Source organism: Talpa occidentalis, unplaced genomic scaffold, assembly GCF_014898055.3.
Source record: "Talpa occidentalis isolate TD23 unplaced genomic scaffold, MPIMG_talOcc4v2.1 talOcc4.16, whole genome shotgun sequence".
Taxonomy (NCBI): domain Eukaryota; kingdom Metazoa; phylum Chordata; class Mammalia; order Eulipotyphla; family Talpidae; genus Talpa; species Talpa occidentalis.
In genome coordinates, this window is record NW_023601653.1 from 64,819,330 (window position 1) to 64,891,418 (window position 72,089).

At 35.6% G+C, this 72,089-nt stretch overlaps 2 protein-coding genes across 2 annotated transcripts; both read left to right on the forward strand.

Moving 5' to 3' along the window:
• Window positions 1-18,500: 18,500 nt before the first annotated feature.
• On the forward strand, window positions 18,501-31,703 carry LOC119246992 (NKG2-C type II integral membrane protein-like). Its single transcript, XM_054696767.1, has 8 exons — window positions 18,501-18,687; window positions 18,978-19,073; window positions 20,128-20,279; window positions 21,499-21,599; window positions 28,639-28,760; window positions 29,240-29,317; window positions 29,823-29,974; window positions 31,680-31,703. The coding sequence occupies exons 1-8, from the start codon at window positions 18,501-18,503 to the stop codon at window positions 31,701-31,703; spliced, it is 912 nt and encodes a 303-aa protein (XP_054552742.1).
• A 16,810-nt stretch (window positions 31,704-48,513) lies between these two features.
• On the forward strand, window positions 48,514-53,977 carry LOC119247719 (NKG2-A/NKG2-B type II integral membrane protein-like). The gene is made up of 6 exons (XM_037514362.2): window positions 48,514-48,806; window positions 49,203-49,298; window positions 49,793-49,870; window positions 50,375-50,526; window positions 51,705-51,805; window positions 52,488-53,977. Exons 1-6 carry the CDS (start codon window positions 48,620-48,622, stop codon window positions 52,594-52,596), a joined length of 723 nt encoding a protein of 240 aa, XP_037370259.1. The 5' UTR covers window positions 48,514-48,619; the 3' UTR covers window positions 52,597-53,977.
• Window positions 53,978-72,089: the final 18,112 nt, after the last annotated feature.

Genomic DNA, 72,089 nt, shown 5'->3' on the forward strand with positions numbered 1-72,089 from the left:
AAGATAGCTTGCAACAATGTAACAACTACAGGTGCCCCATCAGGCAGGGCAATCTAATGGGAGGGCAGAAAAGCCTGAAAACCATTTACCCTACAGTGATCAAGGGACTACTGCAATAAAGTTGAAAATGTAATTCTTCAGAAAATTAGTGACATCTTATTTAATACATATTACTTAGTGGTTAATGGTTTTAGAATGTTTCCATCAAAACAGAATTGACATATGAGAGTATAAGAAAACATTATGTAATGCCAAGACTCAGCAAACTTACCTAGCAGTGAAACATCTACCAAAAACTTAACTGAAGTTTTCTGTGTGTTTATAGTGAGATGGAAGCAATTTAAGATGCAAGTATCGTTAATTCTTTTGTCCCCTGATATCTTTTAGAATAGGAACACAATTTCTTAGAGGCATTTGTCAATGGACACACTAAATGACACACTACAAGTTCAGTCTCTGCTCTGGAGCTGTGTGATGAGAAATTGCCTTCACAATAGCTAGGATTTCCTGTTCAAGTTTTAAGTGACACTTTGACAAGAAATCTACTTTTTTCCAGTGTGGCTTCACTCTGCACCTTCACAGGAGAGTCTGTGTAAACCACAGATATTGTTTGTCTGTTTCCATGAGTTACCAGGTCTCCCACTAGAGGATATTCCACTCTTTGGCCAAGCAAGGTATGTGTTCCTACTCTCCTGTCTCTCTACCAGCCCACCTCATTGATCACACATGCTGTATATGATACAACAATTGTTATGCAATCATATTATAAAGAACATTGATATCCTTATTGAATAATTCAGGGTGGGAAAATAAGCATAAATATGAAAACATATTATTGGTTATCTTAAATATTCAAGTTCTTTTACTGTGGAGAATTACTCAAGTGTGTATAAACAAGGAGGATTGGGTTTTTAAATCAATACAGTCTTATCTGAAATCCCATCAGCATCCTTACATGGAACAGTTTATTTTGGAGTTTGCAATCAGTGCAGATATAATAACATATATCATTTATTGTTTAGACCAGCCTTTTAACATAGATTCTTAAAAATAATTCATTAAATCAGGAAAGTCCAATATAATTAGTTATACACTTTCTTAATCATAATAAAATGAATAAATTGTTCATACAAAAGAGGATGAAGTAGTCCATAAAATTCTAATTGACTTATAAAGTATCAAAAGTTTTTTTTTTTTAATTGAACTGCACATATCCAAAAAGATATGCAACAGTGATAAAGAAACTCCTGTCTAGGGAACTATGTTATATGGTCTAACTGATAGGAATTTGAATTAGAAATAACTATGTCAGTTTGTCAGAACAATAATTAAAATAACTGACTTTGAGAGCTTAGAAAGGGCAGGTTGAATGCTTGGAGTTTCACATGTATATATTATATGTTTTCATTCCAGGTTTAGATTTGTAAGCAAAATTAGTACACTCTACGTAACTTTTGTAGGTTCCAAAGCCAGGATTAATTTCAGATTCCACTCTGCAGAGCTCATTGATTCAGTTTTTAAATTCATTATCTGATTTATTATAATTAAAATCCTTCTGGAAGTCTGAGTCAACAGTATTGCCCCTTAAAAAATTTTATCCTTTTTTTGCTTTTTTAGCTCTTCCATTCTCTCATTTGCCAACATCTTTTATAAAATAAATGTCATTTCAAAATCTTTGCTTTGTCAATATTGTTTAGGACTTCACAAGTTAATGTCACATATGCTATATAGTTAATATTCCTCAAAATTTTAATTATTTCTTAGAAGTCTACACTATTTTGAGGAAAAAAATCATATTTTAAGCTGTTGTCCCTTTTAGTAATAAATGTTATTCACATTATAAAGGAAATTTAGAGTAGAAAATTAATACATATTTAACACAACAGTAACACACTAGAGAATGTCAATTCATATATCAATAGATATAAAAATTCTAAAAGTTAGCACATCATTTTCTAATATAGCACCTTTTTAAAGACAGTTATTCTATAGTTTCAAAATGTTTTGTACCATGATAATTTTAAATAGTATGGATATTATTATTTGTGAAATTTATGTCATTGATATTTGGTCTTCTATTCACCTAACCATTAGAATTGTGTGAAAAATAAAATCACATTTTTAAAATTATTTTAATATTATGCAACACATTTTAAGCTCTAAGGAAATTTTAATCTGACTTGTCCATTATTCAACTGCAATATGAGTTTATTACTCTACATGCTCCGCCCACCTGACTAGACTAGGAATCTGGTCATCATATGCAGCATTTAGTAAGACTTGCCTGCAGCTATTAGAGAGCACCATCCCTAACACTACTCAGCTGCAAGGATGAATGACCAAGTAGAGAACTATCCAGAGGTGAATACGGACCCAAGAGGACAGAAAATGAAAGGTAAGGGCACATAAAGCTCCACTTGCTCAACAGAATAGCAAATAACATTTGTGGAATGACCTCTTCAAATACTTCTTTTGGTCTTCAAGAGAATGACAAGTACTACGTGTTTAAAGATAAAACATTTAATAGACAGGTGTGTAACTGCTCTGGGATGTATGATTGTGGTGCCGGTGTGAGGAAAGCATAGTCTTTTGTGTGAGAGTTGGAGCTTGAAATATGACTGTCATTCTAATCTGAAATGTGAGGACTGATTTTGTCCCTGCAATGTTGGAGCTGGAGTCTTTGACTACATCTCATAGAGCATTATGTTTACTGAAATGCAGCATATTCTTCCTGCAAGATTACAATGGGAGATGTGAATTTGGGATCCAACCTTCCATACTTGACTCCTGTGCAGGCACGTTTCATGTCTGTAAACTGTCAACATTTGTCTCCTTTTTTTCTCAGTGTTTCTATGTCTCTCCCTGCAGACTCGCCATTACCTCCAGGGCAGATTGCTGCTGAGGTCCTGGGGATTGTCTGCCTGGTCTTGGTGTCCACTGTAGTAAAAAACATATTCCTTATTCCTGGTAAGACAATTTTTGAAAGATTAAAAGCGACAAGGTTTACACTTGATGGTTATTACCAGTGCTGTGGAAAGTTCCGATATTAAGGAGAACATTTACTTTTAATGTATGGTTTTATGTAAGTGTTGAATGGTGGTTGTGTCAAAGTGTAAATATGCACAATGATTAAGGAGAGTATTTTATAGATTTAGATATCATGATAAAATGGCATGCTTTAGGAGACTAAAAGATCTTATTGAAAACAATGAAATAATTTTGAGAGTTGGTAAACAACTGCTGTAGGAGATGGTGAAATTTGACTCTTAATTTTTGAGATATTTTCCTCAAAGATTATTCTTTTATTAATTTTCAGGGAAAGACAACTTTAATATGGATTATTACTATAATTCTACTGATATGCAACATTTTTAACTTTGATAGATTAAATTGATTATTAATTACTTAGATCACTTAATTTTTATAAGGATTATTTTATTTTTCTAGCTACTACTAAAGAGCCAGAGCAGAATGATTTCTCCTCAGAGCAGAATGATTGCTCAAACATAACAAAGAGCCAGAAAGGTAAGCATGATTCCCAAAATTCTGATATTAGTACAGTTTATGTTATGTATATATGTTAGTCTAGGTAATAATGGTAAAATATTTTCTGTTAGAACAAACAGTATATAATCAAATAATACATGTTCATGAACAATGGTAATAGGAGGGGTTCACCACATCCAACAACAGGAAAAAATTTCACTTAAAAACTCCAACCATGTGGCCAACTGCCTCATGTTCTGCTGCTATTATATGTATAAACAACTATTAAAAAATGATTTTATTTACTCTTTATCAGGACATAACAATGAGTATTATTTGTGAGTTTGGTTCCTATGGGCACCTAAATTATAGCATGAGAAGCTGCACTTTTTCTGTGAGTGTGTGTTGTATGCACCCGCTGTGAGGTGTGTGCCTGTGTTATGCACATGATTGTTCATCTTGGCATGTATATGATATGTTTTGTTTTATTAAACCAAATAATTTAGGTAATAATTCATAACTGTCTTCAGCATATCCTTGTGGCCCTTGTCCAAAGGGGTGGTTTTCGTACTCCAACAACTGCTATTACTTAAGTGATGAAAAAAAAACCTGGAAGGAGAGTGTGACGGCCTGTCAGTGTATGGACTCTCAGCTGCTCTACGTAGAATCTGAGGAAGAAAAGGTAAGAATTTCAGTGTCTGAACCATTTTATTGAAGACTTATTTAGGTCAATTTTATAGCTATAGATTTCATACAAATTTTTGTACAAATTTGTATTTAATTTTAAAGTTTGTAACATTCCATTGTCTGACTTTGAGGATTTTACTCAAATCTTTGACCCATTAATACACAGTTAAAAAACCCAGTTCATGGCTTTCATTGAGAACCATATTTCCAATATATATGCGTATTAAATATATATGCATGTATATATATTAAATAAAGATTGCTGTTTAATACACTTCAGGAAAGTGTGAGTATATTGTGATCAGCAGATTAATCACCAAGTAAATGAAAATTGTCTGCAAAGCAGATCCTGAGTAGAAGTCCCAGCCCCCAGCGTACCCCAGACACCCTCTCTGCTCTCTCTTCTCTCCTGCTGTCTGGTTATTTAGCCACTAACTTGAAATTTAATTTCATAGATACCTTTCTCCTTTATGAACTGAAATGCAATCATAGGGTATATACTTTTGTTCCTGTCAAATCACTCCCTATATTTCCTCAGTAATTCATCTACATTATTTCATTTATCTGCTGTTTCTAATTTTCACTGCAGAATTTTATGATATAACATTTCAAAATCTATTCTGTTTAATGTGTCAGGTGCAATATGTGAGTGTCATCTTCTTAGAGATAAATTTACTGGGTACGGTATTTTTTCTCTTTTTTTTTAAAGATCCGTTTACTTATGCATACAAGAACTGGGGTACAGGCCATTGGTGCGAGGGGTGAGAGGATTCATTAGAGACAGAGTGGGGAGCAGAACAGGCAGAGTGACTGAAATATACTGCTGAGGGGAGCAGTGGGTGAGTCATGAGAGGACTGCTCTACCGTGTGTAGCTACCTTCCAGGTCAGGGATCCAACTCCTGCTACAGATGCTGTGGACAGTCCCTCAGTGGTGTGCTTAATTCCTTGTGCCACCAGGTAGTCCCTGGTTCAGTATTTTCAGTCATAGAGTCCCTTTAGTTGTCTTATCTCCACTCTCCCAGCCCTATTCATGTGTCCATTGGTGGTGGGAGGTGAACCGTGTCCCGGCTGGTGACTATTGTCACTACCTGAGGCATCACCCTTTTAGACTGCCCTGCTGTTGCTGCACAGGACACCTCACCTCAGGGATGAATGGCTTCCCCAGCCTCCTCCTGTTTTAGGTTGGTGCTGACAGGCCACAGGCCTAGGCCAGAATTTTCCTTGTTCACATGACAAGAAGAGTGAAGTTCCTAAGTATAAATGTTTAGGATCTCGTGTCATGTAATGATGATGTGCTGGTGAGAATTTGTGGCATCATGCACGATAGTTTTCAGCACACTGTGTGTATGTGCTGTGAGATTGGAATCTGTCTATTCATTCTGAAAATGTAGAATCTTATGAAAGGAAACGTTACTTGTGTGTTTTTTTTTTTTAAATGAAACCTTTCATCATTTTTATGTAATTGAAAATTCTTTATGTTTGAATAGAGATTTATGAAATCCATATCAGTTTTGTCATGGATTGGAGTCTGCCGTAACGACAGTGGTCAGCCATGGACACTGGTAAATGGGTCAGCTATCCAACTAGAGTAAGTTGTATTTAAATAATCTTAAAAGTATCGTTAAAAATGCTATTGTTTCTCAGTTTGCTGCACCATTTTAGAACTTATGAGAAGCAAGGTATGAAAAAGAATATAGGACAAATGATATTAATGCATTTGATTTAAATTATAGACATGAGAATGGTATTGAATGCTAGTGGAATCTTGATAAATATTGAAGAAAGGACAGCTCAGTTTGTCTAACCACCAACCTTACGTATATTCTTGAAAATTGTCTTCATCCATTTTGAAAACATGCTTGTATTGCAATTGAAAGAAATGCTATTGTTTCTTGGTTGCCCCAACATTACATAACAACAGAATATGCCTTTTTCTTTATTACAGGATAAGAAAACCAGTACCTGCTGACTCTCACTGTCTTATGCTAGAAGATAAATATTATGCAGAGATATGTGAAGATAAAAATATGTATTATTGCAAGAATAAGATTTAAATTAAAAAAACTAACTTTGGATTTATTGATGTAAATTTACATTTCAAGAAATAAATATTATTGATTTTGATTTTTGTTCTAATGACTTTTTTTCAAAATAATTATTGAAATACACTATGTTCAGCAAAATGTACAGATAGCATTACTTTTGTGTCTGACATGTTTTGTGGTGTTCAACCTTCAAAAAGATCATTTGTTGTGTGAGTCCAGTTGCCATAAGTAGTGGCAAACTCATAGGTCCAGCAAGTGGACTGGATTTCCCAGGGACCAAGGGGAGGTGGGATGAGGAACTGGTCACTGATTAGTTCTCTGTTTCTTTTTGAAGCGGAAAATTTTTCAGTGCTAAGAGTAGTGAAGTTTGCAAACTATGAATATGCTAAATGTCTTTGGTTATTCACTTTACATGGCTGAACTTTGTTTTATATATCTCAATAAAGTTGTTTTTAAAAAATTCTGTGATGACATTTGAGAGTATTTAATCTTTAAAATAATTTGTAGTTTAGTCATCTTTGCCATATTTATTTTTTCAATCTACATCAACCTTAATCTTTCCTTAAATTTGATTTTTTTTTCTCCTTTTGCTTTGTATTTTTACAGAAGACATAGGGAAATGATGTTATGCCTCAGTAATGGCACTTTATTTAAAAATGACTGAAATATCTGTTAGCACTTTTTGGTGATGTAAAAAGCAAAAAAATTAAAGTTGGCTCATTGATTTATATGCAATCTTTTTGATGACTTTACATATTAATTCTATTAATCTAAAATGAATCTAGTATATGATTATATGAATTATGAATTTTGATGTAAATATTTATTATAAATAATCACACTTTGTTTCTTTCCAAGTATAGTTACTTTTTTTTTAAAGATTAATTTATTTATGCATACAAGAACTTGGTTTCAAGCCAGAGGTGCAGTGGGTGAGAGGAATCACCAAAGACAGAGCAGGGAGCACAACAGGCAGACTGACTAAATACACTGGTGAGGGAAGCAGTGGGCAAGACAGGAGATGTCTGCTGGGCCATGTGGGTAACTCCATGGCTGGCTGGAGATGGAACTGGTGCTGCAGAGGCTGAGGATAGATCCATAATGCTGTGCTTAACTCCTTTTGCCACCAAAGAAGCCCACAATTACTTTTTATGACTGGTTTATTGCAGACCAGAGTTTTATATCCAATATTGAATAGTAGTTACTGTGATTGATCTCCCTGTATTCCCATTTTAGTGACAAAGATTTCAGTATCCGTTCTGAGATGTGAAGTTTATTGTAACTTTTTCATCATCACTCTCCAATTAATGTCATGCCATCACATTCTCATTTTTGTAATGATTTTATAAGTTTGATGTCATGTTTTTATTTGTTTTGCATCAAATGGAATGAGAATAGATTTAATTGTTAAAATTTATGAAGTAAATTATCTTTATTTCTTTCAATTATAAGAGCATCTTGCATTTTTGAAATAAAACTATAGTAATCATTCTGTGAGTTTGTCATCCATGTACATATTTGTAGTGGCAGGATAAGCACAGGGCAGGGTCTGTATGATTCATGGAGACACAGGTGGGTAAAGGAGGAGTCCTCAGTGGTTTTCTCAGGTTTTTATTGAGCTTTTACATGAAGTGTACCAACCAGGTACACGGCAGGCTGGGGTGCTGGGGGGCCAGGAGGCCATCAGGCCTCCTAGGCCCACAGCAAGTCTACTCTGGACTTTCTCTGGCCTTCTTTCTCCCCTTCTCTCTCCTGCCTTTCTACCTTGTTTCTCTCCTGCTTCTGCTTCTCTTGGAGAATATCTCAGTACTGCTGCTATGGCCCATAGAAGTAAACTACACAACTTATAACAATGTCACAAATGAGGTGCCCATCAGGCATGCAATCCTAACGGTGGGAGGGCAGAAAAGCCTAAAAACAATTTACCCTACAGTATTTTATTTAGAGCAGCACATTTTTCTTTCTTAGTCACAAAAAGATTAGACTGTGTTTTAATTCATAGTTATATATTTACAAGTCTTTTATCAAGGCTATTGTAAAAAAGATTCCTGTGTTTTGGTTTTTTTTTTAAGGATTTATTTATTTATTTATACAGACACTGGGTACAATCAGAAGCATGGTAGGGTAAGAGAATTCACCAGAGCCAGAGCGGGGAACAGAACAGGCAGACCGATGAGGGCAGCAGCGGGCGCAGCAGGAGAGGCATGAGCGCCACGTGGGACCCACGCTGGTGGCTGGACACCAGCGCTGCAGAGGCAGAGGGCAGCTCGCAGCCCAGTGTTCAACTGCTGTGCCCGCGGGGAGGCCCGATTCCTGTTTTTCTACTAGCTGGAAGCCTTTGTGTAAGAGCACTGTGGTTTTGAAGTGTTATTTCACTGCTGATATCATCAGAGGATATAAACCTGTTTCAGGGAAGTTTCATGTAAAACTCAGTAGCTCTAACACGTGAAGTTTCTTCAGGTAGAACTATTTGCTATGCAACTTTTTGGTAATTATATTTTCTACAAATTTTCTATTTCACATAGACATAAAATGTATTCATAAACAGTCTTTTTGTCCAGTGTACCTACTAAAATCTATAGTGGGGGACTCCCTGGTGTCACAGGGGTTAGTCTCAGTGCTCTCAAGCTATCACCAGCCACTACGCCATGAGTGCATTCCGAGGCAAGGGAGCTAACCACTTGGCACAGTAGACCTATCCTGTCCAGCCTACTCCTTCTCTCAGCAGCTTATTTCAGTAGATCTTCCTGTTCTGCTCCTCACTTTGTCTCTGGTGAATACTCTCACCTCCAGTACCTCTAACCAACAGCCCATCATTTTTTTTTAAGATTTATTAATTTTTGCATATAAGACCTGGGGTACAGGCCAGAGGCTTAGGGGGTGAGAGGATTCACCAGAGACAGAGTGGGGCAGAGAACAGGCAGACTGACAAAGTACACGGATGAGGGGAGCAATGGGCAAGACAGGAGAGGTCTGCTGCACCATGTGGGTTGCTCCCTGGTCAGCCGGGGGATTGAACTCATACTGCAGATGGTGCAGACAGCCTCATAGGTTTTGTCTTAACCCCTTGCAGCAGCAGGGGGGCCCGACAGCCCTTTATTTGTATGTATAAATAAATAAAATAAATCTTTTAAGATAAAAACTATAATGGTTTTCTCATGGGTAATCTAGGTACTAAAGTCTTAGTTTCTCAATTGTTTTCTTCAATAGTGTAATTGCAGTTATTAAGTTTTTACAATGAGAACACCTTTGCTTTGTTCAGGCTCTTTAACAATTTTGTTATTTGTGCTATTTATTTTTTCTTCTATTGTTTTAGACAAATTTTACTTATTTTTGGCTTTGCCATTTTCAGTTTCTTTGATGCATGCTCAGATTTCTGCCCTTTCATTTTTGAGCAATATATACATTTAAGCTGTTTAAATTCAAAATTTAGAATATTACTTTCATATTTCCCTTCTATTAGTATGATGTGAACATACATTTCGATGATCTCTGACTCAGAAAATAAATAGACATATCACTGTATTCAAAATCATGTAGGGATTTCATTTTTATATTTACTAACTTGTATTTTAGGTGAACTTGGTTAGAGAATTTTCTTTGAAACTAGAATGTTTTACATTTCTTTTAATAATGGCTAGTGTGACTTTGTGCTCTAAAAACCTACTTTTCCTGTCCTCCAATTTTTTGGCTAAGTGATATTATGAAAAATCAACTCTTTTTTTTTTTAAGATTTATTTATTTATTTATACAGGCACTGGGTACAGTCAGAAGCGCGGGAGGGTGAGAGAATTCACCAGAGCCAGAGTGGGGAGCAGAACAGGCAGAAGGACCGAAGCACACTGCTGAGGGGAGGAGCGGGCGGCAGGAGAGGTTTGCGCGCCATGTGGGACCCTCCTCCGGTGGCCGGGGAGCAGCCAGGGATCGAACCTGTGCTGCAGAGGCTGCAGGCAGCTTCGCAACCCAGCGCTCAACCACTGCGCCACCGGGGAGGCCCCTCACATCCTTTTCCCCTCAACAGTTAGGGTGGGCTATTGTCATATTTACAACAAATATTTCTATGAAAGTGCAGACATTTTGTAAATAATCACTCTTGTTGTTTATGTTATGATTAGAGGATGAATCACTGAAAAACGTAATGAAAAATTATTTAATATTTCAGTCATGGAATGGTGATATAATCCAATCTATTGAAAGGTTTATCATGCCTAGAGGCACTTTTTATCAGTGGAAGTCTAAACAACTGTTTACAAATTGAAAAACTGACTGCAGAGAAATAGAGAAGAAAAGCTTGGGAACTGGTGATCAAGGGACTATTATTGTAATAAAGTTGAAAATGTAATTCTTCAGAAAATTACTGACATCTTATTTAATACATATTACTTATGGGTTAATGGTTTTAGAATGTTTCCATCAAAATAGAATTGACATATGAGAGTATAAGAAAACATTATGTAATGCCAAGACTCAGCAACCTTGTCTAGCAGTGAAACATCTACCAGACACTTAACCAAAGTTTTCTGTGTGTTTGTGGTTGAGATGGAAGCAATTTAACAGCCAAGTATGGTTAAGTCCTTTGTCCCCTGATACCTTTTAGAATAAGAACACAATTTCTTAGAGGCGTTTGTCAGTGGACAAACTAAGTGACACACTACAAGTTCAGTCTCCTCTGCTCTGGAGGTGTGTGAGAAACTGCCTTCACAATAGGTAGGATTTTCTATTCAAGTTTTCAGTGACACTTTGACAAGAAATCTACTTTTTTCCAGTGTTGTTTCACTCTACACCTTCACAGGAGAGTCTGTAAACCGTTAACATTTGACTTCATTTTTTTTTTTCAGTGTTTCCATTTCTCTCCCCGCAGACTCGCCATTACCTCCAGGGCAGATTGCTGCTGAGGTCCTGGGGATCCTCTGACTGGTCTTGGTGTCCACTGTAGTAAAAACCATAGTTCTTATTCCTGATAAGAAAATTGTGAAAGATGGCAAGTGACAAAGTTTGCGCTTGGTGGTTACCAGTGCCATAAAAAGTTCAGACATTAAGGGGAACATTCATTTTTAATGTATGGTTTTAATTAAGTGTTGAATTGTTCTGAATTTTTCAAAGTATAAGAATGCAGAATGATTATAGGGAGTATTTTATAGTTCATATATCAAGATTCAATAACATGTTTTAGAAGACTGAGAGACCCAATTGAGAACTATGAATTTATTTTTGAAAATTGGTAACCACATACTGCAGGAAATGGTGAAATTTGACTATAACTTTTTGTGATATTTTCCCCCAAGTTTTATTCTGTTATTAATTTTTTCAGAAACTCAGCTTTATTATAGATTATTACTATAATCCTACCAACATACAAAATTTCTAGCTTAGAAATATTATACTGATTAGTGTTTACATCGAACAATATTAAATTTTATAAGGATTATTTTATTTTTTCTAGCTCCTCCTGAGGTCCAGAGAAGAATGATTTCTCCACAGTAACAAACAGTGTGAAAGATACACAATGATTTCCAAAATTCTGATTTTAGTACATTTTATATTATGTATATATGTTAGACTAGGTAATAATGTTAACAAATTTACTGTTAGGACATACCTTATAAAATCAAATAATAAATGTTCATGAGAAACAATAATAGGAGGGGTTCATCATATCCAACAACAGGAAGAAAATTCACTTAGAACTTCTACACCCATGTGGCCAATTGGCTCATGTCCTGCTGCTATTACATGTATAAGCAATTTTACTATTAAAAAATGACTTTATTTACTATTTGTCCGGACATATACAATGCATATTATTTGTGAGTTTGGTTCATATGGGCACCTAAATTACAACATGAGAAAGTGTACTTTCTCTGTGAGTGTGTGTTGTATGCACCAACTGTGAGGTGTGAGGCACATGTTAGGTACGTGATTGCTCATATTTTGGCATGTATGTGATATCTTGTTTTATTAACACAAATAGTTTTAGGTAATAATTCATAATCTCTTTTCAACATGTCACTGTGGTCCTTGTCCAAAGGAGTGGATTAACTATGCCAACAACTGCTATTACAGAAGCAATGAGAAATGTAGAATATCCAAATAAGGGATCAGTGGAAAAACGTTATTATAATAAAGTGAAAATCAAAATCAACAAGCAACTGTAAACCAGAGACATTCTGCTGGGGCAGAGAAGGGAGTAAGATCAAAATGGGTGGGAAGAGCACAAGGGACTATGGTGAGGTTCACCGGTGAATTGGAAGTGGGAATTTCAGGGGGACAAGGGAAACTCAATGAACTATGGTTGAGGAGTTGGGTACTCTTGGTGGGCATGGTGTGATGTCGTGTAAAGAGAGGTTCCATCAGATCACATGTTCCTCAACTCATCTATGTAATGATAAGGAATGATGTTAGGAGGATGTACAAAATGGGTGGATTTAGAAAAGAAAGATTCACAGAGAAATCAGTGATAAAAGGTCAAAAATGTAGCTTTCTTTGTGTTTAACTTTCTACTCCTGTTCCTAAGGTGTGGGGCATAATGGGTTCTTATTCTGGACTTGATAATTAACAGTATTTATTTCAGTACTTCTTTCAGAGGAAAACGGTGTCTTTCTAAAATTTCTATATCAGTCAATATGTTTTCAAAATCACTATAGAAGAATGTGTGTGACTCTAAGGTAGTCAGCTCCAAAGAGAACACAGGATGGACACATTTGTGCATGTCCAATCTTCTGTTCTAAAGTACTAACCTGAAATTTGTATTTATTATTTATTAATGAGTGTAAACTTGTGGATGAAATAAGACATTCACATTTTATTAGACCTCTCCCTTACAGACCGCCATTGTTGTGTGTGTGTATGTATGTATGTGTGTGTGTGATTTCTAACACTACATGGAAAAAATTAGGTTTTGCTCCCCATAATCTGAATTGGTTATCACACACTAATAATGACCTCAATATCTGAGGTTTGTATTTTCCTTTTCTTCTTCACCTTTTGTTCTAAACTATATGTGTTGGGCCTCCCCGGTGGTGCAGCGTTTGAGGGCTGGGTTGCGAAGCTGCCCGCAGCCTCTGCAGCACCAGTTCAATCCCCGGCCACCGGCGAGGGTCCCACATGGTGCGCAGAACTCTCCTGCCGCCCACTGCTCCCCTCAGCAGTGTACTTTGGTTCTTCTGCCTGCTCTGCTCCCCGCTCTGGCTCTGGTGAATTTTCTCACCCTCACGCGCTTCTGACTGTACCCAGTGCTTGTAGAAATAAATTTAAATAATAATAGTAATTATTAAAAAAAAAAAAAAAACTACATGTGTCAATATTATCCAAGATTTTTTGTAACAGTTTTCCCATAAACAGTTCTCATGAACTTACTACAATAAAAAAAATGCATAAATACATACAAATGATAAAATGCTAGCAATAAAAAAACACTTGATGTTTGAATAAGCATGTGGAGGCCATGGGGTTCCAAGATAAAGAGTTAAAGATCTCTTTCTAATAAAATAAAAAAATAAAACACATTTTTACAATTTTTTTAAGATTTGTTATTTTTTTATACAAGAACTGGGGTCCAGGGTCTCCTTGGCGCAGGCGGTTGAGCGCCGCACTGTGAAGCTGTCCACAGCCTCTGCAGCATGGTTCATTCTAGCCAGCCAGTGAGAATCCCACATGGCACAGCAGACCTCTCCTGCCTCGCCTGCTGCTCCCCTCAGCAGTGTGCTTTTTCAGTTTGCAGTTCTGTTCCCCGCTGTCTCTGGTGAATCCTCTCACCATCCCCGCGCATCTGGTCTGTACCCCAGCTCTTGTATAAATAAAATAAAATCTTTAAAAAAAAAAGAACTGGGGTCCAGTCAGAGGCACAGGAAGGTGAGAGGATTCACCAGAGATAGAGCGGGGAGCAGAACAGGCAGACGGACCGAAGACACTGCTGAGGGGAGCAGCTGGCGAGAGAGACAGGGCACGTCTGCCCCGCCATGTGGGTATCTCCCTGGCCGGCTGGGTATCAAACCCATGCTGCAGAGGTTGCGGACAGCTTTAGAGCGCTGTGCTCAACACACTGTGCCACTGGGGAGGCCCAATTTTTATATTCTTATCATTAATTTTATTTCTTAACTCAGTCATTTGTTTTTATGAGTATTGTTGCATCTCCTTTTAGCTTTTCTGAGGGATTTTTTATATCACTTTGACAACCTTAAGTTTTCTTCTTTCAGTTTCTTTCTCCCTCCCTCATTTCCCTCTCCTTCCTTCCTTCCTTCCTTCCTTCCTTCTTCCTTCCTTCCTTCCTTCCTTCCTTCCTTCCTTCCTTCCTTCCTTCCTTCCTTTCCTTCCTTCCTTCCTTCCAGAAGAACTGGGGTACAGGCCACAGGTGTGGATGGTCAGGTGAGAAGATTCACCAAAGACGGAGTGGGGAACAGTGGATTGACTGACGTACACAAGGGTAGCAGCAGGTGAGACAGGAGAGTCTGCTGCGCCATGTGGGTTAGTTCCCTGGCAGAGATTGAACTCAGGCTGTAGTGGTGATAGTGCTGAAACTTAACCACCAAGGAGATCGCTCTTTGAATTTCTTTATTATAGCATATTTCATTCTGTATCTGATTGGCAGGTATAGTCTTCCATGTCTTTGTAGTTTTATTCTGGAGAGTTGTTTGAGAGGATTCACCAGAGCCAGAGTGGAGAGCAAAACGGGCAAATCTACTGAAATACCCTACTGCGGGGTGCTGCAGGAAGACAAGAGAGGTCTGCTGTGCCATTTGGGTCAGCTCCCTGGCTGGGGATGGAACTCAGGCTTCATCTGTGATAGTGCTGAGGTTTATCCTGAAAAGAGTATTGTTTGCTTGTTATTGAGTTCCAGTTCATCGGTATTTCTTAGGTCGCTGGATATTCTCACAACTACAAATAGTCACAAATTATATATGCATACATATGTTTGTATGTATATATATATATACACATATACATACCCTTGTATGACAGTTTCTATATATATCATAAAGAATAAGTTATAGCTACTCTTATTATTTTGAATAATTTCTGAGAATTTATATTGTTTGACCGTAGATTTCATCCTCACCAGCACTTGTTGTTTCTGGTCGTTTTGATATAGAGCTCTCACAGGTATGAGGTGGTATCTCCTGTGGTCTTGATTTGCATTTCTGTGATAAGGATCATTTTGTCATATGCTTTCAACCTGTGTTTTAAAAGTCTATTTTTTTCTGCTCTCCCCAATTTTTGGTTTAGTGAGATTTTTGAAAGTTACCTTTGTAATTCCCTTACATAAGAAAGTACACTTAGGTTTTTATCATTTACAAAAATTATTCCTACTAAAAAACAATTATTTTTATTTTTTTAAAGATTTATTTATTTATTTATACAAGCACTGGGTACAGTCAGAAGCACAAGAGGGTGAGAGAATTCACCAGAGCCAGAGGGGAGAGCAGAACAGGCAGAGTGAGGAAGTACACTGCTGAGGGAAGCAGCGGGAGGCAGGAGAGAGGTCTGCGCGCCATGTGAGACCCTCCTCGGTGGCTGGGTATTGAGCTGGCGCTGCAGAGGCTGCAGGCAGCTTCGCAACCCAGTGCTCTACCGCTGTGCCACCGGGGAGGCCCTAAAACACAATTATAATTGGAGGAGGAATGAATGAATGGTGGTAAAATTTCAGTCACTGGAATGACAATATGGTTTAATATTTTTTTTTAATCAGTGGTAATCTAAATAGCTTATTTATAAGAATAAAATTGAATGCAGGAATTTTAAGAATTAGGGAAGAGATATTGATTAGTTAAAGTACTGGTACTGATGTTTGCTATATTATAGAAAATTGGAAATGTAGTGATTTTTTTAGAATAATAAGTGACAAACATCATTAAATACTTATCTGTAATGGAATAATGACATGAATTTTTCCATTATAATATAAATGATATAATAAGGACATAGGGGAAAGTATATAATGTCAAGATTTATGAATCTTGCTTTATAGTAGAATTTAAACATCTAAGGCAGTTTTAATAAGTCTTATATATATCATAAAGAGTAAATTATAGCTACTTTTATTATTTTGAATAATTTCTAAGTTTTCAGTATTTATGGTTGCTATGAAAACAAATTACAAGCATGGGTGTTTAAGAGTTTTGTTCCCTGATACATTTCAGAGGCATATGAAAATGACAACTATAAACCCATCCTCTCCTATAGTCTGCAGGTGTGTGATGAGGTGAACTGTCTTCAAAATAGCCCAATTGTAACAATTTCCTGTTCAAACTGCTAATGACACATTAATGAGAAATCTACTTTTTCCACTCTTGCTTCACTCTGAAACTGCACAGGGCAGTTCTCAAGATCACAGATCAGAGATCAGAACAACAAGTGCTGGTGAGGATGTGGAGCGGAGAAAACCCTCCTACACTGCTGGTAGGATGCTCTGTGGGCCAGTCCCTGTGAAAATCAGTATGGAGGTGTCTCCTCCTTCACTCAAGGATGCACAGCTTCCTCGCCAACAGAAGGTATGTGTTGCTCCTCTCCTCTCTCTCTGTTGGTCTGTCTCTTTAGTGGAAGTTTATGAAGGTTAGATGTGAGGCAATTGCTATACAATTCATATGCAATCAAATCAAAGAGAACCTTGTTTTCTTTATTGACTAATTCAGGTAAAACAGAGGAAGGAAATGAAATATTTTGAGGATTTCTCAAAATATTTGAATTATTTCCAGACAGAATTAGTCAAGTGTTTAATACTAGTGCATGATTAGATTTGTAAATCAATGCAATTTAACTTGAAATTTCACCAGATCATGACAAATAAGATTTGATTTTGGAATTAATAATCAATACAGATATAATTCTATATATATTTTTTGTATTTAGCTCAATCTTTAAAATTAGACTCTTAAAAATTAACAAAGCATTGTACAAGGAATACCACACTAATAAAACAAACGCCTGTCTAATGAGTTAAGTTACATGGTATAAATGTTATGTAATAGGAAAAACAGTGATTGTGTCAAAATAAAAATGAAAATAAGGAATGTATTATTGACATCTTACAAAAGTCATATTGAGTATCAGGTTTACATATATCTTAGATATTCCCATTTCCATTTTAGGTTAGTAAACTAAAATTAAGTTGAAAGACTCAATATAACTTTTTATTAATTTTCCTTTTTTAATAAGTCAAAATTAATGTGAAACTCAGTAAGTATCAAAGTCAGAATTAATTCTAGATCCCACTCATTACAGGCACGATTGACCAAATTACTAAAATTATGAATTTTAATTGATTCCATTACTTGCACAACAAAGGGAACATTTATTAACTTGGATAATTAATAGGATCTTTCTAGAAGTTATAACCAATAATGTTGTTCCAATATTAATGAACCAATAATGTATGTATCATTTTATGTTTTTCTCTAGCTATTAAATCAATTACCAATCTCTTGTATTACTTAAAATAATATTTTAAGTCATTAAGTAATAATATTTTATATTATATTTTGTATTTTTAAAATATTATTTTTGGTTGTTTTTTTAAATATTGTTTAGGTTTGAGACAAGGTTAGCATGCCATTAACATTAGCCAATATACAAAATTTCTTTAAAATTTTAAAAATTTCTCAGATTATCACAATAGTGAAACTTATTTTGAAAGAAAATAAATTGAGATAATTGAATAATACCCCATCCCCTTTTAATAAATAAAAGTAAAGGATGAAATAAAAACAACTAGTTTGGGAAATGCTAACAGTATTTCTCCAAATTAGAACATTCAATATTTAACCATTATTTTTAAAACTTGACATAAAAATGGCTGCATCATTTTTTCTAAGCCACCATTTTCATTTCAATGCAGTTACACAAGTGATTAAGATGCTCCGTGGAATATGACTTTTAAAATTAATAAAGATAATATTGGTCATGAACTTCTCATTTTTGATTAAATATTTTGCTTTTCATTTTTCCAACCAATACTATTGTGTAACCATGGAATATCCTTTTAAAAACTACTTATTCTGCCATGAAAATATGTTTAAAGTTCCTAGGAGTTCATAATTTTTAAATTTTCTCATTGAGGTAATATGTGTTTACATCATTGTCTGTATGCTGGAGTGATGGTATCCGCCTCTGGTTTTACTACCTCAGTGCTCTAGGACTTTAGAGCATACATGTGTGTTGTTCAACTGCAATATGAGTCTATCTCAGCTCACGCTCCGCCCACAGTGACCTGGTCCTATGCACCATTTATTAAAGACTGAGAAGCATTTATCACAGAGCGCAGTTCCTGACTTTACAGAACAGCAGATATGAAGGAGCAAAGAGTCACCTATGCAGACCTGAAGCTGGCAAAGGACTCAAAACGGCCACAAGTGAAACCTAAAGGGAGTAAAAGCTCCACTACTGGAACAGAGCAGGGGGTAACCTACGCAGAATTAAGTCTTCATAATGCTGCTCGGGATCCTCAGGAGAATGGCAAGTCCTGGCACCTCAAAGGTAAAACATTTGGTAGACACACTGCACAAGTATTCTCGGATATGAAGGGGTTGGAGGTGCACAAAGAATAGGGAATTAACTGACATGTTTTTCATTTATGTTTGGCATTGGAATATGGTAGTCTAGTAGGAAATCTGATGGCTATTTTTTCCCAGGTATTTTTATAATTTATAATTGTTGACAAACAACAATTAATGGATGTTTTGTTTACTAAAAAAGCAATGGTATACTCTGGGGGGAAGATTCCAGTGGGAGAAAGAGATCTCAGTGTTTCGTTTCTCTCCCTGCAGGCTTAGCTTCACCTCCAGAGAAGCTCATTGCTCGGATCTTGGGACTCACCTGCATTGTCTTGATATGCACTATTGTGCCAGTGTGGGTTATTTCCCGTAATTAAATTTATGAAAGTTTATATTGGAACTTTTCACGTAATAATTGTCAGTGCTTTTAAATATTTCATAGTATTAAGGAATAGAAATATTATGTTAATGTATCCTTTTAATTAATTGTTGAATGGTTATCCTCACCTTCTCAAAAGTACAAATATATAGAATGTTTGTAGAGATTATTTTGTGTAGATTCAGATATCATGATTCAAAGTCATGCTTCAGGATACTGAAATACTCTATTGAAAACTATGAAATGATTTTTGAAATTTGGTGACTACAGACTGTAGGAGATGGTGAAATTTGACTCTAACTTTTTGTGATATTTTCCCCCAAAGCTTTATTTTTTAATTAATTTTCTGGGAAAAAAACTTTATTATAGATTATTAATATAGCTAAATACTACATTACTAACTTTGAAATATTATACTAATTAATATTTACTTAGAACACTATTAATTTTTATTTTTCTAGTTCCTACAAAAAGCCAGAGCAGGATAATTTCTCCTCAGAGCACAATGATTCCCCAAACGTAACAAAGAGCGAGAAAGGTACACAATGATTTCCAAAATTCTGATCTTAGTACAGTTTGTATTATGTATATATGTTAAACTAGGTAATAATGGTAAGACATTTTCTTTTAGAACATGCATTATAAAATCAAATAATATGTGTTCATGAATAACGGTAATAGGAATGGTTCATTATATCCAACAACAGGAAGAAAATTCATTAGAACTTTCACACCCTTGTGGCCAATATTGGCTCATGTCCTGCTGCTATTACATGTATAAACAATGTTACTCTTAAAAAATGATTTTATTTACTATTTGTCAGGATATATACAGTGCATATTATTTGTGAGTTTGGTTCATATGGGCACCTCAATTATAGCATGAGAAGCTGCCCTTTCTCTGTGAGTGTGTGTTTTATGCTCCAGCTGTGAGGTGTGTGCATGTGTTAGGTACATTGATTATTCATATCTCGATGTGTATGTGATATGTCTAATTTTATTAACACAAAGAGTTTTAGGTAATAATTCATAATCTCTCTTCAGCCTGTCAATGTGGCCCTTGTCCAAAGGGGTGGTTTACATACTCCAACAACTGCTATTACTTTAGTGATGAAAAAAACACCTGGAATGAGAGTGTGACAGCCTGTCAGAATAAGAAGTCTCAGCTGCTCTACATAGACACTGAGGAAGAAATGGTAAGAATTGGTGTCCCAACCACTTTTTTAAAGACCTATTTTGGTCAATTTTATATTTATAGAATTCGTACATACTTTTGTACAAATTTGTAGTTTATTTGAAAGTTTGTATAACATTCCATTGTCTGATTTTGAGGATTTTACTGAGATGTCTGCCCCTTTAATGCACATTTAGAAAACCGAGTTCTTGGGTTTCTGAGAGAACCATATTTCCAATATATATATTATATGTATAATATATATGTGTGTGTGTATAAACTGAATGAAGATCACTGTTTCATACACATCAAGAAAGCCAAGAATATTGTGATTGGGCAAATGAATCACCAAGTGAATGAAAATTGTATCTGCAGAGCAGATCCTGAATAGAGTCCCAGCCCCCAATGCACCCCAGACACCCGGTCTGCTTTCTCTTCATGCCTGCTGTCTGGTTATTTAGCTACTGACTTGACTTTTAAATGCATAGATCTCTCTTCTTTTTTATGAACTGAAATGAAATCATGCGGTAGGTAGATACTTTTGTTCCTGTCTCGTCACTCCCCTACAATTTCTTGGTAATTCATCTACATTATTGCATTTATCTGCTCTTTGATAAATTTCACTGCAGAATTTTATTGTATAACATTTTAAAATCTATTCTGTTTAATGTCTCAGGTGTGGGATGTGAGTGTCATCTTCTCAGAGATATAGAAACTTCCAGAGTTCAACATTTTCAGTGATAGGATCCCCTTAATTGTCCCAGATCCACCCTCCCATCTCTGCTCATGTGTCCCTTGGTGCTGGGAGGTGAAGCATGTCCTGGCTGCTGACTGTTGTCACTTTCCTGAGGCATCACCCTTGTAAGGCTGCCTGCTGTTGCTGCACAGGACCCCTCACTTCCGGGGGAGAATGGCTGCCCCGAGCCTGCTCCTCTTACAGGTTCAGGCTGACGGTACGCAGGCCTAAGTCAGATTTTCCTTGTTCACATGACAAGAAGAGTGATGTCATTAAGTATAAATTAAGTATAAATGTTTAGGAGCTCATGTTATCCAATGATGATGTACTCATGAGAGTTGTGGCATCATGCATGATAGTTTTTAGCACACTGTGTGTATGTGTGTAAGATGGAGTCTGTCTCTTCCTTCTGAAAAAGTAGGATCTTGTGAAAGAACACATTTTTTTTTTTTTTAATGAAGCCTTTGATCATTCCTATGTAAGTGAAAATTTCCTGTTTCTATAGAAATTTATGCAATCCATATCAGTTTTGTCTTGGATTGGAGTCTACCGTAATGGCAGCAATCAAACATGGACGTTCATAAATGCATCAACTTTCCAACTAGAGTAAGTTTGCTTTAAATAATGTTATTGTTATAGTAGCATTAAAAATGCTATTGTTTCTTGGTTTTCCCAGCGTTATAGAACTTAGAAAAGGAAGGTATGAAAAGAAATGTAAGAAGAAAGATATTAGTGCATTTGATTTAAATTATGGACACGAAGAATCGTGCGGAATGCTAGTGGAATCCTGAAGAATATTGAAGAAAGGCCAATTCATTTGGTCTAACTTCCAACTCTTAGAAATATTCTATGAAAATTATCTTCATCCATTTCAAATTACACTTGTTTTGCAATTTAAAGCAATGCTTTTGTCTCTTAGTTTGCCCCAACATTATATAACTATATTTATATATTATATAATATATAACATTATATAACAATACCTCTTATTTATTACAGGATAAGAAAACCAGTACCTGTTAACCATCACTGTGTTATGCTACAATCTAAATATTATGCAGAAAATGTGAAGGTAAAAATATGTATTATTGCAAGCATAAGATTTAAATTAAAAAAAACAACTGGATTTATATGTGTAAATTTCCATTTCAAGAAACAAGTCTTATTATTGATTTTTTTTGTTCTAATGACTTTTTTTTCAAAATAATTATTGAAATACACTATGTTCAGCAAAATGTACAGATAACATTATTTTTGTGCCTGACATTTTTTATGGTGTTCAACCTTCAAAAAGATCATTTGTTGGCCTCCCCGGTGGTACAGTGGTCAAGCCCCATGCTGCAAAATTGTCTGCACCATCTGCAGCACAGGTTCAACACCCTGCCAGACAGGGAGAAACTCACATGGCGGGGCAGACCTCTCCTGCCTCCCCCGCTGCTCCCCTTAGCAGTGTCTATGATTCGTCTTCCTGTTCTGCTCCCCACTCTGTCTCTGGTGAATTCTCTCACTTTCCTTCCCTTCTGACCTGTACCCCAGTTCTTGCATAAATAAATTAATGAATCTTTTAAAAAAAAGATCATTTGTTGTGTGAGTCCAGTTATAAATAATGGCAAAATCATAGGTACAGCAAGTGGATTGGGTGGGATGAGGAACTGGCCACTGATTAGTTCCTTGTTTCTCTGTTTTTTTTTTTTTTTTTTTTTTTTTAGATTATTTGTGCACACAAAAACTGGGGTATAGGCCAGTGGTGTGGGGGGTGATAGGATTCACCAGTGACAGAGTAGTGAACAGAACAGGCAGATTGACTGAAACACACTGCTGAGGGGAGCAGTGGACTAGTCAGGAGAGGTTTGCTGTGCCATGTGTGTTATCTCCCTGGCCAGGGATCCAACTTGTGCTGCAGTGGCTGTGGATAGTTTCATAGGTTGTGTCTCAAGCCCCTGTACCACCAGGGAGGCCCCAGTTCCTTGTTTCTTTTTGAATTGATGGAACATTTTTCAGTGCTAAGAGTAGTGATGTTTTCAAACTCTGAAAAAGCTAAATGTCTTTGATCTATTCATTTTAAATGGCTGAATTTTATGCTTTATATATATCAATAAAGTTGTTTTTAAAAAATTATGTGATGACATTTGAGAACATTTAATGTTTAAAGCAATTTGGAGTCTAGTCATCTTTACCATATTTATTTTTTGAATCTACATTAACCTTAATCCTTTCTTAAATTCCATTTATTTTTCTCATTATGCTTTGCATTTTTACAGAGGACATAGGGAAATGATGTCATGCTTTAGTAATGACCCTTTATTTAAAAATGTCTGAAATATCTGTTAGGAATTTTTGGTGCTGTAAAAAGCAATATACCTGAAGTTGGCTTATTGATTTAGATGCAATGTGTTTTGCCAACTTTACATCTTAATTCTGTCAATCTAATATATAAATCTAATATTTGAATTATGAATTTTGATGTAAATAGTCATTTATTGTAAATAATCATACTTTGTTTCTTCTTTCCAAGTACAATTACTTTTTTTTTTTTTGAAATTTATTTATTTATGCATTCAAGAACTAGGATACAGGCCAGAAGTGCAGGGGTGAGAGGAATTCAGAGACAGAGCAGGGAACAGAACAGGTAGACAAACTGAAATACACTGCTGGGTGGATGAGTGGGCAAGACAGGAGAGGTCTGCTGGGCCTTGTGTGTAGCTCCCTGGCTGTCTGGGGATTGAACTGGTGCTGCAGTGGCTGGGGATAGCTTCACAGTGTTGTGCTTAACTTTATGCCACCAGGGAGGCCCACAATTACTTTTTTGAATTGGGTTATTGCAGATCAGATTTATATCCAATATTGAATAGTAGTTACTGTGATTAATCTCTATGTATTTCCATTTTCGGGAAAATATTTCAATATTCATTCTTAAATATGAAGTTCATTGTAACTTTTCCATCATCTCAAATTCATGTCATGCCATCACATTCTCATTTTTGTAATAGTTTTATACATTCGATGTTATGTTTTTATTCATTTTACATGAATTGGAATGAGAAACGTTTTCTTTGTAAAATGTTTATAAGTAAATTATCTTTATTTCTTTCAAAAATAAGATCATCTTGCATTTTTGTATTAAAACTATAGCAATCATTTGGTGTGTTTTTTCATCCATGTATATATTTTATTTAGATCAGCACATTTTTCTTTCTTATTTCACCGAAAGATTAGACTATATTTTATTCACATCTACCCATTTGACAGGTCTTATATCAAGGCTGCTGTAAAAAAGGATTTCTGTTTTTCTACTAGTTGGAAGACTTCATGTAGAAAAACTTTGGTGTTCGCCTGTCATTTTATTGCTGATATCATCTGAGCATGTAAACCTCCTTTAGGGGAGTTTTATGTAAAAACTCAGTAGCTCCAACACCTGTGAAGTTTCTTCAGTTAGAACTATTTGCTGTACAATTTTTGGGTGATTACATTTTGTACAATTTTTCTATTTCATATAGATATTAACATGTATTCATAATACTGGCTTTTTATCTAGTATACCTACTAAAAACTGTAAAGTGAGTCCTTCCTTATGTCTCAGGGGTTAGTCTCAGTGCTGTCAATCAATCCTCAAGAACTACACCCTGCGTTCTATCCCAGGCCAGGGAGCCAACTCACTTGGCAAAAAAGACCTTGTCTGCAATTCCACTCAGCAGTGGATTTCAGTAGATCTGCCTGTTCTGTTCCCCACTCTGTTTCTGGTGAATCCTCTCACCTCCTGTACTTCTAGCCAATAGCCCTTTATTTGTATGCATAAATAAATGAAATAAATCTTTTAAGAAACAAAAGCCACAATGGTTTTCTCATGCATAATCTAGGTACAAGAGACTTAGTTTCTCAATATTTTTCTTCAGTAGCATAAAGCTGGTATTAAGTTTTTACATGAGAATGAATTTGCTTTCTTCATGCTCTATAACAATTTTTTCTTTGTCATTTGTGCTATATATTTTTTCTTCTATTGTTTTAGACAATATTTTCTTCTTTTGGCTTTGCCATTTTCAGTTTCTTTGATGCATGCTCAGATTTCTGCCCTTTCAATTTTGAACAATATGTGCATCTAAGGCAATTTGAATTCAAAAGATAGAACATTACTTTCATATTTTCCTTCAAATTCATATGATGTTGTGAACATGCATTTCTATCATCTCTTTGACTCATAAAATAGACATATTACCATATTCAGAATCATGTAGGGATGTCATTTTTATGGTTACTCACTATTTTATTTGAATTCTGTTAGAGAATTTTCTTTTAAACTAGAATGTTTTACATTTCTTTTAATAATGAGTAGTGTGACTTTGTGCTTTAAAAACCTACTTTTTCTGTCCTCCAATTTTTTTGTTAAGTGACATTTTAAAAAATCAACTCTTCTTCCCCTCAACAGTTAGGGTTGGACTATTGTCATATTTACAACAAATATTCCTATGAAAACACAGACTTTTTGTAAGTAATCACTTGTTGATTATATTATCATTAGAGGATGAATCAATGAAAAGCATAAGGAGAAATTATTTAATATTTCAATCATGGTATGGTGATATAATTCAATCCTTTTGAAAGCTTTATCATGCCAAGAGACAATTTTTATCAATGGAAATCTAAACAACTGTACGAATTAAAAATTGAATGCAGTGAAATAGAGAAGTAATCTTGGAAACTGGTGATCAAGGGACTATTGTAATAAAGTTGAAAATGTAATTCTTCAGAATATTAGTAACATCTTACTTAATATATATTACTCAGGAGATTATGGTTTTAGAATGTTTCCATTAAAATAGAATTGACATGTGAGAGTATGAGAAAAGGATATGTAATGCCAATATTCAGCAACCTTGTCTAACAGTGAAACATCTACTATAAACTTAACTATAGTTTTCATGTGTTTGTGGTTGAGATGGAAGCAATTTAGCAGCCAAGTATGGTAAAGTCTTTTGTCCCCTGATATCTTTTAGAATAGGAACACACTTTCTTAGAGGCATTTGTCAATGGACACACTAAATGACACCCAACAAGTTCAGTCTTCTCTGCTCTGGAGGTGTGTGATGAGAAACTGCCTTCACAATAGCTAGGATTTCCTGTTCAAGTTTTAAGTTACACTTTGGCAAGAAATCTACTTTTTTCCAGTGTTGTTTCACTCTGCAGCTTCATAGGAGAGTCTCTGTAAACCACAGATGTTGTTTCTTTCCATGAGTAACCAGGTCACCCACTAGAGGATACTCCACTCTTTGATCAAGAGAAGGTATGTGTTTCTACTTTCCTGTTTCTCTACCAGCTCATGTCATTGATCACAAATGCTGTATATGATACAACAATTGCTGTGCAATCAAATTATATAGAATTTTGGTATTTGTATTGAATAATTTAGGGTGGGAAAATAAGCATAAATATCAAACATATTATAGGTTATCTTAAATATTCATGTGCCTTACTGTGGAGAATTCCTCAAGTGCATATATACAAGGATAATTGGGTTTTTAAATCAATACAGTCTTGTCGAAATCCCATAAAGATCGTGACATGGAGTAGTTTATCTGGAGTTTGCAATCAGTACAGATATAATTTTATATATTATTTATTGTTAAGTCCAGCCTTTGAACATAGATTCTTAAAATTATATCATTTAATTCTCAAGATCAAAAGTAATACCTCATACATTTTCTTAATCTTAGTAAAACTAATTCAATTGTTCATACAAATGAGAATGAAGTAGTACATAAAATTCTAACTTACTTATAAATTATCAATTTTTTTTTTGTTTTTAATTGAGCTACACTTATCCAAAACGATACACAGCACTGATAAAGAGACTTGTCTCAGGAACTATGTTATATGGTCTTACTGATAAGAATCAGAAATATTATTTCAGTTTGTCAGAACAATAATTAAAATAACTGACTTTGAGAGCTTAGAAAGGGCAGGTTGAATGTTAAGTGTTCTACATGTATAGCATATATGTGTTTATTCCAGTTTTAGATTTGTAAGCAAAATCAGTACACTCTATGTAAATTTTGTAGGTTTCAAAGCCAGGATTAATTTTAGATTCCACACGCTGGGGAGCTCATTGATTCATTTATTAAATTGCATTATCTGATTTATTACAATTACAATCCTTCTGGAAGTTTGAACCAACAGCGTTGCCCCCTAAATGATTTTTATCACTTTTTACATTTTTATCTTTTCTATTCACTCATTAACCAACTTCTTGCATAAAATAAATGTCATTTCAAAATCTTTGCCTTGTCAATATTGTTTAGAATTTCAAGAAGTTAAATGTGACATTTTCTATATAGTAAATATTCCTCAAAATTTTAATGATTTCTTAGAACTCTACGCTATTTTGAGAAAAATAGCATATTTTAACCTATTGTCTCTTTTAATAATAAATGTTATTCAGAATATAAAGGTAATTTAAAGCAGGAAATTAATACATATTTAACACAACTGCTACACACTACCGAATGTCAGTCTAAATATTAATAGATGTAAAAATTGTAAAAGTTAGCACATCTAATACAGCACTTTAAGACAGTTATTCTGATAATTTCAAAATGTTTTGTATGATATGATTTTAAATTGGTCTGGATGTTATTATATTTGAACTTTATGCCATTGACATATGGTCTTCTATTCCCCCATCCATTTGAATTGTGTGAAAAATAAAATTTTTAAAAAATTATTGTATATTATGCAACACATTTTAGCTGTAAGGAAATTTTAACCTGACTTGTCCATTATTCAACTACAATATGAGTTTATTGCTCTACATGCTCCGCCCATGTGACTATACTAGGGATATGGTCATCATGTTCAGCTTTAGTAAGGACTTGCCTGCAGCTATAGGAAAGTACCTCCCTGATACTACTCAGCTTCGAGGATGAATGACCAAACAGAGAAATACCCAGAGGTGAATCTGGCCCCAAGGGGACAACAAATGAAAGGTAAGGGCACATAAAGCTCCACTTCATTGACAAGTACTACGCGTGCAAAGAGAAAAAATTTAATAGAAACCTGTGTAACTATTCTGGGCTGTATGATTGGGGTGCCGGTGTCTGAAAAGAGTAGGGGATATGTTCACAAATTTTCTCATGTGAGAGTTGGAGCTTAAAATATGTTATTGTATTTTTTTAAGATTTATTTATTTATGCATACATGAACTGGGGTACAGTCCAGAGGTGTGGGGAGCAAGAGGATTCACCAGAGACAAAGTGGAAAAAAATAGAACAGGCAGATTGACTGAAATACACTGCTGAGGGGAGCAGAGGGTGAGGCAGGAGAGGTCTGCTGCCCCATGTGAGTTGCTCCCTGGGCTGCCGGGAATCAAAGTCGTGCTGCAGATAGCTTTGCTTAATTCCTTGCTCCACCAGGGCACCCCTGACCATGTATTCTAATCTGAAATGTGAGGACTAATTTAGTTCCTGCATTGTTGGAAGCTGGAATCTTTGATAACATCTCATAGAGCATTATGTTTACTGAAAATGCAGCATATTCTGGAGGCAAGATTACAATGGGAGATGTGGACTTGGGATCCAACCTTCCATACATGACTCCTTGTGCAGGTGGGTTTCATGTCTGTAAACTGTCAACATTTGTCTCCCTTTTTTCTCAGTGTTTCCATTTCTCTCCCAGCAGCCTCACCATTACCTCCAGGGCAGATTGCTGCTGAGGTCCTGGGGATCGTCTTCCTGGTCTTGGTGTCCAGTGTAGTAAAAACTGTAGTCCTTATTCCTGGTAAGAAAATTTTGAAAGGTTATAAGGGACAAAGTTTGCACTTGATGGTTACCAGTGCTATAAAATTTTCAGACATTAAGGACAAAATTCATTTTTATCGTATGGTTTTAATTAAGTGTTGAAGACTTGTTCTGAATGTGTCGAAGTGTAATATGCAGAATGATTATGGAGAGTATTTTATAGATTCATCTATTATGATTAAAAGACATGCTTTAGGAAACTGAAAGACCAATTGAGAACTATGAATTTATTTTGTAGAACTGGTAACCGCATTCTGTAGAAGTTAAAATTTGACTCTAAATTTTTGTGATATTTTCTCCCAAAGGTTTATTCTACTAGTTTTTCAGAAACTCAACTTTATTATTATAATTATATTATAATTGTAACTCTATGAACTTACATTTCTAATTTTGAAATATTAAATAGGTTATTAATTACTTAGAACTTTAATTTTTACAAGGATTCTTTTATTTTTCTAGCTGCTACTAAAGAGCCAGAGCAGTATGATTTCTACTCAAAGCAGAATGAATGCCCAAATGTAACAAAGAGTGAGAAAGGTACAAAATGATTTCCAAATTTCTGATGTTAGCACAGTTTATATTATGTATATATGTTAAACTAGGTAATAATGGTAAGACATTTTCTGTTAGAACATGCATTATAAAATCAAATGATATGTGTTCATGAATAACAGTAATAGGAATGGTTCATTATATCCAACAACAGGAAGAAAATTCACTTAGAACTTTCACACCCTTGTGGCCAATATTGGCTCATGTACTGCTGCTATTACATGTATAAACAATGTTACTCTTAAAAAATGATTTTATTTAATTTGTCAGGATATATACAGTGCATATTATTTGTGAGTTTGGTTCATATGGGCACCACAATTATAGCATGAGAAGCTGCCCTTTCTCTGTGAGTGTGTGTTTTATGCTCCAGCTGTGAGGTGTGTGCATGTGTTAGGTACATTGATTATTCATATCTCCATGTGTATGTGATATGTCTAATTTTATTAACACAAAGAGTTTTAGGTAATAATTCATAATCTCTCTTTAGCCTGTCATTGTGGCCCTTGTCCAAAGGGGTGGTTTACATACTTCAACAACTGCTATTACTTTAGTGATGAAAAAAACACCTGGAATGAGAGTGTGACGGCCTGTCAGGATAAGAATTCTCAGCTGCTCTACATAGACACTGAGGAAGAAATGGTAAGAATTTTGGTGTCCCAACCACTTTTTAAAGACCTATTTTGGTCAATTTTATATTTATAGAATTCGTGCATACTTTTGTACAAATGTGTAGTTTATTTGAAAGTTTGTATGACATTCCATTGTCTGATTTTGAGGATTTTACTGAGATGTCTGCCCCTTTAATGCACATTTAGAAAACCGAGTTCTTGGGTTTCTGAGAGAACCATATTTCCAATATATATATTATATGTATAATATATATGTGTGTGTATATAAACTGAATGAAGATCACTGTTTCATACACATCAAGAAAGCCAAGAATATTGTGATTGGGCAAATGAATCACCAAGTAAATGAAAATGGTATATGCAGAGCAGATCCTGAATAGAAGTCCCAGCCCTCAGTACACCCCAGACACCCGGTCTGCTTTCTCTTCATGCCTGCTGTCTGGTTATTTAGCTACTGACTTGACTTTTAATTTCATAGATCTCTCTTCTTGTTTATGAAATGAAATGAAATCATGCAGTAGGTAGATACTTTTGTTCCTGTCTCATCACTCCCCTACAATTCCTTGGTAATTCATCTACATTATTGCATTTATCTGCTCTTTGATAAATTTCACTGCAGAATTTTATTGTATAACATTTTAAAATCTATTCTGTTTAATGTCTCAGGTGTGGGTTGTGAGTGTCATCTTCTCAGAGATATAGAAACTTCCAGAGTTCAGTATTTTCAGTGATAGGATCACCTTAATTGTCCCAGATCCACCCTCCCATCTCTGCTCATGTGTCCCTTGGTGCTGGGAGGTGAAGCATGTCCTGGCTGCTGACTGTTGTCACTTTCCTGAGGCATCACCCTTGTAAGGCTGCCTGCTGTTGCTGCACAGAACCCCTCACCTCAGGGGGGAATGGCTGCCCCGAGCCTGCTCCTCTTATAGGTTCATGCTGACTGTACGCAGGCCTAAGTTAGATATTCCTTGTTCACATGACAAGAAGTGTGATGTTATTAAGTATAAATGTTTAGGAGCTCATGTTATCCAATGATGATGTACTCGTGAGAGTTGTGGCATCATGCACGATAGTTTTTAGCACACTGTGTGTATGTGTGTAAGATGGAGTCTGTCTCTTCCTTCTGAAAAGTAGGATCTTGTGAAAGAACACATTTTTTGTTTTTTAAAAAATGAAGCCTTTGATCATTCCTATGTAAGTGAAAATTTCCTATGTTTCCACAGAAATTTATGCAATCCATATCAGTTTTGTCTTGGATTGGAGTCTACCGTAACGGCAGCAATCAAACATGGACATTCATAAATGCATCAACTTTCCAACTAGAGTAAGTTTGCTTTAAATAATGTTATTGTTATAGTAGCATTAAAAATGCTATTGTTTCTTGGTTTTCCCCAACGTTATAGAACTTAGAAAAGGAAGGTATGAAAAGGAATGTAAGAAGAAAGATATTAGTGCATTTGATTTAAATTATAGACATGAAGAATCGTACTGAATGATAGTGGAATCCTGAGAATATTGAAGAAAGGACAATTCATTTGGTCTAACTTCCAAGTCTTAGAAATATTCTATGAAAATTATCTTCATCCATTTCAAATTACACTTGTTTTGCAATTTAAAGCAATGCTTTTGTTTCTTAGTTTGCCCCAACATTATATAACTATATATATATTATATAATATATAACATTACATAACAATGCCTCTTATTTATTACAGGATAAGAAAACCAGTACCTGTTAACCATCACTGTGTTATGCTACAATCTAAATATTATGCAGAAAAATGTGAAGGTAAAAATATGTATTATTGCAAGCATAAGATTTAAATTAAAAAAAACAACTGGATTTATATGTGTAAATTTCCATTTCAAGAAACAAGTCTTATTATTGATTTTTTTTGTTCTAATGACTTTTTTTTCAAAATAATTATTGAAATACACTGTGTTCAGCAAAATGTACAGATAACATTATTTTTGTGCCTGACATTTTTTATGGTGTTCAACCTTCAAAAAGATCATTTGTTGGCTTCTCCAGTGGATAGTGGTCAAGCCTCATGCTGCAAAATTGTCTGCACCATCTGCAGCGCAGGTTCAACACCCCGCCAGACAGGGAGAAACTCACATGGCGGGGCAGACCTCTCCTGCCTCCCCCGCTGCTCCCCTTAGCAGTGTCTTTGGTCCGTCTTCCTGTTATGCTCCCCACTCTGTCTCTGGTGAATTCTCTCACCTTCCTTCCCTTCTGACCTGTACCCCTTGCATAAATAAATAAATCTTTAAAAAAAAAGATCATTTGTTGTGTGAGTCCAGTTATAAATAATGGCAAAATCATAGGTACAGCAAGTGGATTGGGTGAGATGAGGAACTGGCCACTGATTAGTTCCTTGTTTCTCTGTTTTTTTTTTGTTTTGTTTTTTTGTTTGTTTTTTTTTAGATTATTTGTGCACACAAAAACTGGGGTATAGGCCAGCGGTGTGGGGGGTGATAGGATTCACCAGTGACAGAGTAGTGAACAGAACAGGCAGATTGACTGAAACACACTGCTGAGGGGAGCAGTGGACTAGTCAGGAGAGGTTTGATGTGCCATGTGTGTTATCTCCCTGGCCAGGGATCCACTTGTGCTGCAGTGGCTGTGGATAGTTTCATAGGTTGTGTCTCAAGCCCCTGTACCACCCGGGAGTCCCCAGTTCCTTGTTTCTTTTTGAATTGATGGAACATTTTTCAGTGCTAAGAGTAGTGATGTTTTCAAACTCTGAAAAAGCTAAATGTCTTTGATCTATTCATTTTAAATGGCTGAATTTTATGCTTTATATATCCCAATAAAGTTGTTTTAAAAAAATTTTGTGATGACATTTGAGAACATTTAATGGTTAAAGCAATTTGGAGTCTAGTCATCTTTACCATATTTATTTTTTGAATCTACATTAACCTTAATCCTTCCTTAAATTCCATTTATTTTTCTCATTATGCTTATATTTTTACAGAGGACATAGGGAAATGATGTCATGCTTTAGTAATGATCCTTTATTTAAAAATGTCTGAAATATCTGTTAGGAATTTTTGGTGCTGTAAAAAGCAATATACCTGAAGTTGGCTTATTGATTTAGATGCAATGTGTTTTGCCAACTTTACATCTTAATTCTGTCAATCTAATATATGAATCTAATATTTGAATTATGAATTTTGATGTAAATAGTCATTTATTGTAAATAATTCTTCTTTCCAAGTACAACTACTTTTTTTTTTTTGAGATTTATTTATTTATGCATTCAAGAACTAGGATACAGGCCAGAAGAGCAGGGGTGAGAGGAATCACCAGAGACAGAGCAGGGAACAGAACAGGCAGACAGACTGAAAACTACTGCGGGGTGGATGAGTGGGCAAGACAGGAGAGGTCTGCTGGGCCTTGTGTGTAGCTCCCTGGCTGTCTGGGGATTGAAGTTGTGCTACAGTGGCTGGGGATAGCTTCACAGTGTTGAGCTTAACCTTATGCCACCAGGGAGGCCCACAATTACTTTTTTGAATTGGCTTATTGCACATCAGTTTTATATCCAATATTGAATAGTAGCTATGTGATTAATCTCTATGTATTCCCATTTTGGGGAAAATATTTCAATATTCATTCTTAAATATGAAGTTCATTGTAACTTTTCCATCATCACTCTCAAATTCATGTCATGCCATCACATTCTCATTTTTGTAATAGTTTTATACGTTTGATGTTATGTTTTTATTCATTTTGCATGAATTGGAATGAGAAATGCTTTCTTTGTAAAATGTTTATAAGTAAATTATCTTTATTTCCTTCAAATATAAGATCATCTTGCATTTTTGTAATAAAACTACAGCAATCATTTGGTGTGTTTTTTATCCATGTATACATTTTATTTAGATCAGCACATTTTTCTTTCTTATTTCACCAAAAGATTAGACTATATTTTATTCACATCTACCCATTTGACAGGTCTTATATCAAGGCTACTGTAAAAAAGGATTTCTGTTTTTCTACTAGTTGGAAGCCTTCGTGTCGAAAAACTTTAGTGTTCACCTGTCATTTCATTGCTGATATCATCTGAGCATGTAAACCTGCTTTAGGAGAGTTTTATGTAAAAACTCGGTAGCTCTAACACCTGTGAAGTTTCTTCAGTTAGAACTATTTGCTGTACAATTTTTGGGTGATTGCATTTTGTACAATTTTTCTATTTCATATAGATATTAAAATGTATTCATAATACTGGCTTTTTATCTGGTATACCTACTAAAAACTGTAAAGTGAGTCCTTCCTTATGTCTCAGGGGTTAGTCTCAGTGCTGTCAAGCAATCCTCAAGAAACTATACCCTGCGTTCTATCCCAGGCCAGGGAGCAAACTCACTTGGCAAAGAAGACCTCGCCTGCAACTCCACTCAGCAGTGGATTTCAGTAGATCTGCCTTTTCTGCTCCCCACTCTGTTTCTGGTGAATCCTCTCACCTCCTGTACTTCTAGCCAACAGCCCTTTATTTGTATGCATAAATAAATGAAATAAATCTTTTAAGAAACAAAAGCCACAATGGTTTTCTCATGCATAATCTAGATACAAGAGACATAGCTTCTCAATATTTTTCTTCAGTAGCATAAAGCTGGTATTAAGTTTTTACATGAGAATACATTTGTTTTCTTCATGCTCTTTAACAATTTTTTCTTTGTCATTTGTGCTATACATTTTTTTCTTCTGTTTTTTTAGACAATATTTCCTTCTTTTGGCTTTGCCATTTTCAATTTCTTTGATGCATGCTCAGATTTCTGCCCTTTCAATTTTGAACAATATGTGCATGTAAGGCAATTTGAATTCAAAAGATAGAATATTACTTTCATATTTTCCTTCAAATTCATATGATGTTGTGAACATGCATTTCTATCATCTCTTTGACTCATAGAATAGACATATCACGATATTCAAAATCATGTAGGAATTTCATTTTTATGGTTACTCACTATTTTATTTGAATTCTGTTAGAGAATTTTCTTTTAAACTAGAATGTTTTACAATTCTTTTAATAATGAGTAGTGTGACTTTGTGCTTTAAAAACCTACTTTTTCTGTCCTTCAATTTTTTGGTTAAGTGACATTTTAAAAAATCAACTCTTTTTCCCCTCAACAGTTAGGGTTGGACTATTGCCATATTTACAACAAATATTCCTATGAAAACACAGACTTTTTGTAAGTAATCACTTGTTGATTATATTATCATTAGAGGATGAATCGATGAAAAGCATAATGAGAAATTATTTAATATTTCAATCATGGAATGGTGATATAATTCAATCCTTTTGAAAGCTTTATCATGCCAAGAGACAATTTTTATCAATGGAAATCTAAACAATTGTAATTCTTCAGGATATTAGTAACATCTTACTTAATATATATTACTTAGGAGATTATGGTTTTAGAATGTTTACATTATAATAGAATTGACATGTGAGAGTATGAGAAAAGGATATGTAATGCCAATATTCAGCAACCTTGTCTAACAGTGAAACATCTACTATAAACTTAACTACAGTTTTTGTGTGTTTGTGGTTGAGATGGAAGCAATTAGCAGCCAAGTATGGTAAAGTCTTTTGTCCCCTGATATCTTTTAGAATAGGAACACACTTTCTTAGAGGCATTTGTCAATGGACACACTAAATGACACCCAACAAGTTCAGTCTTCTCTGCTCTGGAGGTGTGTGATGAGAAACTGCCTTCACAATAGCTAGGATTTCCTGCTCAAGTTTTAAGTTACACTTTGGCAAGAAATCTACCTTTTTCTAGTGTTGTTTCACTCTGCAGCTTCATAGGAGAGTCTCTGTAAACCACAGATGTTGTTTCTTTCCATGAGTAACCAGGTCACCCACTAGAGGATACTCCACTCTTTGATCAAGAGAAGGTGTGTGTTTCTACTTTCCTGTTTCTCTACCAGCTCATGTCATTGATTACAAATGCTGTTTATGATACAACAATTGCTGTGCAATCAAATTATATAGAATTTTGGTATTTTTATTGAATAATTTAGGTTGGGAGAATAAGCATAAATATGAAACATATTATACGTTATTTTAAATATTCATGTGCTTTACTGTGGAGAATTCCTCAAGTGCATATATACAAGGATAATTGGGTTTTTAAATCAATACACACTTGTCAAAATCCCATAAACATGGTGACATGGAGTAGTTTATCTGGAGTTTGCAATCAGTACAGATATAATTCTATATATGATTTATTGTTAAGTCCAGCCTTTAAACATAGATTCTTAAAATTATATCATTTAATCCTCAAGGTCAAAAGTAATACCTCATACATTTTCTTAATCTTAGTAAAACTAATTCAATTGTTAATACAAATGAGAATGAAGTAGTACATAAAATTCTAACTTACTTATAAAGTATCAAAATTTTTTTGTTTTTAATTGAACTACACTTATCCAAAACGATACACAACACTGATAAAGAGACTTGTCTCAGGAACTATGTTATATAGTCTTACTGATATGAATCAGAAATATTATTTCAGTTTGTCAGAACAATAATCAAAATAACTGACTTTGAGAGCTTAGAAAGGGCAGGTTGAATGTTAAGTGTTCTACATGTATAGCATATATGTGTTTATTCCAGTTTTAGATTTGTAAGCAAAATCAGTACACTCTATGTAAATTTTGTAGGTTTCAAAGCCAGGATTAATTTCAGATTCCACACTCTGGGGAGCTCATTGATTCATTTATTAAATTGCATTATCTGATTTATTACAATTACAATCCTTCTGGAAGTTTGAACCAACAGCGTTGCCCCCTAAATGATTTTTATCACTTTTTACATTTTTATCTTTTCTATTCACTCATTAACCAACTTCTTGCATAAAATAAATGTCATTTCAAAATCTTTGCCTTGTCAATATTGTTTAGAATTTCAAGAAGTTAATGTCACATTTTCTATATAGTAAATATTCCTCAAAATTTTAATTTCTTAGAACTGTATAATATTTTGAGAAAAATATTGTATTTTAACCTATCATCCCTTTTAATAATAAATGTCAGTCGCAGTTAAAGGTAATTTAGAGTGGGAATTTAATACATATTCTAACACAACTGTTACACACTATAGACTGGTCAGTCTAATTATCAATAGATATAAAAATTGTAAATGTTAACACATTGTTTTCTAATATAGCACTTTAAGACAGTTATTCTAATAGTTTCAAAATATTTTATGGATGATGACTTTAAATTAGTGTGACTGTTGTTATTTGTGAAATTTATGCCATTGATATTTGGTCTTCTATTCCTCCAACCATTAGAATTGTGTGAAAAATAAAATAGCAATTTTAAAAATTATTTCACATTATGCAACACATTTTTTTACCTCTAAGGAAACTTTAATCTGATTGTCTATTATTCAACTGCACTATGAGTTTATTATTCTACATGCTCCTCCCACCTGAATACACTAGGGATCTGGTCATCATGCGCAGCGTTTAGAAAGACTTGCCTGCAATTATTAGAGAGCTCTGTCCCTGACACTACTCAGCAGCAAGGATGAATGACCAAGTAAAGAACTACCCAGAGGTGAATCTGGACCCAAGACGACAGCAAATGAAAGGTAAGGGCACATAAAGCCCCACTTCATCAACAGAATAGCAAACAACATCTGCGGAATGACATCTTCAAAATACTTCTCAGGACCTTCAAGGGAATGACAAGTACTATGCGTACAAAGATAAACCTTTTAATAGACATGCATGTAACTGCTCTGGGCTGTGTGAATGGGGTGCTGGTGTGTAGAAAGAATGGGGGATAAGCTCACAGAGTTCTCCCGTGTGCGAGTTGGAGCTTGAAATATGACTATGTCATTCTAATCTGTAATGTGAGGACTAATTTTGTTCCTGCATTATTGGAGCTGGAGTCTGACTACATCTCATAGAGCATTATGTTTACTGAAATGCAGCATATTCTGGGGGCAAGATTACAATGGGAGATGTGGACTTGGAATCCAAACTTCCATACGTGACTCCTTGTGCAGGTGGGTTCTCGTGTCTGTAAACTGTCAACATTTGTCTCCATTTTTTTCTCAGTGTTTCCATTTCTCTCCCCTGCAAACTCGCCATTACCCCCTGGGCAGATTGCTGCTGAGGTCCTGATTATCGTCTGGTTGGTCTTGATGTCCTCGATAATAAAAAACATATTCCTTATTCCTGGTAAGAAAATTTTGAAAGATTATAAGAGACATGTTTATACTTGATGATTAACAGTGCTCTAAAATTCAGACATTAAGGAGAATATTCGTTTTAAATGTATGGTTTTAATTAAGTGTTGAATGGTTGCTCTGTATTTGTCTAAGTATAAATATGCAGAATAATTACACAGAGAGTTTTTTATAGATTCATAAATCATGATTCAATGACATGGTTTAGGACAATGAGAGACTTTTATTGAGAACTATGAATTAATTGAGAGTTGGTAATCACATGCTGTAGGAGATGGTGAAATACGACTTTTTGTGACACTTTCCCCCAAAGGTTTATTTTTTTATTATTTTTTTCATAAACTCAACTTTATTATAGATTTTTATTATATCTCTACCAACATACATTTCTAATTTAGAAATATTGTAGTGATTAGGATTTACTTAGAGCACTATTAATTTTATAAGGATTATTTTATTTTTTTTTTTTTCTAGCTATTATATAGGGAGTGCCGGTATATTTCTCCCCAGAAGAGAAGGATTTCTCCCCAGCAAGAGTGATCTAGAGGGACTTCCCCGGTGGCGCAGCGGTTGAGCGCTGTGTTGCGAAGCCGCCCGCAGCCTGTGCAGCACCGGTTCGATCCCGGCCCGCGGCAAGAGTCCCACATGCTGCGCAGACCTCTACTGCCGTGCTCGCTGCTCCCCTCAGCAGTGTATCTTGTCAGTCTGCCTGTTCTGCTCCCGCTCTGGTGAATTCTCTCACCCTACCGTGCTTCTGACTGTACCCAGTGCTTGTATAAATAAATAAGGAAATCTTAAAAAAAAAAAAGAGATCCAGAAAGGTACACAATGATTTTGAAAATTCTGATGTTAGTACAGTTTGCATTATGTATATATGTTAAACTAGGTAATCATGGTAACAAATTTTCTGTTAGAACAAACATCATAAAATAAATAATAAATATTCATGAATAAGGGTAATCGGAAGGGTTCATCATATCCAACAACAGGAAGAAAATTCACTTAGAACTTCCATTCCCATTTGGCCAATTGGATCATGTCCTGCTGCTGTTATATGTATAAACAATTTTACTATTAAAAAAGACTTTATTTACTATTTGTTGGGACAGATAGAATGGATATTTTTTTGTGTGAGTTTGGTTGCTATGGATATGTAAATTATTGCATGAGAAGCTGCCCTTTCTCTGTGAGTGTGTGTTATATGCACCAGCTGTAAGGTGTGTGCATGTGTTATGTACATGTATGTTCATATCTCGGCATGTATATATATATATATATATATATATATATATGCTTTATTTTATTAATGCAAAGATTTTTTGGTAATAATTCATAATCTCTTTTCAGGATATCATTGTGGACCATAATCCAAAGGAGTGGATTATATACTCCAAGAACTGCTATTACTTTAGTGCTGAAAAAAAAAAAAAAAACCTGAAAGGGGAGTGTGACAGACTGTCAGAGTAAAAAGTCTCAGGTGCTCTACATAGACACTGAGGAAGAAATGGTAAGAATTTCAGTGTCGGGGTCTCCCTGGTGGCTCAGGCAGTTGAGCACAGTGCTGTGAAGCTGCCCTCAATCTATGCAGTGCAGGTTCAAGACTGGTCATCCAGGGAGATACCCACATGGCATGGCAGACCTCTCCTGTCTCACCTGCTGCTCCCCTCAGCAGTGTATTTAAGTCAGTCTGCCTGTTCTGTTCCCTGCTCTGTCGTTGGGGAAACCTCTCACCCTCCTGCACATCTGGCCTATACCCCGGTTATTTTATGCATGAATAAATAAATCTTTAAAAAAAAGGAATTTCAGTGTTCAACCACTTTATTTAAGACGTATTCCAGTCAATTTTATATTTAAATAACTCATATATATTTTTGTACAAATTTGTAGTTTATTTTAAAGTTTGTTTAACATTGCATTGTCTGATGTTGAGGATTTTACTAAAATTTTTGACCCATTAATGCACACTTGAAAAACCTAGTTCTTGGCTTTCTTAGTGAACTATATTTCATATATATATATATACACATATAAAATCTATATAATATGTGTGTTTATATATATTAAATAAAGATTGCTGTTTAATACACATCAAAAAAGACAAGCATATTGAGATCTGGAAGATTAATCACCAAGTGAATGAAAAAATTGTATCTGCAGAGCAGATCATGAATAGAAGTCCCAGCCCCCAGTACACCCCAGACACCCTGTGTGTTCTCTCTTCACTCCTGCTCTCTGGTCATTTAACCACTGACTCCACTTTTAATTTCATAGATCTTTTTTCTTGTTTGTGAACTGAAATGCAATCATATGGTGTATACTTTTGTTCCTGTCCCATAACTTCACTATAATTCTTGGTAATTCATCTGCATATTGTATTTAACTACTGTTTGCTAATTTTCATGGCAGAATTTTATGATATAACATTTTAAAATCCATTCTGTTTAATGCCTCAATCTCAATTGCGGAATTGAGTGTCATCTACTCAGAGGTAAAGAAACTTTCTGGGTTCAGTATTTTCAGTCATAGGGTGTCCCTTAGTTTTCTCGACTCTACCTTCCCAGACCTGCTCATGTTTCCTATGGTGCAGAGAGGTGAAGCGTGTCCCAGCTGCTGACTGTTGTCATGTCCTGAGGCATTGCCCTTGTCAGGCTGCCCTGGTGTTGCCCAACAGGATCCCTCACCTCAGGGGGGAATGGCTGCCCTGAGCCCCCTCCTGTTGTAGGTTGGTGCTTACAGGCCGCAGACCTAGATCAAAATTTTCCTTGTTCACATGACAAGAAGAGTGATGTTCCTAAGCATAAATGTTTGGGAGCTCCTGTTATGTAAAGATGATGTGCTGGTAAGAGGTTGTGGTTTCAGGCACCATAGTTTTCAACACACCATGTGTATGTGGTATGAGATTAGAATCTTTCTCTTCCTTCTGAAAATGTAGAATCTTGTGAAAGAACACATTACTTATTTTTTTTTTTTTAAGATTTCTTTATTTATTTATACAAGCACTGGGTACAGTCAGAAGTGCGGGAGGGTGAGAGAATTCACCAGAGCCAGAGTGGGGAACAGAGCAGGCAGAATGACGAAGTACACTGCTAAAGGGAGCAGCGGGCAGCAGGAGAGGTCTGCGTGCCATGTGGGACCTTCACCCTGCGGCCATTGATCAAACCAGCGCTGCAGAGGCTTCAGGCAACTTTGCAACCCAGCGCTCAACCACTGCGCCACGAAGACCCTGTTGTTTTTTTTTTTTTTTTTTTAATGAAGGCTTTCATCATTCCTGTGTAAGTAAAACTTCTTTATGTTTGAATAGAAATTTATGAAATCCATATCAGTTTCGTCATGGATTGGAGTCGACCAAAATGACAACGATCAGCCATGGATGTTTATAAATGGGTCAACTTCCCAACTGCAGTAAGTTTTATTTAAATAATGCTATGCTATAGTAGAATTAAAAAATGCTATTGTTGGCCTCCCCGGTGGCGCAGCGGTTGAGCGCTGGGTTGCGAAGCTGCCTGCAGCCTCTGCAGCGCCGGTTTGATCCCCGGCTGCTCCCCGGCCACCGGAGGAGGGTCCCACATGGCGCACAGACCTCTCCTGCCGCCCGCTGCTCCCCTCAGCAGTGTTCTTCGTCACTCTGCCTGTTCAGCTCTCCACTCTGGCTCTGGTGAATTCTCTCACCCTTCCACACTTCTGACTGTACCCAGTGCTTGTATAAATAAATAAATAAATAAATAAATAAATAAATAAATAAATAAATAAATCTTAAAAATAAGCTATTGTTTCTTGATTTGCACCAACATTATATAACAACAGAATTATGCCTTTTTCTTTGTTACAGGATGTGAAATCTAACACCTGCTGTCTATCATTGTGTTATGCTAAAATCTGAATATTATGCAGAGAATTGTGATATTCCATATATGTATTATTGCAAGCTTAAGCCTTAAATTAAAAAAAAAAAGCTAAGTTTAGATTTCTTTGTGTAACTTTCCATTTCAAGAAATAATACAGTAAATTTGATTTTTGTTTTAATGACATTTTTCAACATAATTTTTGAAATGCACTATGTTCAGCAAAAAATACAGATAACATTACTTTTGTGCCCGACATATTTTTTTCATCATTTCATGACGTTCAACCTTAAGAAAGATGATTTGTTGTGTGAGTCCAGTTATACGTAATGGCAAATTCACTTTAATACAGAAAGTGGATTGGGGGTTCCCAGGAACTGAGGGTAGGTGGGATGAGGAACTGGTCACTGATTGGTGCTCCGTTTCTTTTTGAAATGATGTAACTTTTTTTCAGTGTTATGAGTAGTGAGATTTCAAACTCTGAATATGCAAAATGTCTTTGATTTATTCACTTTAAATGGCTGAATTTTATGCTTTATTAATTATATCTCAATAAAGCTGTTTCTAAAAAATCCTGTGAAAATATTTGAGAACATTTAATCTTTAAACTAATTTTGGAAAAATACATGACAAGTTCAAGAAGATTTGGTATATATACACAATGGAATATTACTCAGCAATTAAAAATGATAAACTCATGCAACTTGCAGCAACATGGATGGAGCTAGAAGGGATCATGCTCAGCAAAATAAGCCAGAAAGAAAAAGAAAAATACCGGATGGTCTCACTCATAGCAGGAATCTAGAAAACCTAAATAAGGAAGCAGGAAAAAGAATAACTATAATAAAGAAAAAATCAAAATCAACAAGCAACTATAAACAAAAGACACACTCTGTGGGCGCAGGGAGAGGAGGGATTGGGGTCAAAATAAGGAGGGTGCAATTGTAAGGGAATACAAAATAAAATAAATCTTAAAAAAATAAAATGCACAATGTGTACAATAAAAAATAAAAAATGATAAACTCATGCTATTCACAGCAATATGGATGGAGCTGGAAGGGATAATACTCAGTGAAATAAGGCAGAAAGAGAAAGAAAAATACCAGATGGTTTCACTTATAGGAGGAATGTAGAAGATCCAAATAAGAGATCAGGGGGAAATAAAGCAATTACAATAAAGTGAAATTCAAAATCAACAAGCAAGTATAAACCAGAGACATTCTGCAGAGGCAGAGAAAAGAGTAGGATCAAAATGGGTGGGAAGAGCACAAGGGACTATGGTGATGGTTCACAGGAGAATTGGTGGTGAGAATTTCAAGGTGGCAAGGGGAACTCAATGAACTATGGTTGAGGATTGTGGGTACTCTTGATGGGCATGGTGTGATGCCTTGTACAGGGAGGTTCAGTCAGATCACATGTTCCTCAACTCAACTATATAATTATAAAGAATGATGTTAGGAGGATGCCAAAAATGGGTGGGTTTAGAATAGAAAGAGTCACAGAGAAGTCATTGATAAAAGGCCAAAGTAGAAGCTTTCTTGTGTTTAACTTTCGATTCAAGTTCCTGGGGTGTGGAACATAATGGGTTCTTATTCTGCACTTGAGAATTAACAGTATTTATTTCAGTACTTCTTTTAGAGGAAGATGGTGACTGTCTAAAATTTCTATATCAGTAAATATGTTTTCAAAATCACTGTAGAAAAACGTGTGTGACTCTTAAGGCAGTCAGATCCAAAGAGAACACAGGATGGACACATTTGTGCGGGTCCAATCTGGTGTTCTAAAAGTTCTAATCTGAAATTTGTATTTATTATTAATTAATGAGTATAAACTTGTGGATAAAATAAGACATTCACATTTAATATGCTGTTTTGACCTTCATTTAATGAGGCCTCTCCTTTACAGACCACCATTGGTGTGTGTGTGTGTGTGTGTGTGTGTGTGTGTGTATGTGTGACTCTAAGACAACATGGAAAAAGTTAGTTTTTGCTTCCCACATGCTCTGAATTGGCTATCAAATACTAATTTAATGACCTCCATATCTGAGATTTATATTTTACTTTTTTCTTCACTTTTTGTTCTAAACCATATGTGTCAATATTATCCAAGATTCCCTGCAAGTTTCCCCATAAACAGTTCTCATAAACTTACTACAATCAAAAATGCATAAATACATGCAAATGATAAACTGCTAGCAATGAAAAAGCACTTGATGTTTGAATAAGCATGTGGAGGCCATGAGATTCCAAGGTAAACAATTAAAGATCTCTTTTTAATTAAATAAAAACACAATTTTACATTCTTACCATTAACTTTTTTTCTTAATTCATTCGTTTGATTTTATGAGTTTTGTTGCATCTCCTTCACTAGCTTTTCTGAGGGATTTTTTACATCACATTGACAGCTTTAAGTTTTCTTCTTTCTCTTTCAGTTTTTTTCTTCCTTCCCTCCTTCCTTCCAGAAGATCTTGGGTGTAGGCCACAGGTGTGGAGGGTGTGGGGGTGAGAGGATTCACCAGAGACAGAGTGGGGAACAGAACAGGCAGACTGACTGTAATACACTGCTAAGGGGAGCAGTGGGCAAGTCAGGAGAGTTCTGCTGTGCCATGTGGGTAGTACCCTAGCCTGCAGGGGATTGAACTCATGCTGCTGAGCTGTGGATAGCTTCACAGTGCTGTACTTAACCCCTTGTGCCACCAGGGAGACCTGAGGTGTTCTTTTTTTTAGGTCTTGGTTGCCATGTGTTGAAAGCTTTTGGCCTGCCAATTTTGCTACTTCATAATTACTTATATTTAAATATAATATGTAACGATAACTTAGACAGTTAACCCTAGGCCAGCAGGAAGGCCCTTTAGAAGCTCTTTAAACATATCCTTCAGTTATAGTCATCTTGAAATTAGTTCTATTCATTAAATAGTTTTTCATGAGAATGAATTTATTTTGTCATCATATATAAAGGATATTTTTTTTTTAGAGATTTTTTTTGGAGGGCCTCCCTGGTGGCTCTGGGGTGAAAGTCTCAGTACTGTCAAGCAATAGCCATCCACTGTGGTATGAGTTGAACTCCAAGCCATGGAGCTAACCCACATGGCACAGCAAACCTCCCTGTCTCTCTCCCACTGCTCCCTTCCCCAGTGTGTCTCAGTAGACCTCCCTATTCTTTTCCCAACTCTGTCTCTGGTGAATCCTCTCACCCCCTGCATTTCTAGCTTAAACCCCACTTCTTATATGCATATAAATTTTTAAAAATCATTTAAAATAATGATTTTATATCTATGCATGCAGAACTGGGGTGTAGAGCAAAGGTGTGGGGGTGGGCTCATGAGAGGATTCACCAGAGACAGAGTGGGGAGCAGAACAGGAGGGTCTACTGAAATACACTGTTGAAGGGAGTAGCTGGGAGACAGGAGAGGTCTGTTAGGCCATGTGAGTCAGCTCCCTCTCTGGGGATGAAACTCAGGCCACATCTGTGATAACGCTGATACTTAACCTGAAAAGGGTATCTTTGCTTGTTATTGAGTTCCAATTCATCTATTGAAGGATCACTGGATATTCAAACTAGAAACAGTCACAAATTATATATGCATTCAAATGTTTGTATGTATATGTATATATATATATATATATACACATACCTTGTATGACTGTTTCTATATATATATCATAAATTATAGCAACTCTTATTATTTTGAATAATTTCTGAGACTTTATATTGTTTGACCATAGATTTCATCCTCACCAACACTTGATTTTTCTGATCTTTTTGATATAGAGCTCTCTCAGGTATGATGTGGTATCTCCTTGTGATCTTGATTTGCATTTCTGTGATAATAGACTTTTAAAAGTCTATTTTTTTCTACTCTCCCCAATTTTTGGTTCAGTGAGATTTTTGAAAGTTACTTTTGTAATTCCTTTACATAAGTAAAGTACCCTTAGGTTTTTATAATTTACAACAAGTATTCCTATTAAAACATGATTATAATTGGAGGATGAATGAATGAATGTTGGTACTATTTCAGTCACTGGAATGACAATATGCTTTAATATTGTTTTTTTTTTATCAGTGGTAATCTAAGCAGCTTATTTATAAAGAATAAAATTGAATTCAGCAATTTTAAGAACTAAGGAAGATATGTTGAGAAGTTTAGATATTGACATTTGCTATTATAGAAAATTTGGAAATGTAGTGATTTTTTAGAATAATTAGTGACAAACATCATTAAACACTTATTGGTAATAGATGATATTAATTTGTCCATTATAATATAAAATGATATAATAAGAGTATTGGGAAAAAGTATATAATGTCAAGATTTATGAATCTTGCTTTATAATAGAATTTAAACATCTGAGAGAGTCTTAAGAAGGCCTAAGTTTTCAGCATTTATGGTTGCTATGGAAACAAGTTACAAGCATGGGTGTTCAAGTCTTCTGTCCCCTGATATATTTCAGAGGCATTTGAAAATGAAAAACGTAAATGACACACTGTAAACCCATCATCTCCTATAGTCTGCAGGTGTGTGATGAGGTGAACTGTCTTCAAAATAGCCCAAGTAAACAATTTCCTGTTCAAACTGCTAGTGACACATTCATGAGAAATCTACTTTTTCCGCTCTTGCTTCACTTTGAAACTTCACAGGGCAGTTCTGAGCATCACAGATATTGTTTGTGATCACAGATCAGAGCAAGTGCTGGTGAGGATGTGGAGAAGAGGGAACCCTCCTGCACTGCTGGTAGGATGCTCTGTGGGCCAGTCCCTGTGAAAATCAGTATGGAGGTGTCTCCTCCTTCACTCAAGGATGCACAGCTTCCTAGCCAACAGAAGGTATGTGTTGCTCCTCTCCTCTCTTTCTGCTGGTCCATGTCTTTTAGTGGAATTTTATGAAGGTTAGATGTGAGGCAATTGATATACAATTCATATGTGATCAAATCAAAGAGAACATTGGTTTCTTTATTGAATAATTCAGGTAAAACACAAGAAGGGAATGAAATATTTTGAGGATTTCTCAAAATATTTGAATTCTTTCCAGAGGAGCATTAGTCAAGTATATAATATCTGTGCATAATTAGATTTGCAAATCAATGCCATTTAACTTGAAATTTCACAGATCATGACAAGGACAGTTTATTTTTGTAATTTGTAATTGATACAAATATAATTCTATGTATTTTTTGCATTTAATTCCATCTTTAAAATTAGACCCTTACATGAATTCATTCCACCATGAAGATCAAAGATAATACCACTTCTAAAAAGTCAATATAAAAGTTTTTAATGTTAACAGAAATCGAGATGAGATAGCTTCTATAAAATGCTATTTTGCAACTAAGTATAGAAAATGCTTAAAAATAAACAAAGCATTGTACAAGAAATACCACACTAATAAAACAAATTCCTCTCTAGTGAATTAGGTTACATGGTATAAATGTTATGAAATGGGAAAAACTTGGTGGTTGTATCAAAATAATAATTAAAATAAGGCATGTACTATTGACAGCTCAGAAATGTCCAGTTGAGTATCATATTTTACATGTATTATATCTTAGATATTCCTATTTCCATTTTAGATTAGTAAACTAAAACTAAGTTGAAAGACTCTATATTACGTTTTATTTTTCCTTTTTTTAATGAGTCAAAATTAATACGTGATATTTAGTATCAAAGTCAGAATTAATTCTAGATCCCACTCATTACAGAGTCTGTTGGCTGAATTACTAAATTATGAATTTTAATTTATTGCAGTTACTTGCACAACTAAGGTAACATTCATTAATTTGGATAATTATAGAATCTTTCAGGAAATTTTAACCAATAATTTTGTTCCAATAATTAATGAAACAATATATACATATCATATTACATATCCCTTTTGTTACTTAAAATTATGTATTTTAAAATATTAATTTTTGTTGTTTTGTTTTCATTATTGTTTATGTTTTGGACGAGATTAGCATGCCATTAACAAAATTTCATTATAATTTAAACTTTCTCAGAATATAGCAATAATGAAAGACATACTAAATAAAAATTATTAGTGTAGGAAATGCTAACACTGCTATTTCTTCAATAGAACATTCATTCTTTAACCATTAGTTTTAAAAATTGACATAAAAATGGTTGCATCATTTTTTCTAAGTCACCATTTTCATTTAAATACAGTTACACAAATGATTAAGATGCTGCTGTGGAATATAACTAATTAATAAAGATAATATTGGTTATGAACTTCTCAAATTTAGTTAAATTTTTTGCTTTTCATTTTCCAACCAGTACTATCATGTGAGCATGGAATAGCCTTTGAAAAACTACTTATTCTGTCATGAAACATATGTTTAAGTTTCCTAGGATTTTGTATTTTTTAAATTTTTTCATTGAGGTAATATTTTTTTACATCATTGTATGTTGGAGTGATGGGATCCGCCACTGGTGATACTACTTTAGTGCTCTAGGACTTTCGACCAGATATGTTGTTGTTCAACTGCAATGAATCTGTCACTCAGCTCACGCTCCGCCCATAGTGATCTGGCCCTGGGACAATTTCTTAACGGCCGAGAAACATTTATCACAGAGCGCAGTTCCTGACTTTACAGAGCAGCAGAGATGAACGAGCAAAGAATCACCTATGCAGAGCTGAAGCTGGCAAAGGACTCAAAAAGGCCGCAAGTGAAACCTAAAGGGAGTAAAAGCTCCACTACCGTAACAGAGCAGGGAGTAACCTACGCAGAATTAAGTCTTCACAATGCTGCTCGGGATCCTCAGGAGAATGGCAAGTCCTGTCACCTCAAAGGTAAAAGAAAAAAAATACTTAGCAGACGCACAGCAGAACTGTTCTGGGAGATGCAGAGAGGTGGAGGTGCACCAAGAATAGGGAATAAACTGACATATTTTTCATTTGTGAGGATCAGAATTTGGCATTGGAATATGGTTTTCTAGCAGGAAATCTGATGGGTCTTTTTTTCCAGGTATTGTTATAATTTATAATTGTTGACAAACAAAAATTCGTGGGTGTATTGTTTACTAAAAAAGCAATGTTATACTCTGGAGTAAAGATTCCAGTGGGAGATAGAAGTCACAGGTCCAAATTTATTTCTGTAACTCCCTGTGCATGTAGATTTTGTTATGTGTAAAGTGAACAACTGTCTCCATCCGTCCTTTCGCAGTGTTTCCATTTCTCTCCCTGCAGGCTTAGCAGCACCTCCAGAGAAGTGCATTGCTGGAACCTTGGGACTCACCTGCCTTGTCTTGATAGGCATTATTGTGGCAGTGTTGGTTATTTCCTGTAGGTAAATTTATGAAAGATTATATAATGGGACTTTTCACACAATGATTGTCAGTGCCTTTTAATATCTCATAATATTAAGGAATAGAACTATTGTGTTAATCTGACAGTTTAATTAAATGTTGAATGGTTAATCTCACCTATCAAAGCACAAATATACAGAATGATTGCAAAGATTATTTTATGTAGATTCAGATATCATGATTCAAAGTCACACTTTAGGAGACTGAAAGACTCTATTGAAAACTATGAAATGATTTTTGATATTTGGAGACTACAGACTGTAAAAGATGGTGAAATTTGACTCTAAATTTTTGTGATATTGTCTCCCAAATCTTTATTCTTTTGTTAATTTTTTTCAGAGACTTAATTTTATCATTATATGTCTATTATTATAACTCTACCTACATGCAATATTTCTAATTTTGGAATATTAAATTGATTATTACTTACTGAAAAGTTTAATTTTTATAAGCATTCTCATATTTTTCTAGATACTACTGAAGAGCCAGAGCAGAATGGTTTCTCCTCAGAGCAGAATGATTGCCCAAATGGAACAAAAAACCAGGAAGGTACACAATGATTCCACAATTCTGATGTTAGTACAGTTTATATTATGCATATATGTTAGACTGGGTAAAAAGGTTACAAATTTTCTGGTAAAACATACATTATGAAATCAAATAAAAATATTCATGAATAAAGATAATAGGAGGGGGTTCATCATCTGCAAAAACAGGAAGAAAATTCACTTAGAACCTCTACACCCATGGGGCCTATTGGCTCATGTCCTGTTGCTATTATATCTATATAAACAATTCTGCTATTAAAAATGACTTTATTTACTCTTGTCAGGACTTACACAGTGCATATTACTTGTGTGAATTTGATCCATATGGACAAATTAATTATAGCATGAGAAGCTACCTCTTATCTGTGATTGTGTGTTGTATGTACTAGCTGTGATGTGTGTGCACGTGTTATGTACATGCATATTCATATCTAGTTGTGTATATGATATGTTTTATATTATTAAAACAAATAATTTTAGTTAATAAGTCATAATTTCCCTTCAGAATACCATTGTGGCCCTTGTCCACAGGGGTGGTTTTCATACTCCAACAACTGCTATTACTTTAGTGCTGAAAAAAAAACCTGGAAGGAGAGTGTGACAGCCTGTCAGTGTATGAACTCTCAGCTGCTCTACATAGAATCTGAGGAAGAAATGGTAAGAAATTCAGTGTCTCAACCACTTTATTGAAAACATTTCACTCAATTTTATACGTGTAGAACTCAGAGATTTTTGTACAAATTTGCAGTTTATTTTCAAGTTTGTATAACATTCCATTGTCTGATATTGAGGATTTTACTAAAAACTTTAACCAGTTAACAAACATTTAAATACCCAGTTCTTGGTTTTCTTAGAGAACCATTATTCCAATATACATATATATAATATATGTGTGTATATATATTAAAAAGATAGCTGTTTTATATACATCAAGAAAGGTGAGTATTTTTGATCGGGCAGTGAGTGAAAATTGTGTCTGCAGAGCAGATCCTGAATAGAAGTCATAGCCCCTAGTGCACCCCAGACACCCTGTCTGTTCTCTCTTCACTCTTACTGTCTGGTTATTTAATCACTGATTTAACTCTTGATTTCATAGATCTTTTTCTTGCCTATGAACTGAAATGCAATCATACGTGTATATGTTTTCGTTCTCATAAAGTCACTCCCCTGTAATCCCTCAGTAATCCACATGCATATTGCACTTATCTGCAATTTGCTAATTTTCGCTGCAGAATTTTTTGATATAACATTTTAAAATCCATTCTGTTTAATGTGTCAGGTGCCCAAAGTGAGCGTCATCGTCTCAGAGAAAAAGAAGCTTCCTGGGTTCAGTATTTTCAGTCATAGGGTCCCCTTACTTGTCCCAACTCCACCTTCCCAGTCCTGTTCATGTGTCCCTGGTGGTGGGAGGTGAAGCGTGTCCTGGCTGCTGACCCTTGTCACTGTCCTGAGGCATCACCCTTGTCAGGCTGCCCTGCTGTTGCACAGGACCCCTCACCTCAGGGAGGAATGGCTGCCCTGAACCCCTCCTGTTGTAGGTTTGTACTGACAGGCAGTAACCCTGGTCAGACTTTTCCTTGTTCACATGACAACAAAAATGAAGTTCCTAATTATAAATGTTTAGGAGCTCATGTTATATAATTGTGATGTACCTGTGAGAGTTTTGGCATCGTGCTGTTAGTTTTCACCACACTGTGTGTATATGGTTTGCGATTGGAATCTGTCTCTTCCTTCTGAAAATGTAGAATATTTTGAAAGAACACATTACTTGTGTTTTTTAAAAAAGGAAGCCTTTCACATTCCTATGTAAGTGAAAAGTCATTATATTTGAATAGAAATTTATGGAATTCATACGGGCTTTGTCATGGATTGGAGTCTACCGTTCTGGCAGCGATCAGCCATGGACACTGGTAAATGGGTCAGCTTCTGAACTAGAGTAAGTTGTATTTAAATAATGTTATATGGGCCTCCCCTGGTGGCGCAGTGGTTGAGTGCTGGGCTGCGAGTCTGCCTGCAGCCTCTGCAGTGCTGGTCCCACAAATACCGGATGGTCTCACTCATAGCAGGAATCTAGAAAACTTAAATAAGGGACCAGGAAAATGAATAACTATTAGAAAGTGAAAATCAAAATCAACAAAAAACTATGAACCAGAGACACTTTTAGGGGCGGGGGCGGGAGGGAGGGATTGGGGTCAGAATGGGGGGCTGCAATTGTATGGGGAATATAAAAATAAAATTTATTATTTAAACAAACAAACAAACAAAAAAACCTAAAAAATGTTATAGTAGCATTAAAAATGCTAGTGTTTCTTGGTTTGCCCCACCATTATAGAACTTAAGAGAAGAAAGGTATGAAAAGTAATATAAGAAGAATGATGTTAGTGCTTTGAATTTAAATTACAGACATGAAGAATGGTGTTGAATGTGAGTAGAATCTTGATAAATATTGAAGAAAGGAAAGCTCAGTTTTTCTTTGTCCCAACTCTGGCAATATTCCAAAATGTTGTCTTCATCCATTTTCAAAATATGCTTGCATTGCAACTAAAAGCAATGCTGTTGTTCCTTGGTTTGCCCCAACATTCTATAACAACAGAATTATGTCTTTTTCTTTATTACAGGATAAGAGAATCAGCATCTGCTAACTATCACTGTGTTACCCTACAATCTACCTATTATGCAGACAATTGTGGATTTCCAAAGATGTATTATTGCAAGCATAAGATGTAAATTAAAAAAAAAAAAACAACAACTAAGTTTGGATTTATTTGTGTAACTTTCCAATTCAAGAAATGTCTTATTATTGAGATTGTTTTTTGTTTTAATGACATTTTTTTCAAAATAATTATTTAAATACAGTATCTTCAGCCAGAAGTACAGATAGCATTACTTTAGTGCCTGTCATTTTTTGTGGTTTTCAACCTTTTAAAAGATCATTGGAGGCCTCCCTGTTGGCAAAGGGGTTAATTACAGTGCTATCAAGCTATGGCCAGCCACTGCAGTATGAGTTAGATCCACAGGGAGCAACCCACATGGCTCAGCAGACCTCTCCTGCCTAGCCTGCTGCTCCCCTCAGCAGTGTACTTCAGTCTGCCTGTTCTGTTCTCCACTCTGTCTCTGGTGAATCTGGTCACCCCCCACACCTCTAACCTATACCCATGTTCTTATATGCATAAATAAATAAATCTTTTTTTTTTTTAAAGAAATCTCATTTGCTGTGTGAGTCCAGTTATAAGTAATGACAAAATCACTTTCATACAGAAACTGTATTGAGGGTAGAAAGGGACTGAGGGGAGGTGGGATGAGGAACTGGCCACTGATCTGTTCTCTGTTTCTTTTTGAAGTGATGGAACATTTTCAGTGCCAACAGTAGTGATGTTTGCAAACTCTGAACATGGCAAATGGCTTTGATTTATTCACTTTACATGGCTGAATTTTATGCTTTATTTATTATATGTCAATAAATTGTTTAAAAAATTCTGCAATGACCTTTGAGAACATTTAATCTTTAAAGTAAGTTGGAGTTTACACATCTTTACCTTATTTATTTTTTCAATCTACATCAACCTTATTCCTTCCTTAAATTTGATTTTTTTTCTCATTATGCTTTGTGTTTTTACAGAAGACATAGGGAAATGATGTTATGCTTTCGTAAATACACTTCATTTAAAAAGGTTTGAACTATCTGTCAGCAATATTTGGTGCTGTAAAAAACAATACAACTGAAGTTGGCTCATTGGATTTATGTGCAGTATTTTTCCTGACTTTATGTATTAATTTTATCAATCGAATATATGAATCTATAATGAGTATATGAATTATCAATTTTGATGTAGTTAGTTATTTTATTGTAAATAGTCACATGTTGTTTCTTCTTTCCAAGTGCAATTACCTTTTTTAATTGGCTTTTCACGGATCGGAGTTTTATATCCAATGTTGAGTAGCAGTTACTGTGATTGATCTCTATGTTTTCCCATTTTGGGGATAACGATTTCAATATTCATTCTTAGATATGAAGTTTATGGTAACTTTTTCATCACCACTATCCAATTAATATCTTGCCATCACATTCTCATTTTTTATAATGGTTTGATATTATGTTTTTATTCTTTTTGCATCAATTGGAATGAGAAATGTTTTCTTTATAAAATGATTATGAAGTAAATCATCTTTATTTCTTTCAAATATTAGATTATCTTGCATTTTTGAAATAAAACTATAGCAATCTTTCTGTGGGCTCTTTATTCATGCATATATTTGATTTAAATCAGCACATTTTTCTTTCTTATTCTCAAAAAGAAAAGACTAAGTTTGAGTTCACAGCTATGCATTAGAAAGTTTTTGAATGAAGGCTACATTGGGAAGGTTTCCTGTTTCTACTACCCAGAGTTCTTTAGTATTTAAGTGTTGTTTCACGGCTGATATCATCTGAGAATATAAACCTATTTTAGGGTAGTTTTATGTAAAAACTCAGTAGCTGTAACACATGTGACGTTTCTTGATGTAGAACTATTTGCTGTACAACTTCTTGCTGATTACATTTTCTTTTTTTTTATTAGATAATAAATTTTATTGTTATATTCCCCATACAATTGCAGCCCCCCCATTCTGACCCCAATCCCTCCCCTCCCGCCCCCGCCCCCCTAAAAGTGTCTCTGGTTCATAGTTTTTTGTTGATTTTGATTTTCACTTTCTTATAGTTATTCATTTTCCTGGTCCCTTATTTAAGTTTTCTAGATTCCTGCTATGAGTGAAACCATCCGGTATTTTCTTTTTCTTTGGCTTATTTCGCTGAGCATGATCCCTTCCAGCGCCATCCATGTTGCTGCAAATTGCATGTGTTTATCTTTTTTGAATGCTGAGTAATATTCCATGGTATATATGTACCACATCTTCTTGATCCAGTCATCTATTTTTGGGCATTTGGGTTGTTTCCAAAGCTTAGCTATTGTAAACAGTGCTGCTATAAACATAGGGGTGCAGGTGTTCTTTGGAATTGATGTTTCTGTGTCCTTTGGGTAAATACCTAGGAGTGGAATTGCTGGATCATATGGAAGCTCTATGTTTAGTAGGTCCAGAAATCTCCACACAGCTTTCCACAGTGGTTGGACCAGTTTGCACTCCCACCAACAGTGCAGAAGAGTTCCTTTTTCTCCACACCCTCGCCAACATTTGTTGTTGCTAGTTTTTTTAATATGTGCCATTCTCACTGGTGTAAGATGGTATCTCATGGTAGTTTTGATTTGCATTTCCCTGATGACAAGTGATGTTGAACATTTTTTCATATGCCTGTTGGCCATTTGCATTTCCTCTTCAGAGAAGTTTCTTTTTAGCTCTTCTGCCCATTTTTTGACTGGATTATTTTCTTTGTTGTTGCTGAATCTCATCAGCTCTTTGCAGATTTTTGTGATCAGTCCTTTATCATTAGTGTTGGGTGCAAAAATGTTCTCCCAGTTGGTGGGGTTTCTCTTTGTTTTTGTTATTGTCTCTTTTGCTGTGCAGAAGCTCTTTAATTTGATGTAGTCCCAGCTGTTTATCTTCGCCTTCACTATCACTGCTTTGGGTGATGTGTCTGTAAAGATGTCTTTGATGTGCAAATCACGTAGTGTTTCGCCTATATTTCCTTCTATATATTTTATGGTTTCAGGTCTTATGTCTAGTTCTTTAATCCATTTTGAGTTGATTTTTGTGTATGGTGTGAGGTAGTGGTCAAGCTTCATTCTTTTGCATGTAGCGACCCAGTTTTCCCAGCACCATTTATTGAACAAACTTTCTTTGCTCCAATGCATAGTCTTTGCTCCTTTGTCAAAGATTAGTTGACCATAAATCTGTGGGTTTATTTCTGGATTTTCTATTCGATTCCATTGGTCTGTATGTCTGTTCTTGTTCCAATACCATGCAGTTTTGATGATTATGGCTTTGTACTATAGTTTGAAGTCTGGGAGTGTGATGCCTCCATTCCCTTCTTTTTTTTTCAGGAGAGCTTTGGCTATTCGGGGTTTTTTGTGATTCCATATGAATTTCATCAATAATTGTTCTATTTCTTTGAAGAATGACATTGAAATTTTGATTGGAATAGCATTGAATCTGTATATTGCTTTTGGAAGGATGGCCATTTTAATAATGTTTATTCTTCCAATCCATGAGCAGGGGATGTCTCTCCATTTCTTTGTGTCTTCTTCTATTTCTTTTAACAGTGTTTCATAGTTTTATTTGTATAGGTCCTTTACCTCTTTTGTTAGATTTATTCCCAAATATTTGATTTTTTTTGTTTCAATAACGAAAGGGATGGTTTTTTTGATTTCTTCTTCTTCAGATTTATTGTTTGTGTATAGGAAGGCTACTGACTTTTGCGTGTTGATTTTGTATCCTGCCACTTTACTGAACTGATTGATGAGTTGAATTAGCTTTTCTGTGGAGTTTTTGGGGTTCTCTATGTATAATATCATATCGTCTGCAAATAGTGATAGTTTGACTTCTTCTTTTCCTATTTGGATTCCTTGGATGTCTTTCTCTTGTCTTATTGCCCTGGCTAGGACTTCCAGTATTATATTGAAAAGCAGTGGTGAGAGTGGACATCCTTGTCTTGTTCCAGATCTTAATGGAATTGCTTTCAGCTTTTCACCATTGAGAATGATACTGGCTGTTGGCTTGTCATAGATGGCCTTTATGATGTTAAGGTATGTTCCTTGTATCCCAAGAATTTCAAGGGCTTTTATCATGAATGGGTGTTGCACTTTGTTGAAAGCTTTCTCAGCATCTATTGATATTATCATATGGTTTTTATATTTCTTTTTGTTGATGTGTTGGATAACGTTGATTGATTTTCGGATGTTAAACCATCCTTGTGTCCCTGGAATGAATCCTACTTGGTCGTGGTGAATTATCTTATGGATACATTGTTGGATTCTGATGGCTAGAATTTTATTGAGGATTTTTGCATCAGTGTTCATTAGGGAGATTGGCCTGTAGTTTTCCTTTTTTGTGTTGTCCTTGTTCGGTTTTGGTATTAGTGTAATGTTGGCTTCATAGAACGTGTTTGGTATTGTCCCTTCCTTCTCAATTTTTTGGAAGAGTTTGTGAAGGATAGGCACTAATTCGTCTCTGAATGTTTGGTAGAATTCATTTGTAAATCCATCAGGTCTTGGGCTTTTGTTTTTGGGGAGGTTTTTGATTACCATTTCAGTTTTGCTAATTGTAATTGGTCTGTTTAGGTGTTCTATTTCTTCTTTATCTAGCTTTGGGTGATTGTAGAGTTGTAGGAATTTGTCCATCTCCTCTAGATTGTTGAACTTGTTTCCATATAACTGTTCATAGTAGTTACTGATTATTCTTTTGATTTCTGCTGTGTCCGTTGTGATTTCTCCTCTTTCATTTATGATCCTGTGTATTTGTGCTTTCTCCCTTTTTTCCTTTGTGAGCCTGGCTAGGGTTTGTCTATTTTATTGATTTTTTCAAAGAACCAGCTCTTGGTTTCATTGATCTTTTGGATTGTTTTTTTAGTTTCAATTTCATTTATTTCTGCTTTGGTTTTTATTATTTATTTTCTTCTACTGGTTTTGGGTTTTTTTGTTGTTCTTTTTCTAGATCTTTGAGCTTCGAGATTAGGTTGTTTCTTTGAGTTCTTTCTTGTTTCTTGATGTGAGCTTCTATTGCTATATATTTTCCTCTTATTACTGCTTTTGCTGCATCCAATACATTTAGGATATTGGTGTCCTCCTTGTCGTTCAATTCAAAGAATTTTTTAATTTCTTCTTTGATCTCCTCATTAGTCCAGTGGTCTTCCAGTAGTGTGGTTTTTAATCTCCATGAGGTAGTAAAGTTCCTTGCCTTCTTTTTATGGTTTATTTCTAGTTTGATGCCTTCATGGTCAGAAAAGATGGTTGATATGATTTCAGTCTTGGTGTATCTGTTGATGTTTGTCTTGTGCCCCAGTATGTGATCGATCCTGGAGAATGATCCGTGTGCGCTTGAGAAAAATGTGTACTCCGTTTTTTTGGGGTTTAGTGTTCTATAGATGTCTGTTAAGCCCAATTGCTCTAGGTCCTTATTTAGAGCTTTGGTTTCTTTACTTATTTTTTGTCTTGTTGATCTATCCATTGTTGATAGTGGTGTGTTGAAGTCTCCCACTACGTATGTGTTTTCTCTGATGTCTGTTTTCAGAGAGGACAACAGTTGTCTGATATATTTTGGTGCTCCTTCGTTTGGTGAGTATATGTTAATGAGTGTTATTTCTTCTTGAAGTATTGTCCCCTTGATCATAATGTAGTGACCATTGGGGTCTCTTTTTATCTTTTTGAGTTTGAAATCTGTTTTATCTGATATAAGTATAGCTGTTCCTGCTTTCTTTTTTGGTCCATTTGCTTGTAGGATCGTTTTCCATCCTTTAACTTTGAGCCTATTTTTATCTTTTGTAGCTAAATGTGTTTCCTGGAGACAGCAAAAGGTTGGGTTTTGTTTCTTAATCCAGGCTGCAACTCTGTGTCTTTTTATTGAAGAGTTTAGTCCATTTACATTTAGAGTTAATATTGATATGTTAACATCTGTATTTGCCATTGTGTTTGTCTTTCCTTTGATTTTATTTATTTATTCTTTTAATAACTTTTTTTTTTTGGCCTTCCTTCATTGTTATTCGTCCCTCTGAGGTTCTGGCTTTAGGACTCCTTGTAGTATTTTTTGGAGTGGGGGTTTAGTTGCAATGAAATTCCGGAGTTTCTGTTTGTCTGGGAAGGTCCATATTCTTTCTTCAAAGAGGAAGGAGAGCTTTGCGGGATAGAGTATTCTTGGTTGGCATCTGTTTTCTTGGAGTCTGTTGACTATGTCCCTCCACTCTCTCCTTGCCCGTAGTGTTTCTTCGGAGAAGTCTGATGTCAGCCTGATTGGCTTTCCTTTGAATGTTATCTGTTTCTTCCCTCTTGCCAGCTTCATTATTTTTTCCTTGTCCTGGATTCTTGGGAGCTTTACTATTATGTGTCTTGCTGTATTTTTCCTTTCGTCGTGGAAGTTTGGTGTTCTTCTTGCTTCTTGTATATCAATTTTCAGCTCCTTCACATTTGGGAAGTTCTCTTCAATTATCTCTTTGAATATTTTCTCTGTTCCTACTTCTCTCTCCTCTCCTTCTGGTATTCCTATAACTCTTATATTTCCTTTCCTCATGGAGTCAGATAGTTCCCGAAGTCTTTCTTCATTCTTTTTCCTTCGTACTTCTCTTTCCTTTTCTGTTTTGGTTCTTTTTATTTCTGTGTCTTCAAGAGTACTTATTTGTTCTTCCATTTCATCAATTCTGCTTTCATTGCTTTTCCCAGAATTCTTTAGTTCTTCCATTAATTCTTTGATCTCCTGCATTTCTTTTACTTCCCTCTTTAGGGACTCAATTTCATTCTTCTGATCGTTGATTATTTTTCCCTTATCATTGTTTTCCTTTATGACTTCTGTCAGTTTTTTAATCACGGCAATTTTAAATTCTCTTTCTGGAAGGCTCAGAAGTTCTTCCAAGTTACTGTCGTTGCAATCTGGGGGCTGGTTTTCTTTTTGTGGTGTGCTTTTTCTCTGGAGAGTTGCTAGGTTGCGTGTGGTTCTTCTACTCCCTACTGTCTGTTTTCTAATTTGCCGTATGCGTTGGGACACTGTGTTGTTGGGACTGGCCGGCATCTTGGGTGGGCTTCTCTGCTCCCCTCTGGTTCCTCCAGGAGTCATCTGTCAGTTTCAAGCAGTCTTTACTGGAGAAAGGTCCCTGTTCTAAAATGCCGATGTGGGGACACACTCCCCTGTGCGCCTGGTCTGCCCCGACGGTGGGTTCCTGCTCCCCCTCTGGGCTTGGACTGCAGGCCAGAGGGGGTCTGGCGTGGGCGAACTTCCCCCGCTCACCTCTGGCTCCTGAGGAAGCCTTCTGCAGGTAGTCTTTACTGAAGAAATGTCCCTATTCTATAATGGTGATGTGGGACACACTCCCTGCGCGTCCGGTCTCAGGCACACTCTTCTGCGCGCCTGGTCTGCCCCGGCTGTGGGTGCTCGCTCTCCCTGTGGGCTCAGACTACTTGTTCGGAAGGGGCCCGGTGTGGGCTAACTCCCCAGCTGGCCACTAGCTCCTTCAGGAGCCTGTGCTGGCTTCAAGTCGCTAGGTGGCGCCAGAGATCTCTCCTAGAGCCCTTGGGGAGCTGATTTTCCACCCCGTGGGACAGGGAGCAGAGCAGGGATGGTAGGGTACACCTCAACGGCTTTGGGGTGCTGTGTCTGCCTTGTGCCCCACCGTCGTGGGGAACCCACGCCCCTAATTTTGTGCCCCGGGTCTCAGTTCCAAAGCCCTCAGTTCCAGGACGCGGGCTGTAGCCCAGATCAGTGGTGCGGGAATGGCGCCTTTTGAATCCCACTCCCCTGCCTGGGCGCCTGGTTCCTGCTCACTCAGGGAGGGCCTCCGCGCGTCTCCCCGCAAGCCTAGGTTGCAGGCGCGGGGACCTGGGCAGCTGCGATCCGATCTGGATCCGCGTTTGCTTTTCAACCACACTGCTTTTCAGCGGGATCCCGATCCCCATCTGCTTTTCCAAGGCGCCGCTTTCCGCGCAGGCTTACCGGGCGGCCGGGGCTGTGTGCTGGTGCTGGCCTCCTCCTGGGGGGCGGGGCTCTCTTTAATGGCGCCTGGAGCTCACCTCCGCGGCGGATCCTGCAGGGTTCTCCACAGCTCCCGTTCACGGGGTGTGGTGGCTGCAGTAGTTCCTTTCCACTCACAGTCCCGCTTGCTGCGTAGTTTGTTCTTGTTGGTCGTTTTAGTTTGTTGTTTTCCTCCTCTCTGCTGGTCGGAGAGTGCCGCCTCTGTGGGCGGGGGAGGGGAGCAGGGTTCTGCGCTTCCCTCCCTTCTGGTCCTCTTTTATGGCCACTTTCTTCTTCGGGCAGTTTGCTGGAGTCACCCGTTTATCTTCCCTGTCCCGGTTCTCACTGGGACCTGCCGCTTTTCCTCCCTATTAACTTTTTTTAATGGGAGATCTTACTCGCAGCGTCTCCTCGCCGCCATGTTCGCTGATTACATTTTCTACAAATTTTCTATTTTGTGTAGACATTAAAATGTATTCATAGTACTGTCTTATGTACCTACTAAAAACCGTAATGGGGGTACTCCCTCATGTCACAGGGATTAGTCTGGTGCTGGTCAAGTAATCGCAGCCACTGCTGATGAATTAGATCCCAGGCCAGGGGGCTAACCCACTTGGCACAGAGACCTCTTCTCTCTTGCCTGTTCCTCCCCTCAGCAGTATATTTCAGTAGATCTGCCTGTTCTGCTCCCCACTCTGTCTTTTGTGTATTCTCTCACCTCCTGCACTCTAGCCAACAGTACTTTATTGTATGCATAAATAAATAAAAATAAATCTTTTTTAAAAGATTTATTATTTTTATACAAGAGCTGGGGTACAGACCTGAGGCTCAGGAGGGTGAGAGGATTCACCAAAGACAGAGCGGGGAGCAGAACAGGCAGATGGACTGAAAACACTGATGAGGGGAGCAGCAGGAGAGACAGGAGAGGTCTGCTGCACCATGTGGGAATCTCCCTAGTGGGCGGGGAATCTAACCTGCACTGCAGAGGCTGAGGACAGCTCACTGCACTGTGCTCAACCTGCTGCACCACATGGTAGGCCCTAAAATAAATCTTTTAAAAAACAAAAATCAATAGTTTCCTATGCATAATCTAGGTACAAAAGAATTAGTTTCTCAATTGTTTTCTTCAATAGTGTAATTGCTGTTACTAAGTTTCTACAATTAGAATACATTTGCTATGTTCATGCTCTTTAACAATTTTGTTCTCTGTCATTGTTGGTGCTATTTATTTTTACTTCTATTGATTTAGACAAATTTTAATAATTTTTGGCTTGGCCATTTTCAGTTTCTTGGATGCATGCTCAGATTTGTGCCCTTTCGATTTTGAATGATATGTATGCATTTAAGGCAACATGAATTTAAAAGACAGAATATCAGAATATTTCTTATTTTCCTTAGAATTCATATGATGTTGTGGACATACATTTAGATCATCTCTTTGACTCACATAATAAATAGACATATCACTGTTTTCAAAATCATATAGGGATTTCATTTTTATGGTTACTAACTTCTGTTTTAGATGAACTCTTTTAGAGAATTTTCTTTGAAGCTAGAATGTTTTATATTTCTTTTAAAAATAGCTAGTGTAACTTTGTCTTTTAAAAACCTGCCTTTTCTGCCCCCCATATTTTAGTTTTATGATATTTTAAAAAATTGACTCTTTCTCCCCCAGAACAGTTAGGGTTGGAGTATTGTCATATTTACAACAAATATTCCCATGAAAATACAGACATTTTGTAAATAATCATTCCTGTTGATTATGTTGATTTAGGTGATGAATCAATTAAAAGGGTAATGAGAAATTATTTAATACTTCAATCATGGAATGGTGACAAAGTTCAATAGTTTTGAAAGCTTTATCATGCCAAGAGACAATTTTTATCGGTGGAAATCTAAACAATCTAAAATGTGACTGCAGGGAAATAGAGAAGAAAAGCTTGGGAGCTGGTGATCAAGACTATTGTAATAAAATTGAACATATAATTCTTCAGAAAGTTAGTGACATCTTATTTAATATATATTACTTAGGGGATTATGGTTTTAGAATGTTTCCATAAAATAGAATTGACATATGAGAGTATAAGAAAATGATATGTAATGCCAAGACTCAACAACCTTGGCTAGCAGTGAAACATCTACTATACACTTAAAGTTTTCCTGTGTTTGTGGTTGAGATGGAAGCAATTTAGCAGCCAAGTGTGGTTTAGTCTTTTGTCCCCTAATATCTTTTAAAATAGGAAAACGATATCTTAGAGGCATTTGTCATGGATAAACTAAATGACATACTACAAGTTCAGTCTCCTCTGCTCTGGAGGTGTATGATGAGAAACTGCCTTCACAATAGCTAGGATTTCCTGTTCAAGTTTTAAGTGACACTTTGACAAGAAATCAACTTTTTTCCAGTGTTGTTTCACTCTGCACCTTCACAGGAGAGTCTCTAGAAACCAAAGATATTGTTTGTTTCTAAGAGTAAGCAGGTCTCCCACTGGAGGATACTCCACTCTTTGGCCAAGAAAAGGTATGTTTTCCTACTCTCCTGTCTCTCTACCAGCTCATTTATTGCTCACAAATGTTGTATAAGATGCAACAATTCAGGGTGGGAAAAATAAGCATAAATATGAAACACAGGTTATCTTCAATATTCAAATTTACTGTGCAGAATTACTCAAGTGAACATATACACAGATAATTGGGTTAAATAATACAGTTTTATCTGAAATCCCATAAGCATTGTAATATAGAACAGTTTATTGGGAGTTTGCAATCAGTACAGATGTAATTCTATATTTTATTTATTATTTAATCCAGGCTTTAAGCATAAATTCTTAAAATTAATTCATTTATTCAGGAAAGTCAAATGTAATTTCTCATATACTTTCTTAATGTTAATAAAACCAATTAAATTGTTCTTACAAGTAAGGATGAAGTAGTCCATAAAATTCGAATTTACTTAAAAGATCAAAAGTTCTTTTTTTTTTTTAATTGAACTAAACATAGCCAAACTGATGCACAACACTGGTAAGATATTCCTGTCTATGTTATATGGTCTAACTGATATGAATCAGAAATAACTCTCTCGGTTTGTCAGAACAATAATTAAAATAACTGACTTTGAGAGCTTAGAAAGGGCAGATTGAATGTTAGGGGTTTTACAGGTATATCTTAAATGTTTTTATTCCAGTTTTAGATTTTTAAGCAAATTTAGTGCACACTGCATAACTTATGTAGGTTTCAAAGTGAGAATTAATTTCAGATTCCACTCTCTGCAGAACTCATTGATTCAATTTTTAAATTGCATTATCTGTCTTATTTCAATTAAAATCCTTCTGGAAATTAGAGCCAACAGTATTGCTCCTAAAGGTTTTTATCATTTTTTTGCTCTTTTATCTTTTCCATTCACTCATTGACCAACTACATGTATAAAAGAAATGTCATTTAAAAATCTTTGCCGTGTCAATATGTTTAGGATATCAAGAAGTTAATGTCGCATACACTATTTAGTAAATATTCCTCAAAATTTTAATGATTTCTTAGAACTCTACAATATTTTGAGGAAAATAATGTATTTTAACCTATCATCTCTTTAAATAATAAATTTCAGTAATAATATAAAGGTAATTTAGAGCAGGAAATTAACACATATTCTAAAACAACTGTTACACAGTATAGAATGTCAGTGTAATTATCAATAGACATAAAAATTGTAAAAGTTAGCACATCATTTCTAATATAGCACTTTAAAACAGTTATTCTGTTAGTTTCAACATGTTTTATGGATGATGATTTTAATTAATGTGTATGTTATTACTTGTGAACTTTATGTCATTGATATTTGGTCTTCTATTCCCCCACCATTAGAATTGTGTGAAAAAGAAAATAGCATTTTTAAAAATTATTTCACATTATGCAACACATTTTTAAGGAGACATTAATCTGATTGTCCATTATTCAACTGCAATATGAGTTTATTACTCTACATGTTCCACCCACGTGAGTACACTAGGGATCTGGTCATCATGCACAGCGTTTAGTAAGACTTGCCTGCAGCTATCGGAGAGCTCCGTCCCTGACACTCCTCAGCTGCAAGGATGAATGAGCAAACAGAGAGCTACCCAGAGGTGAATCTGGACCCAAGAGGACAGCAAATGAAAGGTAAGGGCACATAAAGCTCCACTTCATCAACAGAATAGCAAACAACCTCTGCGGAATGACATCTTCAAAATACTTCTCAGGACCTTCAAGGGAATGACGGATATTACGCAGGCAAAGATAAAACATCTAATAGACATGCATGTAACTGCTCTGGGCTGTATGATTGGGGTGCTGGTGTGCAGAAAGAGTAGGGGATAAGCTCATATAGTTTTCAAGTCTGAGAGTTGGAGCTTGGAATATGACTATGTCATTCTAATCTGATATGTGAGGATTAATTTTGATTCTGCATTGTTGGAGCTGGAGTCTTTGACTACATGTCATAGAGCATTATGTTTACTGAAATGCAGTATACTCTGGCGGCAAGATTACAATGGGAGATGTGGACTTGGCATCCAACCTTCCATAGTGCCTCTTTGTGCAGACGGGTTTCATGTCTGTAAACTGTCGACAGTTGTCTCCATTTTTTCTCAGTGTTTCCATTTCTATCCCTGCAGACTCGCCATTACCTCCAGGGCAGATTGCTGCTGAGGTCCTGGGGATCGTCTGCCTGGTCTTGGTGTCCAGTGTAGTAAAAACCATTGTTCTTATTCCTGGTAAGAAAATTTTGAAAGATTATTAGGGACAAAGTTTGCACTTGATGGTTACCAGTGCTATAAAAAGTTCAGAAATTGAGGAGAACATACATTTTTTAATGTATTGTTTTAATTAAGTTTTGAATTGTAGTTCTGAATTTGTCAAAGTGTAATATGCAGAATGATTATGGAAAGCATTTTATAGATCCATCTACCGAGATTAAATGACATGATTTAGGAAACTGAGAGATCTAACTGACAACTATGAATTTATTTTTGAGAATTGGTAACCACATTCAGTAGGAGATGGTGAAATTTGACTATAACTTTTTTGTGATATTTTCTCCAAAGTTTTATTCTTTTATCATTTTTTCAGAAACTCAACTTTATTATTATAATTCTATTATTATCATTATAACTCTACCAACATGCAATATTTCTAATTTTGGAATATTAAATTGATTATTAAGTACTTATAACTTTAATTTTTATAAGCATTCTCTTATTTTTCTAGCTACTACTGAAGAGCCAGAGCAGCATGATTTCTCCTCAGAGCAGAACGATTGCCCAAACGTAACAAAGAGCCAGGAAGGTACACAATGATTCCATAATTCTGATGTTAATACAGTTTATATTATGTATATATGTTTATCTGGGTAAAAAAGGTAATAAATTTTCTGGTAAAACATACATTATGAAATCAAATAATAAATATTCATGAATAAAGATAATAGGACAGGGTTCATCATCTGCAACAACAGGAAGGAAAATTCACTTAGAACCTCTATACCCATGGGGCCAATTGGCTCATGTCCTGCTGCAATTGTATCTATAAACAATTCTGCTATTAAAAATGACTTTATTTACTCTTATCAGGACATACACAGTGCATATTCTTTGTGTGATTTTGCTCCATATGGACAAATTAATTATAGCATGAGAAGCTACCTCTTATCTGTGATTGTGTGTTGTATGTCCTAGCTGTGATGTGTGTGCACCTGTTATGTACATGTATATTCATATCCAGTTGTGTATATGATATGTCTTATATTATTAAACCAAATAGTTTTAGTTAATAATTCATAATTTCCCTTCAGAATACCATTGTGGCCCTTGTCCAAAGGGGTGGATTTCGTACTCCGACAACTGCTATTACTTTAGTGCTGAAAAAAAAACCTGGAAGGAGAGCGTGATGGCCTGTCAGTGTATGAATTCTCAGCTGCTCTACATAGAATCTGAGGAAGAAATGGTAAGAAATTCAGTGTCTCACCCACTTTATTGAAAGCATTTCACTCAATTTTATACTTGTAGAGCTCACAGATTTTTGTACAAATTTGTAATTTATTTTAAAGTTTGTATAACATTCCATTGTCTGATATTGAGGATTTTACTAAACTTTTAACCAGTTAATTAACATTTAAATACCCAGTTCCTGGCTTTCTTAGAGAACCATTATTCCAATATACATATATATATATATATATATAATATATGTGTGTACATATATTAAATAGATTGCTGTTTAATACACATCAAGAAAGGTGAGCATTTTCGATCGGGCAGATTAATTACCAAGTGAATGAAAATTGTGTCTGCAGAGCAGATCCTGAATAGAACTCCCAGCCCCTAGTGCACCCCAGACACCCTATCTGTTCTCTCTTCACTCTTGCTGTCTGGTTATTTAATCACTGACTTGATGTTTGATTTCATAGATCTTTTTCTTGACTATGAACTGAAATGCAATCATACTTGTATATGCTATCATTCCCATCAAGTCACTCCCCTATAATTCCTCAGTAATCCATCTGCATATTGCATTTATCTGCAATTTTCTAATTTTCACTGCAGAATTTTATGATATAACAATTTAAAATCCATTCTGTTTAATGTGTCAGGTGCCCAAAGTGTGTGTCATCTTCTCAGAGATAAAGAAACTTCCTGGGTTCAGTATTTTCAGTCATAGGGTAACCTTAGTTGTCCCAACTCCACTTCCCAGTCCTGCTTACTTGTCTCTGGTGGTGGGAGGTGAAGCATGTCCGGGCTGCTGACCCTTGTCACTGTCCTGAGGCATCACCTTTGTCAGGCTGCCTGCTGTTGCTGCACAGGACCCCTCACCTCAGGGAGGAATGGCTGCCCTGAACCCCTCCTGTTATAAGTTTGTACTGACAGGCCGTAAGCTTAGGTCAGAATTTTCCTTGTTCACATGACAAGAAGAATGAAGTTCCTAAGTATAAATGCTTAGGAGCTCATGTTATATAATTGTGATGTACCTGTGAGAGTTTTGGCATCATGTGGATAGTTTTCACCACAATGTGTGTATATGGTGTAAGATTGGAATCTGTCTCTTCCCTCTGAAAATGTAGAATATTTTGAAAGAACACATTACTTGTGTTTTTTAAAAAAATGAAGGCTTTCACATTCCTATGTAAATGAAAGATCTTTATGTTTGACTAGAAATTTATGGAATTCATACGGACTTTGTCATGGATTGGAGTCTACCATTCCGGCAGCGATCAGCCATGGACATTGGTAAATGGGTCAGCTTCCCAACTAGAGTAAGTTTTACTTAAATAGTGTTATAGTAGCATTAAAAATACTATTGTTTTTTGGTTTGCCCCACCATTATAGAACTTAAGAGAAGAAAGGTATGAAAAGGAATATAAGAAGAATGATATTAGAACTTTTGATTTAAATTATAGACATGAAGAATGGTGTTGAATGTGAGTGGAATCTGGATAAATATTGAAGAAAGGAAAGCTCAGTTTTTCTTAGTCCCAACTCTGACAATATTCCAAAATATTGTCTTCATCCATTTTCAAAATATGCTTATATTGCAATTAAAAGCAATCCTGTTGTTTCTTGCTTGCCCCAACATTCTATAACAACAGAATTTTGCCTTTTTCTTTATTACAGGATAAGAGAATCAGCATCTGCTAACTATCACTGTGTTACCCTACAATCTATCTATTATGCAGACAATTGTGGATTTCTAAAGAAGTATTATTGCAAGCATAAGATGTAAATTAAAAAAAAAAAACACAACTAAGTTTGGATTTATTTGTGTAACTTTCCAATTCAAGAAATAAGTCTTATTATTGAGATTGTTTTTTGTTTTAATGACTTTTTTTCCAAATAATTGTTTAAATACACTATGTTCAGCTACATGTACAGATAGCATTACTTTAATGACTGTCATTTTTTGTAGTTTTCAACCTTTAAAAAGATCATTTGAGGCCTCCCTGGTGGCACAGGGGTTAATTACAGTGCTATCAAGCTGTGGCCAGCCACTGCAGTATGAGTTAGATTCACAGTCGTCAAGGAGCAACCCACATGGCTCAGCAGACCTCTCCTGCCTAGCCTGCTGCTCCCCTCAACAGTGTATTTCAATCAGTCTGCTTGTTCTGTTCCCCACTCTGTCTCTGGTGAATCCTCTCACCCTCTGCACCTCTGGCTTACACTCCATTTCTTGTATGCATAAATAAATAAATCTTTAAAAGAGAAAGATCAGGGCCTCCCTGGTGGTGCAAGGGTTTACACACATCCTATGAAGATGTCTGCAGCCACTGCAGCATGCCCCGCTGGCCACGGGGCAACTCACATGACACAACAGACTCCTCCTGACTGGCCCACTGCTCCCCTCAGCAGTGCATTTCAGTCAATCTGCCTGTTCTGTTCCCCACTCTGTCTCCGGTGAATCCTCTCAGCCCCCACACCTCTGACCTATACACAAGTTCTTATATGCATAAATAAATATTTTTTTTGTTTGTTTAAGAAAGATCATTTGTTGTGTGAGTCCATTTATAAGTAATGGCAAAATCACTTTCATACAGAAGGTGGATTGGGGTTGAAAGGGACTGAGGGGAGGTTGGATGAGGAACTGGCCACTGATTTGTTCTCTGTTTCTTTTTGAAATGAACATGCTAAATGTTTTCATTTATTCACTTTTCATGGCTGAATTTTATACTTTATAAATTATATCTTAATACAGTTGTTTTTAAAAAATTCTGTGATGATGTTAATCTTTAAAGTAATTTGGAGTTTATTCATCTTTACCAAATTCATTTTTTCAATTTACATCAAACTTTATCCTTGCTTAAATTCAATTTATTTTCTCATTATGCTTTGTATTTTTACAGAAGACATAGGGAAATGGTGGTATGCTTTAGTAAATAAACTGTATTTAAAAGGTCTGAAATATATGTTAGCAATTTTTGGTGCTGTAAAAAACAATACAACTCATTGGATTTGTATGCAACATTTTTGCTGACTTTATGTATTAATTCTCTCAATCTAGAATTCTCTCAATATGAATCTAGAATACGAATTATGAATTATCAATTTTGATGTAAATAGTTATTTTATTCTAAAAAATCACACTTTGTTTCTTCTTTCCAGGTGAAATTATTTTTTTTAATTGGCTTTTTACAGAACAGATTTTATATCCAATGTTGAGTAGTAGTTATCATGATTGATCTCTATGTATTTCCATTTTAGGGAAAATATTTTAATATTCATTCTTAGATATAAAATTTATTGTAACTTTTTCATCATTACTATCCAATTAATATCATGCCATCAATTTCTCATTTTTGTAATGGTTTTTATGATTTTGATATTATGATTTATTCATTTTGCATCAATTGGAATGAGAAATGCTTTCTTTATATAATGCTTATTAAATAAATTATTTCTTTCAAATATTAGATCATCTTGCATTTTTGAAATAAAACTACAGCAATAATTCTGTGTATTATTTATCCATGTATATATTTGATTTAGATTAGCACATTTTTCTTTCTTATTCACAAGTACGGTTTAATCTTTTCTTTCTTATTCACAAAAATTCAAAGTTTAGAGTAAGTTTTAATTCACAGCTATACATTAGACAGTTTTTGAATCAAGGCTACATTAGTAAGGATTCCCATTTTTCTACTACCTGGTGTACTTTACTATTTAAGTGTTATTTCACTGCTGATATCATCTGAGCATGAAAACCTGTTTTAGAAGAGTTTTATATAAAAACTCTGTAGCTCTAACATATGTGAAATTTCTTTAGGTAGAATTATTTGCTGTACAACTTTCTGGTGATTATTTTTTCTACAAATTTTCTATTTCATGTAGACATTAAAAGATATTCATAATACTGTCTTATTTTCCAGTATACGTACTAAAAACTATAATGGGGGGGGCCTCCCTCGTGTCTCAGGGGTTAGTCTCAGTGCTGTCAAGTAAACCCAGCCACTACTGATGAGCTAGATCCCAAGCCCTGGTCTAACCCACTTGCCACAGATACCTCTTCTCTCTTGCCTGTTCCTCCCCTCAGCAGTATATTTCATTAGATCTGCCTGTTCTGCTCCCCATTGTCTCTGGTATATCCGTTCACCTCCTGCACTATAGCCAACAGCCCTTTATTTCTATGCATAAATAAATAAAATAAATCTTTCAAGAAAAACACAAACCATAATGGTTTCTCATGCATAATCTAGGTACAAAAGACTTAGGTTCTCAATTGTTTTCTTCAATACTATAATTGCTGTTATTAAGTTTTTACAATGAGAATGCATTTGCTTTGTTCATGTTCTTTAACAGTTTTGTTCTTTGTTATTTGTGCTATTTACTTTTTCTTCTATTATTTTAGACAAATTTTACAAATTTTTGGCTTGGCCATTTTCAGTTTCTTGGAAGCAGTCTCAGATTTCTGCCTTTTCAATTTTGAGCCACATATATGCATTTAAAGAAACTTGAATTCAAAAGATAGAATACTACTTTCATATTTTCCTCCAAATTCATATGATGTTGTGAACATACATTCAGATCATCTCTTTGACTCATAAATAAATAGACATATCACTGCATGCAAAATCATGTAGGGATTTCATTTTTATGGTTACTTCCTTCTGTTTTAGGTGAACTCTGTTAGAGAGTTGTCTTGAAACTACAATGTTTTACATTTCTTTTAATAATGAGTTGTGACTTTGTCCTTTATTCTATCCCCCAAATTTTGGTTATGATATTTTTAAAAAATCGACTCTCTTTCCCCTTAACAGTTAGGGTTGGACTATTGCCACATTTACAACATATATTCCTATGATAGTACAGACATTTTGTAAATAATCACTCTTGTTGATTATGTTATGATTAGGGAATGAATCAATGAAAAACATAATGAGAAATTATTTAATATTTCAACCATGGAATGGTGATATAATTCAATAGTTTTGAAAGCTTTATCATGTCAACGGAAATTTAAACAATCTAAAAACTGACTGCAGAGAAATAGAGAAGAAAAGCTTGGGAGCTGGTGATCAAAGGAATATTGTAATAAAGTTGAAAATGTAATTTTTCAGAAAATTAGTGACATATCATTTAATATATATTACTTAGGGGATTATGGTTTTAGAATGTTTCCATAAAATTGAATTGACATATGAGATTATAAGAAAACAATATGTAATGCCAAGACTCAGCAACCTTGTCTAGCAGTGAAACGTCCAGTAGACAATTAACTGAAGTTTTCATGTGTTTGTGGTTGCGTTGGCAGCAATTTAGCAGCCAAGTATGGTTTAGTCTTTGTCCCCTCATAACTTTTAATAGGAACACAATTTCTTTGAGGCATTTGTCAATGGACAAACTAAATGACACACTGCAAATTCAGTCTCCTCCACTCTGGAGGTGTGTGATGAGAAACTGCCTTCACGATAGCTAGGATTTCCTGTTCACATTTTAAGTGACACTTTGACAAGAAATCTACTTTTTTCCAGTGTTGTTTCACTCTGCACCTTCACGGGAGAGTCTGTGCAAATCACAGATTTTGTTTGTTTCTAAGAGTAACCAGGTCTCCCACTAGAGAATATTCTACTCTTTGGCCAAGGGAAAGTATGTGTTCTTACTCTCCTGTCTCTCTACCAG

Excerpts from the sequence above, each read along its gene's own strand:
- LOC119247719 (XM_037514362.2), top strand. The coding sequence starts at position 48,620 with ATGAACGAGCAAAGAATCACCTATGCAGAGCTGAAGCTGGCAAAGGAC. Across the intron at positions 49,299-49,792 it reads GGCAGTGTTGGTTATTTCCT|ATACTACTGAAGAGCCAGAG; the intron begins GTAGGTAAATTT and ends ATATTTTTCTAG. Across the intron at positions 50,527-51,704 it reads TAGAATCTGAGGAAGAAATG|AAATTTATGGAATTCATACG; the intron begins GTAAGAAATTCA and ends ATATTTGAATAG.
- LOC119246992 (XM_054696767.1), top strand. The coding sequence starts at position 18,501 with ATGAAGGAGCAAAGAGTCACCTATGCAGACCTGAAGCTGGCAAAGGAC. Across the intron at positions 18,688-18,977 it reads CAAGTCCTGGCACCTCAAAG|GCTTAGCTTCACCTCCAGAG; the intron begins GTAAAACATTTG and ends CTCTCCCTGCAG. Across the intron at positions 21,600-28,638 it reads GCATCAACTTTCCAACTAGA|TGTTTCCATTTCTCTCCCAG; the intron begins GTAAGTTTGCTT and ends CTTTTTTCTCAG.